Source organism: Malus sylvestris, chromosome 3 (assembly GCF_916048215.2).
Source record: "Malus sylvestris chromosome 3, drMalSylv7.2, whole genome shotgun sequence".
In the NCBI taxonomy this organism is placed as follows: domain Eukaryota; kingdom Viridiplantae; phylum Streptophyta; class Magnoliopsida; order Rosales; family Rosaceae; genus Malus; species Malus sylvestris.
In genome coordinates, this window is record NC_062262.1 from 14173626 (window position 1) to 14245714 (window position 72089).

The following is a 72089-nucleotide window of genomic DNA, read 5'->3' on the forward strand; positions in this document are numbered from 1 at the left end:
ATCCATTTTTAGCTCCTCGACCCGCTTCACGCTAGCCGTGTATTCGGTTAAGCAAGATTTGCCGCTCAACTCAAAATCCTTTGCAAGCTCGGAAGCAACTGCCGATCTTCGATTTTAGAGTTTGGTAATTTGACGGTCAAGGTCGGCCGATGTTTCTTTTTTCACCTTCAAAACTTATACCTTTGGACGAAGAGCTTCTCGAATGACTGTTGCAGCTTTCAAGTCTTTTTCGGCCCAAAAAGCTTTCTCGAAAATACCAAAATATTCTTGGGTTCATTCTAGGATAGAAGACACTCGAGTGATAGCTTCAGTGCCTAATTGACCATCAGCTGCGAGATCGTTCAGACATGCACCCATTGAGTCGAGGTCCTGGCATTTGAGAACTTGTGAAACTGAGAGAGACAAGAGCTCATGCAGCCTAACAAGAACATTTGATTCAGCCGTTGATACGGAGGGCCTGGTTGTAGCTGCCGAAGGGCTAACCCTCCCGAAGTATTCGAAAGAAGAGCATCGAACTCGACTTCCCATGAAGGTTGCACATGAAAAGAATTTAGGCAAAAGGAAAATTGTAAAAGAATATAGCAGAGAGAATTTGTTTTAGACCTGCCGAGATGAGACTTTGGCCATGTCTCCTGGTTCATTGCTCGAACCTAGAGAGCTTAATGGCCGAGCCCAATGTTTTAGACTGCTTCTCAATTCACGCAGCCGATGAAGGTTATCTACGTTCGACGGTCACTAAGGTGGCCAGGAAATATAGATAACACCCTTTGGCACATAGAATTTTCAGTGAAATGAATAATTAGGCACTTGAAATTTAATATTTTTTTTGGTTTAGACTCGTTATAGCAAAGTTAACAAAAGAAAGTAATCGAGCCTTACAAAAGCTGAAATAGTTTCTTGAGGGGGAATGTCAAGGTCTTAATCCTGCGGGTGAATTGGGGTTTCTGCCGTCGCTTTAAGCTCAACATGAGGCCTTTTTCCATTATTAACTGCAGGAGAATCGACCTGGTCAGTTGCCTTAACCACAGGGGAGGATCGATGGAATGAGGTTTGGTTAGTCGAAGGTGATTCGCCAACAGAATCTCGTCGTTTTCATCATCCTGAAATAAAAAGCTATTAATACTTTTGAATTTAATGAGAGAATGGAGTTACCAACAACATAATCACACCTCTTCCAAGATGATCGCTGATTGCTTTGGATTTTTGGGAGATTTTTCCAGACCGAATGGGTTACCTCCTCCAAGACAAGTGCAACGGTCGACCCCGAAGCTGCAAGATTTTTTAGCAGCGGGGCAGCAACTGGTTCGACCAGGACCTCAGGGATCCCAGGGACGGGTTGAATTTGGAATGTTGGGCAAGTTGGAGTTGGTTGCTTCTCCGTCGAAGCCTAGACAACGGAAGCAGGAAGAAAGGCACTAGGAGTGGTCTGGCTGGAGATAACATGAATCTCCCATTTTCCTTTCTTCGCCAATTTCTTGACGTGTTTTGTGGGACGAGGAGCTTCACCTACAGTCTCAGTATCCTGGCGAGGCCGTTTGCTCGGCGGGGTTTACGTGGCAACTTTAGTTTTTTTGGAGGAAGATGCCAATGTTTTCTTAGCCGCAGCCACGGCGATCACCTCTGCTTGTTTCAATACTCAACCGCCTGAGAAAGCGAAATCAAGTTAGTAAAATCGAGTAAGTGTTTGGAGAATAAAGGAAGAGATAGTCGTATACCTTGGGTCGTCTCTTTGGATTGAAGGGTAGGAGCTTTTTTGGGTCAGTTGCCAAAAATTTTGCTGACCGCATCTTCGACCGAAGCGCTAAAAAAAGTCATGAGTGTATCCTTCCCACCAGTCACCGAAGGTGTCAATGCAAAGAGATTCAAGAACAGTTGGTCGGAGGTGGAATTTTTTGCACCGTTCCTGAAACTCTTTCTCGGTATCTCTGCACTCCCTCTCTGAGGAACTAGAAAGGCGTCATTGGCTTAAAAGGAAGTGGGAAGCAAGTAGAGGCTTCGAGCAACCTTGGAGGTAGCCGAGCTGTCGGGCAAAAAAGTGGGGGTGGTAGACCTCCCAGCTTGCTCAACTAGCATCGCAGCCAAGGGAAAGGTCGCATGTTAACACGAACGACCCCCAGTTTTGATGAAGACCAGCATCTTCACTTTCACTCCATGTTGATGTTGGAAGCCTGATGGAAAATAGGTACTCTTTACGACGACATATTAAAAATTCATCATCGGAGAGGACATCTAGGTCGAAAAAATATTTAAAGACTTCTTCGGCCCGATGAGAATGTGCCAGTCGAGAAGCCAACTGAAGGTTGAGCGCTGCAGTAAACTGAAAGTTGGGGATTTATGGCTGAAATGTGGAAAAATAGACTTGCGACCAGAGTTGCAATACCCAGAAAGGTCCGTTCTAGTACGGGTCGATCTTTTTTATGGTCGTTTGGGCCAGGTAGCGCAGGAGGTTGGCGAGGATAGCTGGACTAAGCGCCAGGGAGTCACCACTAGCCAGGGCTTCAGCCACGGGCATATTTTCGACCAAGCACTTATTTGACTTGGTACAACAGATAAACTTGTTGTACCAGTAACATAGGAAGGCTTCATGCTATCCCTTTCATAGATTCGCCTCCCCCCGGCCAACAAAGTGAAGGATGAGGGTGTTGTAGTTGAAGAAGTTCTTGTGCAATTTCTGAACTTCTTCTTTTGAAGGCTCTTGACCTTTTTAGCTCAGCGTCTCAACGGCTCGTTCGTGGAATAGTGCTTTGAGGTTGAGATTCGACGGGCACCCAAAAAAGGTGGCATCTATTAGGATGCCAAAGGGAGAATTCCCAAGGATAGATGAGATGTCAAATATGGTGGGGCTGATAGGGCCAAAGGGAAGGATCATGGTGTTGGTGGCCAAGCACCAAAAACTCATAGCTCCCATAAGAAGTTATTTATCCATGGCAATCTCCATGGTCGAAAGTTTAATGGTGTCGTAGATGCTAAGAGCCTCTCATTCTTTGCCAAATAATCTTTCCATCCATTCGACCTAGGCTGCCCAGGTGGCGTTGGTCGAAGGCCAGGCTCCTTGGAGCTTCGTCAGGCACCACTTCGACCAATCAAACCCTTGCAGCAAAGGTGTTAAGCAGTGGTCTTTGAAGAGGTTAGTGATGGTTGGCACTACGTCCTTAAAAAGTGGTCCCAGGATGACGAAAAGCTGGGAGATGAAGGAGGCCATTGATGAAGACTCGAGGATTTCTGGGTTAAGAGCTAGGGGTTTTCTGGGATTTTGAAAGCAAAATGGCAAGAAGGATTTAAGGGTTTTGGAAGGCGTAAGTACGAATGGAAAGGATTCAGGTATTTATAGGCATCTTGGAAGGAAGGTTAAATGTTTGATTTTCAAAATTAGGGGTAGAATCGAGCGGGAAAGTTGTTTATCATTATGGATATTCAGATAATTCAAGTGAAAAGACCGAGGTTTTCACGGTTTGAGGATGCACGATTGCATGTTGCGGCAGATTTAATGTAGAAGAGACGTTTTAGCTGTTGCACATTTTCTAGGGTCATGATTAAGGGCTGCTAGGTTAACCAAATGATTGACACGTGGCAGGACGGTTAAGAGAATCAAGATCGTGAAATCATGTCTCATAAATACACATGGTGGTATTTCTCGAGAGGGTTCAATGTTTGTTTTAGGTCGGTTTCACTTCTTCAAGGTCGAGGCTCGACCAAGGAATGTAGGTCGACGACCTCAGAAGCGAGGGGGCAATGTTTGGGCCCAAAATATTGGTTTGGGCTGAGTTTAGAATTGTTCTCGGCCCAGAAGCCTTGCTCAGGGGTCGATAGGGGTCATTCGGTTCATGGGCTGCATAGCCAAGGCAGCCCGTGTCTTGTCAGGAAATGGAATATTCCAGATAAAGAGGAAGTGGGTGAGTCCTATTACGAGACCGGCGAATGGGGTAGTTGAATCCTGATACAAGAAAAAGTCTCGACGGGATGAGAATGCTGAAACTTGGGAATGAATGCGACCTGATAAGGGGTGGAGTTCAAAGTCCTGATAGGAGTAGAACTTGCCAAGATAAGATTGAATCGGGGTAAAGAGTCCTAATCCAAATATAGTTTTGATTCGATTAGAAGCAGGTTTGTTACTATAAATAAAGGGATGAGTGCATCATTCAAAGCCCCTCCAATTCAACACACAAATTGCCCTATGCAAACTCTCTCAACAACCTTGAGATTTTTATTTTCTTTTTCTACCAACACATCTTCAGTTTGGATAAATAGCACTGTGAAGGTAACCGGTGATACCTTCAGTTTGGATAAACAACACTATCGTCGTAGAACCAGCCAACTGCGAAACACCTTTAGTTTGGATAAACAGTAATGCGTCGAGGCCGACTGGTTATCTATCCAAGTCTCAGTCGAGAAAGACTTTCGGGTCTTTATTGGCAGAGGTCATCTCGTTAGCCTTTTTTGCAAGGTGAGCTGTTACAGTTTACTAGGGCTCGGCACATTGAACGTCAAGTTGTTTTATGATTGGATACTCACAAGTAAGCTTTAGAGTTCGACATTTTGACGGCCGAACCACATTTACCATCAAGGCATATATCTATTTTGAGTATATGTGCCCCTATATTATGGTGTTGATTTGGCGTGCTTATACCCTTACAAATATAATCACTGTGACCAAATCCGGCGCCGACGATTTGTGAACTTCGTAAAATTAGCAACCTTGTCTTCAGGCTCTAGAACTCAAAGGCCGAGACGTGTTCCTTCCTCGGCTGCAGTCGCAAGATCAAGAAGTCAGACGCGCGCTCAACGCAACATCAACACATTTTACTCCTCGGCTGAGCTCGACCAACGAGTTGGCACGCCCTGCATCAACCAAAGGACGTAGTTAGCTCATTAGTTACTCGGCATGTGCGCCACATAGGCTTGGTAGTTTTTAGGGTCAACACATATATATAATAACCTTTTGATTTTGATGCAAGGCACAGAGGACAGAAACGAATAAAATGAAATGAGAACAGAAAATTAGGATAAAAATGATGGATAGGTAGGGTCCATTATCTCCTAGTGCGAGGAGATGCTTGAAAACCCTATAAATTTTGGTTATAGTACTAGCCTACAATGTAGACACTAGAAATAACAAAGATGTAGACTCTTAAACAAGAGAAAGGCACATAAAAACGAGTTTACAACTCAAATATCAATATGATAATTCAAACAACTTCTCCCCTCTTTCTTTATAAATACAAGTATTTATAGGCTTACAACTTAAAGTGAAAAATATGAAAAGACATAAAAAAATAAAGGCTTAAAATATAACTCCTTAAAACTAAATGATTTCATAAAATGTCATTAACCTAGGAATTCCATAAGCCACAAATTTAAAGCTAGATACATGCATTATAACTCTAAAAATGCATGTATTATATTATAAAACTTAAATCCCAGCTACCAGTAATTTTATGTAATAACACATTTAGTCCTTGGCCTGCTTCATTCTCGTGGGGTTGGAGAGAATTCGTCCTCAAATTCGGATCATCATTTGATTTGGAGTGATAAAATTGAATTATGCCGATCCAAACAAATGGATATTTGGAGCATTTAATATTGACTGTTGAAGTGTGAAAAGCACCCTTAATAGCATACCTCGCAACCTTGACATTCTTTTTCATTTAATTTATAATGTCAACCAAAACTTTGGAAATTCTGAAGTAGAAGACATCAACCCCAATTAAATCAACATATCCAGAAGTTTCCAATGAACTCATTAAATCATGAAACTCCAACTGCACAAATTCTTTGTAATCAACATTTTTAATAATTAGACAAGATTCCATATCAACATTTCGTTGAACCACACAAGAACTTTGACAACAAACCTGATAAGTACCATATGGAGAACGATCAAACTCAGGAAGAAGTTCAAGATTTACGAGACAATCACCTGAATAATTTTCACAACATATTGGAGGAAGGTCCAGATTAAGATTGGAGGAAGGTCCAGATTAAGATCTTCATCTAATGGCATATGCGACATGCTGAATATAGCGTCACCCTTGGATCAAGCTAACGCTCCAATACCAACTGATGCAGGGCGCAGCGAACAAAAAAGAATAAAATGAAATGAGAAAAAAAAATTAGGATAAAAATGATGGATAGGTAGGGTTTACTATCTCCTAGTGCGAGAAGATGACTGAAAACCCTATAAACTTTGGTTATAGTACCAGCCTACAATGTAGACACTAGAAAGAACAAAGATGCAGACTCTTAAACAAGAGAAAGGCACATAAAAATGAGTTTACAACTCAAATATCAATATGATAATTCAAACAACTTCTCCCCTCCTTCTTTTTAAATACAAGTATTTATAGGCTTACAACTTAAAGTGAAAAATATGAAAAGACATAAAAGATAAAGGCTAACAATATAACTCCTAAAAAACTAAATGATTTCATAAAATGTCATTAACCTAGGAATTCCATAAGCCACAAATTTAAAGCTAGATACATGCATTATAACTCTAAAAACGCATGTATTATATTATAAAACTTAAATCCCAGCTGCCAGTAATTTTATGTAATAACGCCTTTAGTCCTTGGCCCGCATCTGATTTGGTTAATTTACAGTCTAGCTTGTGCTCAGCTGGCCAATGTCTCCAAAGAGCTTGGGGATGCAAGTAATGCACAAAACAAAGACGAGTAAGACTTTGTTTCCTTGCCATATACACACACACACACACACACAGAGCGGTCATCAGTTAAGCTGCTAAATTAGCAGTAACGGCTTAATTAATATGCATCCACAAAATCAAACACACACAGATTAATCATTTCTTAATTATCATGTCTTGTTACATATTATCCAAGTTTTCTGAAGAAACTAAAGCATGTTTGTAATTTCCACAATCAACGAATTTTGAAGTTTTTTTTTATAATTCTTTTGAGTAATATTAATTGCACCTTCGTCTCTTAGGCGATTAAGCTCTCTATTTTTTATTTCCTTTCAAAACCATGGTACTTTCAAAATATGTATTTATGTATATGTACACGTGCTTAATCTAGCATATTGAAAGACCTCCTTCTATACAAATTCTTGTCTAAGGAAAGTCTATTGTTTATAGGTGCCTGAGGCTTCTTGACAATATCAAGAGTGAATATTATTACGTGAAGCCGCATTTGAATCGCATTGTTAAAGTACTACTTATATAATTGTTAACTTCTTTGATATTTTCTCAGCTTATATAAAGAACGTTTGTAAATGCGTGTGTATATAATATATAAGTAATATATATATACACACACACACACACACACATACATACATACATACATACATATATGAATTTTACAATGACAAATACATAGAGAAACATGCTGTCGAAACAAAGAAGAAAACTGGTCTAGATCATCTCTGGACGGGACAAGTATAGAGATAAACACTAATTTCTTTGGTAATTATCCACCCAGAAATCTTCTAATCTTCTAGTTTTTGTGCGCGCAGCTGGAGCGTGCAATTTATGAAAATCAGCAGGCTGGAAAGTAGAGCGTTCTCGATCGCTCTGTTCGATCGTCCCAGAAGCGTGATGTTTTCTTTATGTTAATTAGCTATGGAATAATTTTCTATCAGCATAACTTACTCGGGTTATAGACTGATTTATGAGTTGCTCAATTTATGTTGGATTTGGTAATTGAACAAATTTTGAATATGTTCACTATGGAGTGAACAAAGGGTTTAGGGCTATTTAAGACTTGGTTAATTTTCTATCTATTTTATAAGTTTCTATAGATCTTATAGGAGATTTGCTACTTGATGTGTTTTTAGTGTTTTTATGGCTAATGCTCGGTAAAAACTTTTAGGGTAAATTACACAAAACTACCTTAACTATGGGTATCACGACACTTTCATACCTGATCTTTTAAAAATGACAATGTCATACAGCATCTTAAAAATTTGTGCCAATGTCATACCTCCGTTAGTTTTTCTGTTAATTTCTTTGTTAAGTGCTGATGTGGCTAGAGGCGGGGCCCATTCACTAATCCAACTGGATTAAAAAATTATTAAATATATTTTTAATAATTAAAATTTTAAAATTTTAAAAATTTTATTTTTATGTTAAATCTCTCTTTCTCTCCTCTCTCTCTTCTCTCTCTCTCTCTCTCTCTCCCCCTCTATCTCACCTCTCTCTCTTCTCTGCATCCCGAACCCATTCCCATCTCCCCCCCCCCCCACCCCGACCCCTTCCGTGCAACCCCCCACCCATGCCAACATCTCCCTCTCTCTCAGCTCACTCACTCTTTCTCCCCCTCTCTCTCGCACAGACTATACCTCTCTCCCAGATCTACACTCATGCACCCATTTACACACCCACACCCACCGACGACGGTACCAAAATCATCATTGGCGTCAACCCTCTCTCCTTTCATCTCCGTGAAGCTCCGGGGCACCCAGAGGACACCCAACCCAGGTACGACGAGCCATGAATGTGCGAGCCCAAGTATCGGGTGGGGACGAACTGGGTTTTGATTTTTAGTTTCTTTTTTTTTTTTCGTTTCGTTTCTGGGCAGTAGGGGAAGAAGATGGGGGAGGAGAGAGAGGGGGTGGGATGGGGACGAATTGGGTTTTGAATTTATTTATTTTTTTTGTTTCGTTTCTGGGCTGCAGGGGAAGAAGATGGGGGAGGAGAGAGAGGGGTGGGGTGGGGACGAATTGGGTTTTGAATTTTTTTTTTTTTTTTTTTTTTTCCGTTTCATTTCTAGGCAGCAGGGGAAAAAGATGGGGGAGGAGATAGAGGGGGTGGGGTGGGGACGAATTGGGTTTTGAATTATTTTTTTTCACTTTTCTTAGTTATTTTAATATTTAAAATATATTAAATGATTTTTTTAATATTTTCTCAATTTTTTAATAGAAAGTGGGGTTTGGATCAAGCCACGTCAGCATTTAACTGACAAATTAACAGTCAGGCTAACGGAAAGTATAAAATTGACCAAATTCTAAAGATGAGGTATGACATTGTTAATTTTAAAAGATGAGGTATGAAAGTGTCATGAGACCAATAGTTGAGGTAGTTTTGTGTAATTTACCCAAACTTTTAGGCCACGAAATAAGACAAAATCTTGTAACACTCACACAAAGAATAAGCATGTGTGGGATATATATGCATGTAGGGGCTCCCTTTTTGTGTAAGTGGTGCCATATAAGAATGCTCGTATACAATGTTTTATGATGAAGTCCAACAACTTCACTAAGATTAACTATGCTTGTTTCGCAAGATACAGAAACCTAATCCAACAAGGAATTAGTGGGTTTACTATAATCTTGGAGTCCTTACAATCTAAGGATTGACGTGCGCCGTAAGTAATTATCACACTCCTAAGAGGATGCAATGTCTACTTACTAGATATCCTTTGGGATTCTCCTAGTTTAATGAGTAGTATAAATACACCCTTCTAGGTTCATCTTTGGTAATGCAATTATCACATATTTATTCTCTTTGTCCACTGCTTGAGTCTTAATATTGCTTACTAACTTGACAGTCAAAGAGTCTTTGACCTGCACGCCCACTCCAGCAGTGCGCAAATTTGTTTCCAACATTGGGTTTTTATCTAGGGATTTCTCTCTAAGTCTCTGATGGTCCATCTTCTCTAATATTATCTACGAGAAGATTCTCTCTGATCATCTTTCTAACAACATATTCTCGTCTGCACATTGTTCGTCAATGCGTAGACATGGAGAAGTATCTCCTACATGCCCTGCCATAGGCTATTCCTAAAGGATGGTTCACGATGTTATACATATCACACCACTTCTTTCTTAGAACTACACCAGTGACTTGATTTTCCTTCCCATAAATATGTAGGTAGTTCAATCATGGATTCAATCACACCTCCACCTACTAATCAACCCCATTCTACCCTCGTTGGAGATCATGGATAATTCTGACTAAATTATGTCTCTATTCATAAATGTGTGCAATTTTGATTTCAACAGTTAGCATGGTGATCAAGTATGTCGATGACTTTTGGTGGCGAGAATGGTGGTGATAGCGGTTGCATGGGAGTTTAATGGCTTAACATGCAATCACTTCAAAAGATTACATGTGGATGTACGTTTATGGCAGGTTTTAGGATAGTCAGGTGAAAACAATTAGAGCTTGAAGTTAAAAAGGGGTCACTTTCTTTAACACTTCATGATGTTTATTTTGTTTTTACAACATTTCGAAGTTAGAGAAATTATACCAACACTCCATGAATGTTTTAATTTTCTTCTACACAACAACAGAGTCGAATCGTCACACCAACCTCTCTGCTTGAGCATGATGTGACACACACTTGTTTTTCGTTGCTAGCCTAGGAAAGAAGAAAGAAAAAATATATATATAATAGAAAAGGAAAACAGAGCAAGAGAAATAAAAATTGGGTTTTGAAGCCCACGAGCAGTTGGTGGTTTGGTTTTTTTGAAGTCCGATGTTGTCTGTTTGACTTTCACTCGAGTACTTGAACATGAGACCACTTGAATGATAGTGTATCTTTTTAAACGTTCATTGCCATTTTGGGATATGAAAATTTCGTCGGTTCAGTTACAAGGATTATCATATGCTTTCTTTTCTTACTCTCACCATCAGCATGTCTGAATCGTTAGTTTGCCAGTCCAATTCCTGTTTCAGTTTCATTGCTGCCAGTGTCTATAGTCCAGTTCACCAGTCTGTCTGTGTGGGAGGCCTGCTCGGCTGCTTTACGGAGTCCACATCGGCTTCTGCTTGTTAGCAAAATATTAGTATTTTAGGTTTTTATTATTTGGGTAGTTTCGGTATTTCACGTATTAGGAGTTCTTAGGTTTTGATCTCTACAAATATAACTTGTAATTTAGTTTGAAGAGTAATTGAATCAAAATGTAGCCTTTTGTTTGTAGTAATTTTGGTATTAATTTAATTTCAAGACCTCGAGTGTAATAAAGAATACTCCTAACCAAGGAAGAAAATATCGGTAATATCGGAAATATCGGTAGTCTGAAAACACAGAAATATCGATGGAAATATCGGGATAATATCGATATCAATAAAAATTACATGGAAACCACGGAAATTGTAAGAAAAACTTGGAAATTTTTAATGAAACTTTGCAGGATGTTTATTTAGTCAATTATCTATTAGTTTATCACAAAAAATTGGAAGGAAATGCATTACATGATGGATTTAACTGATTTAAGTTGATTATATAGCGAGCTGGCAAACATTGTGAGTGTAGAAAATATGTAGTAATTAATGAAAGAAGTTTAAACACACCATAATCATTTATATATAATGAATTAGTACAATATTTTACACTTTATACATTGCATGGTAAGATACATGAGTGACTTAGTACCACATAGAGTTCCTATGAGGTTCAAAATTTTCATTATCTTCGTCATCTCTATGTGTAGAGTAAGTGTATTTTAGCAGATTTTCACAAAAACATAAGTGATATGGTGGTCAAGGTGTTGAAGAAGTAAAATGGGAGGGGTTCGAATCCCCTTGGTGTTTTTTTAAATATAGAAATTTATCCTAGATAATAAATATTAGCTTGCAAGCCTTGCAGACATCTTAACAACCATATAAATATTACAGGCTGAATATGTAATTACAAACACATCTATAGCGAGTTGGATAAGGTCTAGGTGTGTGGTTGACAAAGGGAGGGGTTTGAATCCCCCTGGTGTTTTTTTTTTCTTTCTTATTTTCTTTTCCTTTTCCTTTTCTTCTTTTGTTTTATCCTGCCTTTCAACTAAATAATTCATAATTTATATTTATATAACCTTTATATATATATAAAATATATCTCAAACTTTTAAAATTATAAAACACCCACGTAGTGTGGATGGATCTCAAACTTGGACAACTTTTTAAAATACAAAGAACCCACTACGTGGGTTTTCATAATTAAAACACGACCACAACTTTTTAAAATACAAAGAACCCAACCCACTACGTGGGTCTCTCCCCTACCCCGAGACCCCATTTCCTTCTCTCACTCTCTTCTCTGCACTGTCTCTCTCTCTCGAAAGTTCGAAACCCTCTTACCTCTCTCCCTCTCTTGCCATGACCACACACACACACGCAGCAACACCATCTACTCGACTCGAGCAGATCGAGGACACCACCATCATCACACATCATCAGTCTTCTCTCTCCCGCCTCTGCGAGAATGGCGGAGCCCATAACTCTCCGGCGAGTCTTCTTTGATTTTCCGGTTAGGTAAGTCTCGAATCTCTCTCTCCGTGTTAGTGTGAAGCTCAAATTAGTTCGATCTGCTGCACTGCCCTTTGTTCACCACCGCAGAAAGAACAGACAGGGAGCTTGTACTGCTGTAGGGGACTATGGCGAAGGTAGCGCATTCGTCGTCGCCGTCGTCGCCATCACCGTCGGTGGTCAGGTCAACTCCCGGTCCCTCACCTTCTTACCTCTTTGATTGATTCATGCATATGAATTGTGGTTGTGTTTTCAATCGCTCTGTAGCTTAGATCTTGATCTTAATCGTGTTTTTGCAAGGTTTTTGGGACGAAATCGGCTCGGGAATCGGCACACCCATTTCCGGCGTTCTTCTCCGAGTAGCCCAATTCCAAAATATCGCGATAATTTCGGAAATATCGCGATAATATCGATAATATCACGATATTTTGACGAAAACCCTTTGGATACCTATTAAAATATCAATCCGGCGAAAAACCGATAATATCGGCGATATATCGGCATTTTCTTCCATGCTCCTAACCAACTAAATTGTCTTAGACAAATGATATATCACATCGTGAATGAGGAATTAGTCAGACGAGTGAGTCATCTCTCATTCAATGGGAATAAAGGGAAATATACATGCAGATGCAATCAAATTCTTTAATTATTTGACATGGACTTGGCATGCATTCGGATTCACTAGCCCTTTGTCAATAAATATCAAATGTTTTGCGACTGCTAGTCCACGACTCCACGTACTGTAGGCCAGTCGGTAGCTCCATGATCTCTTAATTAATTAATTTCATAATTTGAGGTTGGTATGCATGGTGGTTAAAATTTGGTGACGGGGATTACTGGTGGTTGCATGGGTTTATTGGTTTTTATAAATTTGCATGCTGTAAGACAGTAAGTGGTTGCATACGTGTTTGATCTACTTTGTTGTTGCAAGTTTTAGGCTATTTAACATGCATGGAAATCTTGTTGAGAGAACTTTTCTTTTAAGCAAGGGACATAGCCGTATTGCTATACTACTTGCATTTGGTCTAGTAATCATACTCTCTTCTCAATGTTCAAAGTTTGAACTTCTCCTTCCTCGTAAACAAGAGCATTGCTATTGCTACCATCATTGTGCGATTTTTGCGATGAAGTTAGAAAAAAAATCTCTAATTCCACGTTTTACCAAAAAAAAAAAAAAAAAAAAAAACAACAACAACAAAACAACCAACTAATGTAAATGTTTAGCTCAAAGTTGCGACTCACTACTAATCGGTATTACTCTCAACTTAATTACCTATATAATTTAGTAAGTGTCAGGGTATATACAAAAGACCATAGTAGTAAAAACATTTAATATATACTTTATTCTATTGTGTCAATATCTAATGTGGAATCTTCAACCGATTTACTTACATGGAATGTAATATGAAGGTACGAGGGATTAGAATGAATAGCTAGAGATGTGAAGAATATAAATAAGTATAATTCTCAATCTTGTGTCTACTAACGTCTAAGGAATCAATTAATCATGTAGGTTTCCTAAACTTTGGGAATAGGATGCTTGAAAAATCAAGGTATTCCTTCAACATAGAGGAGACATTTTCGAAAACAAAAAGCCATAATGTTTATTTGGTCACCCAAGTTTCTAAGAGATTTCTAACTAACTACGAAGTACTTGTCTTCTTGCCACGAAAATGAAAGTATTATTTGTCTCTTAAACACTTGAAAACCCCGCTCTTTACCTCCTTAATTATTCTAAAATATACATTCTTTTTGGTTTATTCACAGTGCAAATAAAGAAAGATAAGTATTATATAATATGATATGATACTAATTTGGAGTTTTGTTCCTAAAGTTGATCACTTAATCTAATTGCAGTGATTGGGTTCCACTAATTTAATTAATATGATTAAGTAATACCAAATGGAAGCATTTGATGCGGCTATTATTATTACTTTAAAATTATAATATGGTTAAAAAGTTTATCCCCATGGTCCCTGCGTAATTATGAAATCTATCATCGATGGTCTTAATCTCCTCTTTCTGCAGAATATATAATTAGTATTTTTGTTGCTACTCAATACTACGGTCTAGTGTATTCCTCTTTGTTTAGAAGTGACAGATCTTAAATTCGAATTTCGTAGATGGCGAATTCAATATCAAATTAAGCTACCCATTGTGTGGCTCCGCCGAACTCCTCATCTCCTACCAAATTAGACTGCTCACTGACTAGCTTAGCCGAGCTTCCTCTCTCATTAATGTAAAAATATCAATGTACTAAAAAAAATTAGTATTTTTGTTCAGCAGCACATGCATTGCATCCCAATCAAAGTTTTCTTTGCGAAACTGGAAGGAACAAACCAGGTTCCGGTCTCGAGAAACTCCCCCACATCTCGTGCGGAGACGTGCATCGTTTACCAAAAATCGTTTGGGGCACCGGACGCACCATGCTTCGTATGGGCAAACGCAAATCACACTTCGCCGGCCACATGGGTTTTTGTTTTGATTTTCTCGATAGTCTTATTTGGTTGACTTTGGATCCTTTTCTCTCCGTTTGGAAATGTGCATTTGTTGCAAGTGATGAATTGGTTGGATGGTTACGATCTTTCTTTTTAATTTACGAAATTTTGAGTTCAAATTCTTTTTTCTTAACGTAAATTAGTTGCAATTGATCCTAGTCAAACAATTAATAACTTTTTTGATCTCGTAATTATTCTCTTCCTAATGTAGGAAGATATGAACTTTTGAGTCTCCCCTTTCTTGATTAGAAAAAAATACGTGATCATAGCCTAAAATCAAGTTATTCCAAGGGAAAGAATTTCATTACACTCGGTGCACCATTTTTTTATTTAGTGTTCATCTAGAGGATTTAATTTACGACTATCTTATAACTTCGTGAGAAAAAAAAATACTATTAAAATAAGGGCATGTTTTAATTAACAAAAATGTGAAAATAAAAGAATTAGAAAACTAAGACATAGGATCAATTAGCCACTTGTTGAGTTGAGTCATGATTTTTAGGTATTTGATTACGAATTTTGAAGAAAAACATACACTTTTTCGATTCCATATGTGTACAAATATAAGTGAAAGTTAAGGAGTGAAATGATTTTCATATCCAAAATCTAGCAAAAGCATGTAAGTCAAGAATCAAAATGATTCTAAATCCTAATCCTTGTAAGTAAACAGGCCACAAATTGTTTGTAGGTCCTATCTGTTTTTTGTGCGAAAACATAACCCAATGCATCCAATTAGGAACGCAGAATTTACGACACTAATATGTCACAACAAAGTTACACATCACTACTTGGGTAGCCATAAATAGATATCAAACTCATATAGAGATATATCGTCGTTTCCATCCATGTGAGTAGACATGTAAACGGGTTAGGTTTATTGAGTTTGGGTCGGGTTCAATCTGACCTGTTAAGCTAACGAGTCATCCGAACCCAACCCGTTAAGCTAACAGATCATCCGAACCCAACCCGTTAAGCTAACGGATCACCTGAACCCAACCCGTTAATCTAATAGGTCACCCGTTTCATCTGTTAACAATTTTTTTTTTTTTTTTGCATTCCAATACAATTGGATATAGACATGTAAACGGTCAGGTTTATTGAGTTTGGGTCGGGTTCAATCCGACCTGTTAAGCTAACGGATCATCCAAACCCAACTCGTTAAGCTAACAGATCATCCGAACCCAACCCGTTAAGCTAACAGATCATCCGAACCCAACCCGTTAAGTTAACGGATCACCCGAACCCAACCCGTTAATCTAATAGGTCACCCGTTTCATCTGTTAACAATTTTTTTTTTTTTTTTGCATTCCAATATAATTGGATATATAGTAAACAAACAAGGAACTGCGACTTGTATTTCTCATCCGTCTGGTTTTCGAACTCTTCTTGGAGGCTCTCAAGCTCCTCTCTGTAATTTGAAGCGTCGCGAATCCCTATTTGTGTTAAAAATATCAAAGAGATTGGAGTGGTCGAGGACGATCTCACTCCTGAAGCGGTCGATTATAGAGCAGACCTCGAGGCGGAGGGCTTCGTCTCTTGGATCAACGAACGACTTCGTGGTGATGCGGGAGCATTGGGTGCGGAGAAGGGAGACGACTTCTTCTACATCGTCATTTAATCATAGCTCCTTGAAGGGGAGGATGTTGAGTAAGGTGGAGAGGTCGAAGGTGAGCTCATGGAAACTGTTCGCTAGATACTTGGTTTGGAGGAAAAGCCACATCCGGTTGCCTTTGGAGGAGTCTTCGAGAAGGGTCTAGATTCTGTGGAGCAGGATGTAGAGCTCCTGGAAGCAGAGGATGGCGGAGTGGGTGAAGACGGCGGTTGAGCTGCGAATGATGTCTTCGAAGAGGATGGAGAAAAGGGTTGACCTACGGATCACGAAGCGAGAGGTACGGCGCAGGAGGAACTGGAGCGGCTCGAGGGAGGAGATTTATTGGGAGAGATGGTGGAGGGAGTGGAAGACCCAAAGTGACCCGTTATTTAACGAGTTCACCCGTTAACGACCCGACCCGTTAAACATTCACCCAAATACTAATATTAACGAGTCGATTCCAAAATGCCAGGTCTACATGTGAGTACCACAAATATTCATGTGAACAGAACTAGAGATCTTTACTAGATAAAAAAATTAGATTATGCTAAACACAATTTGTATTGTAATTGTACCCACCATCCAAAGACTCCATGATTGGATAATAAGAATCTCACAAGCAAGGCCCACCTTTAGCATGGCCCAAGCCCAGCAATCCCTCTCCACTCTCTTGTCTACCCCGCCCTTCAAAACCTCCTCTCACTCCCTCCTCACTCTCAGAGACACAATCTCTCTCTCCTTTCTTCTCTCTCTCTCTCTGCCCTCCGCAATGGAGCCGTGGCTTGACGACTTAGCCGACGACCTCCAAAGCCTGAGCTTCACGTCCACCACAACCACCAACACCAACACTACCAAGCGCAGCACTAGCTCCTGCTCCGAATCCACGCACCCGCCCTCCGCCTCCTCCTCCGCTCGCCTCCCCGCCTCCGTAATCCCCAAGCCCCGACCCCAATCCTCCTCCTCCGACCCCCTCTGGTCCGCAATCTACAAGATCCGATCCGAATCCCCGACCCGGCAACTCTCCCTCTCTGACCTCAAATTCGCAGAGCGCCTCGGCTCCGGCGACATCGGTTCCGTCTACTTAGCCGAGTTGAAGTCCCCCGCTGGGGCCCAGGGGTGCGTATTTGCGGCGAAGGTGATGGACAAGAAGGAGCTGATCAGCCGGAGCAAGGAAGGGCGGGCCAGGACAGAGAGGGAAATACTGGAAATGTTGGAGCACCCTTTTTTGCCCACGCTCTACGCGAGCATCGACGCGCCCAACTGGCTTTTCCTGCTCACCGAGTTCTGCCCCGGCGGCGACCTCCACGTTCTCCGCCAGCGCCAGCCGCTCAAACGCTTCGAAGAACCTGCCGTCAGGTGCGCACCATACCTTCCTCCCTCCCTCCCTCAATTCCGAAATTAAATTCACAGCACTAATTACGACAAATACAGTTTTTATTCCTTTTTAATGTTTTAATTTTTTTAATTGGTTTTAATTTTTAATTTTGTTTTTAATTAGTTTGAAAAGCAAAAAAAAAAAAAAAAAGAAAGCCATCGGAGGCGTTTTGCACGGTTCAGAGTTTCTGAATCGTTATGTGGGGCCTGGACACCAACAGCTTTACCTGTCTGCTTGTTGGTGGGGTCTACCGATTTCAATGAAATAGATTTACGGTGTGCCTGACTTGCACCTGATAAAATCTGGAGATATAGATAGATGGGTGAACGTGAAATCTAGGATTTTGGAGTCAATCGTCAAGTGTGGTTACGCACACGTCACCACGCTTGAAGGAAAATCAACTTGCATGAATCGGGTTTAGTACGTTGCTCGTGAATTTTTTTAGTTACTTTTTTGTAAATAATATTATTGATCTAAGCTACACTAAGAATATAGAGAATTAGAACTCTAGGGTTGACTGAGAGTGCTGTGTCTATTAAGGCAATTTACCATTAGCCTGAAGAGTAACTTGTATGAAATGAATTCATCGTCATAATGTTTTTGTTGAATAATACCATACTATATTGAGAAAAACATAGAAATATATTATTGGACTAAAGCGTTAAAAGTGACAAACGCGTTTTATATAATTTATTTTTCTTAAGATACAACGTGGCGCATTTATTTGTTTAAAATTTGTTTTTTTTTATAGAGCATTTATTTGGTTAAAAGTACTTCGATGAGTGCCGTCTTCTGTTAGTTAGATTTATATTGACTGTTACGTGCTTAAAAAGGCCAATAATTACATGCACGTGCAGACTGTAGTAGTTTTAAGGGGTGGTTTGGAAGTGAGGTGTTTAAAAAAAAAAAAAACTCCCATGAAAAAAAGTTGTGAGTGTTTTAGGTGTTTGGTAAATTGAAAAAATGACCTTATTTTGGAAGCTGCTGTAAGAATAAGCTGAAATTAAAGGAAAAAGCTGAAGCTGCTATTTGCAGCTTTGGAAAACTGGTTTTTTTTCAAAGCATACAGAGTTGCAGTGCTCCTTTAATGAAAAGACCTACTATCAGACTGTGTTTTTTTTTTTCCAAAAGCACTTTTACAAAAAAGTTTACCAAACACTCTGCTGATTTATTTCACAGCCGCTTATTCTCACAGCTTTTTTTCAAAGCACAGCAATACCAAACCAGCTTTAGTCAAGCCTATCACTAAACCTCCTTAAAAAATGAAAAAAAATAAAACTTGTGCTACAGTAGACTTTGCAGTGTAGTTTTCTTCTCTTTGCCAGATCACATTTTTGCCCCTGTATTTTCCCCCCGTTTTCGCTTTTGTCCAACTTTTGTCCTTTAGTTTTGTTTCGTTAGCAATCAAGTCCTACAGGTATAAAATTGTTAAACAATCTCTGCATGACTAAAACTGTCAAAACGGAAATGACGGGGGCCAAAAGTGAAAAAAAGAAGAACTACGAGGACAAACTTGTGATTTTAGTTTGTGGGTATAAGCATATTATTTTCGTAAGCTAGTATAGTTTGGAAGGTCAACCACTGGTTATTGCCAAAAGGCAGAGCGCTATTAGTAGTGCACTGTGTTTGATGTGATCATCTGATCTGGCATAATATAATTGGATTGTTTATTAAGCACTATATATAACACAACTGTCGGTTGAGCAATAAAATGCCTTAAAAACCGCGTGGACCTTTACGCTGAATGATGGTGGTGAACCCGTTAGACGAGTCCTTCATAAGATAAAGAGTTACCTCGTGGTTTTAAGGCGACCCGTGGATTTGATAAACCTGAATTCAATTCCCTTGATAGAATTTAAGACTCTTATTAATTATGTGTAGGTTTTATTTTGGTCCATTCATATATAAATGCTGGTTATGATGTTAATTTGATGTTTCTCTTTAGTATTATTGGATGGTTATTTGTGGCTCTAGTGTGTCTGCCCATATGCAGTAGGTTAGCAACAACAACCCATGATTTTTAAAATCAGAGTCATTTATTTTGGTACCTAAAGGCTGACCCATTAATTTAATTTAAGCCATTTTCATTGCATTGACATGATAGGATCAATGAGAGAGATTTTTAAAAGAGAACATTGAATATTTTTTATGGGAGGGTTTTTTGTTTCTCTCTATTTCTTGTTGATTTCTAGGGTAGGTTTCATTCCAATGGACCAAACAGATCCCTTCAATTCTAAATTTAGGTATATTGGGTTCAGATAATTGTTGCAGGATTTCTGGGTTCTTTTCTTTTAATTAAGGATATCCCAAAATAGTGGCACCAATATTGTTTTATTGCTCTTTGGCTTGTGGTTGAGAGTACTCTTAATTTAGGCCTAATGTGGTTTCAAATTCGCCTTGGCAAGAATCGAACTTAAGACCTCTCACTTACAAGTGAAGAGGAATACTACTAGACTGTAGTACTAAGTGACTTAAAACCACAAAATTTAATTAGTCCAGCAGTCTGAGTATGTCTGCAAAGGAAAGGCGAAATGCCGACGTGAAGTGGGACACGAAAACATGATTTAGGGGCAAATTGAGTCAAAATGACTTCCGGAGGGGCAAAGTGGGATTCACGGACACTCTTAGGAGGCAATACTGTGATTAAGCGTAATAGTAAAAATGTTTGCAAGTAAAAGATAGAGTTGAGGAAGAAAGGTGAAATGTTGTTAGGGTTATCTGTTTTCTTACCAACAAAAAATCATGAGCTTCTCTTTCAACTTTGTCCACTCCAAAAGTATTCCCAACTAAGCACATTAAGGGCATGGGGCAGGGGAATAAAGGTGAAGTTTTATTATGCTTTTGGAATTCATTGGTGATAGGTGAAAGTAGAAAGTTGTTGTGTGTCCTTCGACTAATTTATGATACATTTCTCTTCTGTTTAGATAGGTTTGGAAAGATTGCAAACGACATGGAGAAAAGCACACCAAAAGTACTTATTTTCATCAATTATATGCAAGTGCTTTTCGGTTTTCGTTATCGGTCATCAATTATATGCAGTTGGTGGTGATAATTGCAATTTGCAAATGCTTTTTACTGCATGTGTTTTTATCATTAACTTGCAAATTGATTGAGAGCACTGTTAATTTAGACAGTTATATCTTTTGAATTTCACCTAAGACTTCTATATATGATTGAAGTAGGGGTAAGGTCCAGTAGTCTATGTGTGCTTTAATCAGCTTTTTCTTGCCAAGAAAGGTAAAATGAAGTTAAATGATGCTAGGAAGACTCCTTCAAAAAAGTTAATAGTACTGTCACTTGGTACTACGTTCTAGTGGTATTTTTCTTCACTTGTAAGTGAGAGGTCTTAGGTCCAATTCTTGCCAATGACGAATTTGAACCACATTATTGCTAGCTCATTGTGAGGCTAAGCCCACCCCCCTTGCCCCTTAGTGTAGATAATATCGTTTGTTCAAAAACAAAAAAAGTTCATAGTAGTAATGTTAGGGAGTAAAAGATCAAGGCAAGGAAGAAGAAAGGTAATATGTTGTTAATAACCCAACCTTTTCCCCCCTTTTGTCTATTGGGACGTGATTTCCGGACACCTCTTTCCCCTCCTGCGCACTTATGTTTATTCTAGCCTTTTGATTGAATAAATCAAAGATAATCAAGGGACAGGATCAACTCGGGTGTGCAGAAAGAGAAAAAGAATATGCGGAATTCACTTTCCGGAAGTGACCCCAACCAAACATATGAAATTAAAAAACATGGGGCCATTTAAGTTTGGGATTTAGGAAGGGCTACCAAGTTGTTCAACTTTAGGTGTCGTAACAGCAAAGAAAATAACAATAATAAAAAGTAAAGTAGGTCAGGTTGTGTAAATATAGTAGAATTTATGGGGTGCCTTGCAATTAATTGGTGATGTACTAATTTCTCATATGCTTAGAAAAGTGGAAGGATAATACAAACCATATGGAGACAATCACATAAAAAACACTGATGATTTTCATCAATGACCATCAATTATATGAAATGCATCTCACTATCAGTTACCATTAATTATAAGAAGCTGCTGGTAATGGTTGCAGCTGCATTTTATTACCATGTCATGAATTGCTTGCATTTTTACTTTTTTATCATTGACTTGCAAATTAAAAGACATCTAAACATATCTTTCTTTCCTTCCTTAATAACAAGACCCGAAACTCCTCTCCGATTCCAAAAACAAGAAACATTTCAATTGTATTAACAGCGGGTGGGTAACTAAATCTTGAAATATCGAGGGGCCGTATGATAACCATTTTGTTTTCATTTTTCAGGTTTTAGCCATTTGTTTCAAGTCTTCACTTTGTTTGAAAACTAGAAACCGGGAACTTGTTTGGTAACTGTTTTTAGTTTTCATTTTTAAAGAAAACCGATACATTATTTTTCTTTTCTTTGCAATAACATTTTGGTAAACAAATGTATTTTAGTTAAATGTAGACAAAACCATCACGGGGTGGCCTAGTGGTTAGGGACGAATTCCAAGCCTGTATTTCACACCGCACGTCTTGGGTTCAAGTCTAGCATTGGTGAATCACACGATGATGACCAAGAAGAGGCTGAAATGTCTCTGTGAGTCTTCCAAGCCTCAGATGGATGGACTGTTCGCCACCAACTGGTCCTTTTAAAAAAAAAAAAAAATGTAGACAAGTGAACAAAATGTTGGTTATATGTTGGCAGGCTACAGTGTAGGTTACATTAGAATTGATGTGGTTGGTTTGTTTGTGTCCTATATCATAATCCTTGCTGTAGCAAAAGAAAATCAAAAGTTTTATTTTCTTATCATTTAGTTTATCATGCAATAATATCATAGCCTAGCCAATGATTTTTTTCATTGTTTTCCCTTTTCAAATGATTGAGCATGAACATGATTAAGGATTTGTGGGTAATCATCTAATTTGATTAATTGATTATGTTTTGTCTTAAAACGAAATTATGTACAATTAGAGGATACTCATAAGTTATTAGCTCTTTTTATATCCTTCAAAGTGCTCCTGTAATCAACAGATGATGATATAACAAATCATATCTTGAATCCATGATTAGCATACTAACTGGTGTTTAATCTCATGATTAGGTTCTACGCATCGGAGGTGGTTGTAGCTCTTGAGTACCTCCACATGATGGGAATTGTGTACCGTGATCTGAAGCCGGAAAATGTGTTGGTTCGATCCGATGGCCATATCATGCTTACAGATTTTGACCTCTCGTTAAAATGCGACGATGGTACATCAACGCCTCAGATCATCTCTACCCAAAATACCCCAAATGCTGCACTACAAAAAGGCTACTCACTCGATCCGCCCCCGTTTGCATCCTCTTCATGCATTCTTCCCAGTTGTATGGTCCCCTCCGTGTCATGTTTCCACCCGAAAAGCAAGCGGAAGAAGAAGCAGAGCCATAAAAATGGCCCCGAGTTTGTGTCCGAGCCCGTGGACGTTCGGTCCATGTCGTTTGTCGGGACCCACGAGTACTTGGCCCCGGAGATTGTGTCCGGCGAGGGGCATGGTAGTGCAGTGGACTGGTGGACGTTAGGGATATTTATTTTTGAACTGTTCTATGGTGTGACACCCTTTAGGGGTGTGGACAATGAGCTAACCCTAGCTAACATTGTGGCTCGAGCCCTGGAGCTTCCGAAAGAACCGGCGGTGCCGAGCACGGCCAAGGACCTCATCTCACAGTTGTTGGTCAAGGATCCGGCTCGGCGTTTGGGATCGTTGATGGGTGCATCAGCAGTCAAGAGGCACCCATTTTTCCAAGGGGTTAATTGGGCATTGTTGAGATGTACACCTCCACCATTTATTCCCCCACCATTTAGTAGACGAGTTGTATCTGATCAAAGTTGTACTGAGAAAATGGAATATTATTAGTCACAAAACAAATTAAATAAGAAATATATATTTCATGTTTCAAACTCGTGTCACAGATTTTTCATCGTTCCTTGCATTGTCACGAAATAAGCTTAACGTTGATAACACGTGTACATTTGCTCTTAAATACTCCATCAACTTGATCTTTTTAGATAAAATGATATTCTTAACTATTTTGGTCGACGAAAAAAAGATTTGAAATTGAGTGAGTGAAAGAAATGACAATCTCTCTGACTAATTGACTTAAACCAACATCTACTGTCAATATTTAATCGATATCCACGGGTACCTGATATTGATCCTATTAGACAATCTCCAACCCTTGGGCTAAAAGCCAAATTTTCCGGGCTAAAAAATTTGGCTTTTAGCCCAGAAACATCTTTTCTGCTCCAACCCTTCTGTCCTAAAATTTTAGCCCGGAATTATTAAAGAATGAACTTAGGCTAATTTTTTTCTTAAATCAATTTTTTTTTAAATAAATATGTAGATTATTGTAAATTAATTTTATGAACATTTTAATATAAAAAAATTTAAATTCCGATAAACATTTGGCATTTAGCCCGGGAGGAAAGCTGGGGGGTATTTGGCCCAGAAATAAGGTCATCTCCAACCGAAGGGTCCAGAGGGCCCGAGGGCCGAAAATAACCCTAAAACCGTCTCCAACCGAAGGCTAGGCCAGAGGGCTCGGGAATCTGGGAGGGCCCCACGGGATCGGAGAAGGCTGGAGGGCTGGAGGGCTGGCTGCTTTCGGCCAGCCAGCCAGCCCCGGGCTGGCTATTTTTTTTTTAATGTTTCTCATTTCTGTCGGTTATAACCGACAGAAATAATATATATATATATATAACCGACAGAAATAACAATTTGAATTTAAACTTCCAACGGCTAGCGCCACTAGCCGTTGTAAACCTTTTTTTTTTTTTTATGAATTTAAACCTTTTTTTTTCTTTTTTTTTTTCTATAACTTCCTATAACTTCTATTTTACAAAATTTGTTTCAATTTTTTTAATTCTATTTTTTTTCCTATAACTTATATTTTACAAAATTTGGTTCATATTTTTTTCATATAACTTCTATTTTACAAAATTTGTTTCATATTTTTTTTTAAATTCCATTTTTTTCCTATAACTTCTATTTCACAAAATTTGTTTCATATTTTTTTTAAATTCTATTTTTTTTCCTATAACTTCCTAAACCATTATACAACATTAAATTAAATTAAGTAACATGAAACAACATTAAACAATATGAAACAACATTAAATAACATTAACCAACATAAAAATTATACAACATTAACCAACATGATTTTTAAATAAAATTAAGTTGTAGTTTTTAAATAATAAATTATGTTTGGCCCTATGACCCTTTGGCCCTCGGTTGGAGACGGTTTTTTGTGACAGGGCTAAAACGAGCCCTCTGGCCCTCTGGCCCTCGGTTGGAGACGGAGGCAAATATGGCCATGTACTGTTCATTAAAATATTAATATCTTGGAGAATCTTGGAGGGCCAGAGGGCTAAAACGAGCCCTCTGGCCAACCATCGGTTGGAGATGGCCTAACATTTGGCATTTAGCCTAAAATTTTAACATGTGTTGGAGAGTGTTTGGGGGGGGAGTAATTTGGGGGGTAATTTGGCTTTTAGCCCAGGTTTGAAGATGGTTTAGCAGTTTTATTATTATTATTATTATTTTTATAAAAATGAACCAGCTGGTGCTTTCACCACGGTAGTCATGCATGGAGACAATGAAGGCTCATTGGGAGCAGATGCCCCACTCAAGTAATTTATTTGTTTAGTTGTAGACTATAATTATATAATATACACGGGTTATCTTTGAAGAAAATATATGTATCTAATATCCAACATACATTCATTACACTTATACTTCATATCAAATATTATATGAGCAATAGTGCTCTTGTTCTGTTCTTCAAACCGAAAAAACTCTCCCCCGCCTATCATGTACTTATATTTTTCTCATCACTTTGTCACTTTCCACTACTAAATTGAAATTTTTGTAACATTAAAATTGTGATACATCATCATTAAAACCATCCTTAATATCATATTGCGTATAATCATACTATAATAAGGTTTTCTTAGTTGTTTTCGGTTGCCGAAATTTTTGTAACATTGAAATTGTGATACATCATCATTGAAATCATCCTTATCATATTGCATATAATCATACTATAATAAGGTTTTCTTAGTTATTTTCGGTTGCACCCACTAGAAGAAATTTATGGCTCCGTCCCTGACGGTAGTCAGCCTTTTCAGAAGCTGTGTAGACTCACAGAGGTATTTTAGTCTCCTCTGACCACCATCGTGCGATTCACTAGCATCATAAATCGAACTCAGAACATTTAATGTGAAATAACAATTTTATTATTTGAAGAAAATAAAATAGGAAATGAAGCACAACATGTGACAGCCTAATTTATGTGGCCACATATGATTTGGAAACTCTCCTTCAAACCGACATGTACTAAATTAATTCACATATTTCCAAAGTCAATGCCGGTGTTGGGATGGAAGCCTCGGATCCCGACAATATGAACATAAACAACGATATTGACTTTCGAAAGGATAAATACACCCGCCTGGCTTACGCTGTCCACCCGATCACGGTCCCCGCCGCCCCGGCCCCTGAAGCCCTTTGGAGCGTTAGGCGCGGTGGATTGCGTTGGATGGAATTTGTAGTGTTTGGATGTGAGAAATTGTGAAATATGCGTGTTTGGTTGTGGGAGGCCATGCCCTTCCCACGTGAAGTGTTTCGTTTGGGAGGACAATGTGGGGTTTTGGTGGTTAGATGGTGCTTGAGAGCTACTATTGTTGAAATTTTGTTTACCTCACATGATTTTTGGTTGCTTGCTTGGAAAGTTTCACTCATCTCCAATAAATTTTATTTTGTTTTGGGACGAGTAACGTCAACATTCTTGTTTGTATCTCTTTGTTTTCTTTTTCTTTTCTAAATTTGTTCTTAATAAAGGTGGATTGAGTTTTGAAAATCTGCTATTGACATGAATAGTCTACGCACTCTTTATTGTTTATTTTTTAATCACATTTTATTGATGTAGTTTTTCATTAGTAATCCCCCTAATTTGGCAAATGGGTCTTCTTTGTCATGGTTGTGTCAATTTGCTTTTTTAACGTGCTCATTAAGACCTGTCAATTTCTTACACGACTCGTTAACATGGCACGTAAACGACATGAAAATAACGGGTTTCAGATCAACACGATAACTAATCGGGTCATTATCGGGTCACACGATAATAGCCCGTTAATAACGGGTCCTTAACAGGTTTACATGAGAGTGACACGCAGGTAACCTGTTTCGACACGATAAGAAAAAAGTTATTTTGATGATTTTTATTTTTTTAAACTGCTAAAAAAAACTTACTATAAAATACAATAGATATAATGAATATGTATATATTGTTTATTAATTATTATTCTATATAAATTTTAAAATTGAAGTTTTGTTTATTAATTTATTTTTATAGTATATTATAGGCAAAGATTGAGATTAAAAATCATAAAACACATTAAAAATAAAAATATCAAGTAATTAAAAATACCAAACACATTAAAAAATTATAATAATTAATTTACATGTGCGAAAAATATGCAAACGCTTGTAGTCGCATCCTCTACGCTTTTTGGATGGGTATATGATCGTGTGAATTTTTAAAACCATATAAACTCTCATGAATAGTATTTTTAAGGGAGTTCAAAATAAACAAAATTCATAATCATTAATGTATTAGTCTGAAAGATGTGAAACCATAATAAACGTTCATAATTGCATCATCAACGCTTAGACAATGGTTACATGGACATTTAGATTTTTAAAACCCTCCAAATCTCATGAACAGTGTTTTTTATTTGAGTGCAAAATTAATAAAATTAATAATAATTATTGTAGAAGTGTGAAAAATGTAATCACTTATAATGAAAAGCTTTATAACTTTCATGAAAGGGTCAACTCCGAAATTTAGTATGTATATACTAATTTAGTATTATGTTTTACATTTTTTGGGTCAAATTATGTTTTTCATTTTCATTTTATTGATTCAAAATATATTTTTTTTAACGGGTAACGAGTCGGGTCATATTACCCGATAATATTAACAGGTTGATTTCGGGTCGGGTCATATTACCTATTTACTTTAATGGTTATTACACGACACAACCTATTAAGCTATCGGATATGACACGAAAACGACATGAACACGAGAAACACGACACGAATGCCAAGTCTTTAAGCTAATAGGTTCAAAAATTCAAATTCGAACTAGGCGTGTTAAATAACCTGTTACCAATCTTTATACTAAAAATGTTATTAGGCCTTGGTTGACCTGATAAGATGAGTACAAAGAAAATAGAAAATGGACCTTTAATTTACTATAAATGAATAGTGCAGAACCATATTGTTTTTTGACTTGTCAAAGATACCAAAATCTCAATCTTCCTTCTCGATTGGAGAGAGAACTAAATGTGAAGCATTTTTGTGGGAATGTGATCATGGATTAAGACAAAATCACAGTCTTGGTTATGGTAATCTTCATTCCCTGCAAAAATAGTTTGGATTACTTTCCTATTAATGCATTACTTTTTGGAAAGTGATCATGATCGGCTTCAAATGAGAACATAGAAAGCATTGATGGAAAAGGTTAAAGGTCTATAAATACAAGTAAATGACTTAAAGCAAAGGATACTCAAATCATTCAACAAAACAAACTACAAGCTTTAAAACCAAAAGCTCTTTGCTTTTACTTGTTTCATTCCTTTTGCCTTATGAAAAAAAATCACTTGAAACCAAGATCTTAGAACTTTAGGAAACCTTCCTTTACACTCTAAGACCAATTAGAATTTGCTCTGCTACCATCTCTTTTGCGTAGCATCAATTCACCAACCTTAAGAAAGTCTCTTTGGCTGTAATGTTAAGTATGATATAAAATTAATTTTTTTGGGTTTTGAAAACACAAAGAAAGCTTTTAATTCTCTTGCTTTTGAAAACCCAAACAACAGCACACCAAAAAGCTCATTCCACTATACTAAACTGGAAACACCAAACACATACACAATTGTTAATTTTGTACTGTGTCTTTGGCACCCACACTTCATGCCTATCATACCAAAACAGTTTCTAGTTTGCCTCAATCGTTGAATCTCATTTCTATTGTTAACACATGGAGTCATGGAAGAGAGCAACAAAATACTCTAAGGTCGCGTTTGGTGGGTTGGATTGATAGACCCTTGATCAACCTTAACTCATAAACTGTCGTAGATACATAGAGAAGGTGAACAGAAGGAATTCAATACTATTCTCATAACAACTTCTTTGTATCTTACAATCCAAGCTATATGGCAACAGGTCCTAATAACCTTTAATACTAACAAACCAATAGCTTTTACAACTAATACAACTTATTCACTAATATAATGACACTTGGCACTATCCTAATTGCCATATAACAACCTTTAACTACTTATATTCCTATCATTTACCTCCCCCTTTGAAATTAGCCTTGTCCTCAAGGTTGGAATTCAGGAAATTGAATCTTCAAATCATCCAAATTCTCCCAAGATGCATTTGCAACATGATGATTCATCCAATGCACTAAGATTTTAGCGACTAGAGTGGAACCTTGTTGAACTACCCTACGATCCATGATAGTTGTTGGTTCATCTTGAATTAGACTCACATCTTTGACTGTTGGTAATGGTATAGTAGTAGAGACTGATGTGCCTAGTTGTTTCTTGAGGCAAGAAACATGGAAAACCGGGTGAATCTTATAATGAAGGGGTAGCTTCAATTTGTAAGCCACATGTCCCATTTTAGCAAGAACCTCAAAGGGTCCATAAAATCTAGGGTGCAATTATGAAAGAGGTGTAAAGCTAGTGACTTTTGTTGGTAAGGTACCAATTTGAGATACACAAAATCACCAATTGCAAAAGACCTTTCTGTTATGTGCTTGTCCGATTGACTTTTCATCCTTACTTGAGCTTCTTCTAGATTGGTCTTCAAAAGGGACAAAATTTTGGTTCTATCTTGTAAACACTGATCCACCAATTCAATCTTTGTAGTCCCAGTTTCATAAGTTAGAACATTTGGATGAGGCTGCCTATACATCACTTCATAGGGTGTGAGTTTAGTTGCAGTGTCATAAGAAGTATTGTAGCTCAACTCTGCCATGGAAGCCATTTCAACCATTGCTTGGGCTGCAAGCTACAAAAACATCTCAGGTATGTTTCTAAACATTAATTAAGGACTTTAGTCTGTCCATCAGTTTGGGGATGAAGTTTAAAGAATTCTTTCCAAAATGAACTAACGAAGATTGGATCCTTATAAGATACAATGGAAGTTGGCATCCCACGTAGTTTAAACACTTGATCAGTGAAGAGTTGAGCTACTGAGTGTGCTGTATAAGGGTGAGATAATGATAGAAAGTGTGCAACTTTAGAAAATCGATCAATAATTACAAATATAATCGATTTGCCCTTTGCAAGGGGGAAAGATAGTGATGAAATCCATAGACTCTTTGAGGGATATGTAAGGGGTTAAGAAGTCCAGCATAAGCAAGTGTTTCATACTTGTTCTTATGACAAATATCACATCCAGCAACCATGTCCTTGATGTTGTTTTTCATACCTTCCTAATAAAAGGACCTGGAAATCATTTTATAGGTTTGTAGAAAACCTACATGACCTGTAGTAGGTTTACAATGATGTTCCTCAAATATTTTTTCTCTCCAAGAACTTGTAGAACGTACAACAATTCGATTCTTGTACCTAATAAATCCATTATCAAACTAATATCTCAATAATTTTAATGGTACCAAATCTGAAGTTGTATTGAAGACAACTTGTGATTTTTTTCAAAATCCAACCATCTCTTTCCATATGTCTACGAAGATCATCAAGCCAAGATATATAAAGGTATGATATAACAATGAGTTCATTATCCATCATTGTGGAATCCAATGAAATTGCTGCAACACTACTTGTATCATTTGCACCAGTAGTACTTGTACCAGTAGGTTTATTTCCCTGAGAATTGAACATTCGAGACAACGCATCAACTGCCTTGTTGTTACTACCCTTTATGTATTGAATTTCATAGTCAAAGCCAAGTAGTTTAGAGACTCATTTTTGCTAAAAGGAGAATTGGCTCGATTTTGGAGAAAGTACTTGAGACTATAATGATATGTTTTTATAATGAAATGGTTCCTAAGTAGATAAGACTGCCATTTCTTGATTGCGTGAATCACTAGCAACATTTCTCTTTCATATGTAGATAATGCTTGGGTTTTTTGTCCTAAAGACTAACTTGTAAATGTAATTGGCTTACCCTCTTGCTACAAAATTGCCCCCATACCAGTGCCTAAGGCACCATTCTCAATAATGAATGGTTTTGAAAAATCTAGGGGAGTCAAGACTCTAGGAGACATCATGGCATTTTTGAGTTCTTGAAATGTTGTTGTAGTTGCAAGGTTCCAATGGAATCTATCATTTTTTGTGAGTTGAGTCAAGAACTACAGATTCTCCCAAATTAAGGAATGAATTTCCTATAGTACCCAGTTAGGCCTAAAAACCCCTTAAAACTTTCACATAAGTAGGTAGAGGCCACTCTGCAATGGCTTTTAATTTCGAATGGTTAGTAGCAACTCCATTTCTTGAAACAATATGTCCCAAATATTCAATTTGTGTTTTTCCAAAAGCAAAATTAGTTAGCTTGAGAAAGAGTTGATGATCTTGAAGTAAAATCAAAGCAAAACTCAAATGATGTAGGTGTAATTCCCAAGAGGCACTATATAATAGAATATCATCAAAGAAGACTAATATAAATTTCCTTAGATAAGGCTTGAAAATTCCATTCATTAGGCCTTGGAATGATGCATGTGCATTTGTTAAGCCAAAAGGCATAACTAAGAACTCATAATGTCCCTAATGAGTTCTAAATGCAGTTTTATTAATATCTTTGGGATGCATACGAATATGGTGATAACCTGATCTAAGATCAAACTTCGAGAAATGTGATGCACCAAAGAGTTCATCCAATAACTCATCAATCAATGGTATAAGGTACTTATCTTTAACTATCAATAGATTGAGTGCCTTATAGTCCATGCACATTCTCCAAGTACCCTCATTTTCTTCACCAACAAAACTGGAGAAGAGAAAAAGGTTATGGCTTGGTTTTATAAACCAAAATCCAACAATTCCTTGACACATTTCTCTATCGCTGTCTTTTGGAATAGACCATACTTGTAGGGTCTTGCACTAGGAGATTTGCAACCTTCTGTTAATGGTATCATGTGATCATGAGATCTTGATGAAGGCAACTCAGATGAGTTTTGAAATATAGGCTTATAGTGTGCTAACAAGGCTTTGCATATCAGTTTCTTGTGTAGAATCCAATTGAGAAAAAGTTAAAGTAGTTGTAGTATCCTCACTAACTTGTAGAACAAACAACGCAGCTCCTAAATAGTGATCATGATTAACTTATCCATTTGTAAGGAAGAAATGGATTGAGGATCTTGAGCCTGAGGAATTGTGATAGAGAATGTGGTATTTTCAACAACAAATTACATAATCATCTTATCAAAATCCCATAAAACTAGTCATATTGTTCTCAACCATTGAACTCCAAGAACAATATCACAATCTCCCAAAGGGAAAGCATAGAAATACAACACAGTTGCATAATTTTGAATTCATATAAAGACTTGTGCTAAACATCTAGTGCTAGTGAGATAGCCCTCATTTGCAATCTTAACAGTAAATGGATATGTAGTATCCAAGTGACCTTTCAATTGCTTTACTAAGGAAATATCAATGAAATTGTGTGTATCCTGAATCCATCACTTTCATGATTTTGATAGATTTCGTGGCAGGCATACCATAAATTGCACAAGCAGTGACTTAAGGTTCTTCATTATCATTAGAGTTATGCTCAGTAAGATCTTCAGTTTCATACACATCCATGAGTAAAACTTGCCTCTTTGGAACAGCACACACATGTTCTTTAAAGAATTTCCCATCACAATTGAAACATAGTCTATTTTTCCTTCGAAACTCAATTTTTGCAGCTGTTAATCTTCTAAAGAAGACTCAATTTTTGGTATATTGGTAATATCAAATAGATGTGTAGGCTTGAATTGTGATGTAGAATAATGGTTTCTTGAAAAAGGATTTTACCTTGAGTTTAGCCAGTTTAGCATCAACTTGTCGAGAATATGCAATAGCTTCATGAACATTAAAAGGTCGCAAAATCTTGACATCATGATGAATTTTTGGTTTCAACCCTTCAATGAAGCAGCTTTTTAATAATCATAAAGTCATTTCCACAGTACGATTTGCCAATCCATTGAAATTCCATGATATAATCTCTGAGTAAACCATTCTGGCAAAGCTTTCATTAAGTTCTCAGTGCAATCAATGAGATCAGATGAACCAAATTCACGACAAAAAATCTTGGTGAAGTCCTCCCATTTTAGGGTAATTCTTAACACAATTAACCCATTGAAACCACTGCAATGCTTCATTTTCCATGTGGAATGAATCCATATGCACTTTCTTGTTTGCAGGAATGTCGAAGTACTCATAGTAATGTTCTACTTTTTAAATCCATCCAAGATGATCATCTCCTTCATGAAAACGAGGAAAATTCAGTTTCACCAATGGAGGTCGTGGTTGGAAGCTTGAATCATGGTGATTGAATTGATGATGTCTTGCATCATCAAGCAAATTGAGATTTGATTGAGTTGTATCCGATGAATCACCAAGAAAACCCATATCATATTTCTCCACAAAATCACAATGGAACTTCTCAAATCGAGCATCTGATGAATCTTAGTATACTTCAATGATATCAAATCTTTGAACCAACGTGTTGAGAGTGTTGTTTATAGCAGCAAGATGATTCTGCGATTGCATTGCTTTCTTTGTTGAAGAACGAGTCATGGGGCACAGAGAATAGATGAAAGATCACTACCAGCTCAATACCAATGATAGACCCTTGATCAACCTTAACTCATAAACTGTCATAGAAACATAGAGAAGATGAATAGAAAGAATTCAATACTATTTTCATAACAACCTCTTTTTAAATTACAATCCAAGCTATGTAGCAACATGTCATAACAACCTTACAACTAACAAACTGACAACTTTTACAACTAATACAACTTATTCACTAATATGATGACACTTGGCACTATCCCAATTGCCATATAACAACCTTTAACTACTTAGATTCCTATCATGGATGGGATTGAGCTTTATGGATAAGATTGGATTGGCAGGGACTTGTAAGGATAGGTTAGATAACCCACTCTATTGTAAGTTCATAACCTATCTTGTGCAGTCCTATCCATCTCGCATTTTGACATCAAGTCCATTTTAATTGATCACAACCTATCCCATATAGTCCACCAAATTAAGCTTAAAAGATCTACAAGCACGGCTCATCTGTGCATAATTTTGGGAAAAAGAAATATTGAGATTTAACTATAGCTCATTTAATTCAATCTCAGCTACTCACTCGTAGCAAAAAATGTGCAGGTGAGAATTTTTAAATGATCTACACTCATTTCCAGGGATATTGAAGCCTAGTCCTTGTTGGAAGGCTTTGTGCATGCTATTTTTAACGGTCCAACAAAACAACCATCAGCCAACAAGACCTTCCAACAAAAGACCAAACTAGCATAAGTTTTTCGTTTGTTGCGTTGGAGAAAAACAAACTATCAACATAACCTAATGTTAATTGCTAAGTCACGCTCCCGCACCATTTGGACTAACCCAACTCTTAAAACTAGAATAGGTTTTCAATGTTCACTTGAGAGCAAGCACAACATATTAGAGATTTTTTGGTGTACCCAAAACACAAGACGATACACCACATGTCATAATATAAGTGGAGGTATATTAAAAAATATACCCTAAAATATGATATATTATATACCCTCAAAATATACATTAAAATACGTGATGTGTCACCTTGTGTCACGTAAAAATTTCTCCCCGCTTATGGCAATCTAAGGGCTCCAATGATAACTATTTGGTTTTCAAAAATGTTATTCTTATCTATATTTGTAAAAATAAAAAACCATTTTAAGTTGTTTTCATTTTCATTATTTCCTCCCTCATCTCTTCGCCTCTCTCCCATCACCTTTCTTCATTCCACCTTCACCACAAATACTTTATCGTATCTCAAGCACTAAATGTGAAATATAAAAAAATAATTATGCAAGTGGTGAATTATCCTGGTGAGTAAGTAATCATCTTCAATCTACTACATCCTGAACCCGACTTCAAAACCTCCTCCTTCTTCTTAAAGCATGTTTACTTAACAATAATAGAAAAAATAAAGGAACAAGATAATTTATTAATTTTTTGTTTGGTCAAACAATGGATTTTGTTACATTAGATGTTAGATTAGCTAACAACGGGGTTTGAACCTACACTGTCATGCAAAAGCTCAACACTTTTCCACCACTCTGATAAAGGGTCACTTGCAAGAACAAGAGAACTTAAAATAGAGAAAGTAAGAAAAGAGAATCAAATTAACTAGTCTTCCCTAATCGATCTAATTTTTGATTTTTAGGTATTTGGTTATGAATTCAAGGAAAAACTTATACTTTTCCGATTCCTTACTTATAAGTAAGGTTATAAAGACACTAGACGCTAGTCGGGCAGCCAGTTGGGGCCTAACGTCCGGGCGGGACCTAGACGGATTTTAATATGTGGGTAAAATTAGAACTTTATATGTTGATTTTTGTAACATTTAGTCAGCCCATTTGTTTTAATCATATGCTAGTTACTTATTAAAAGCAGCTGTTAGGCCCAAAGAGTCCCGCTCATTTTTCGGGCTAAAATAGCCCAACCGGTAACGGTCCAGATCCCCGTGTGAAAAATGGCGGCGGTGTTTCATCGTCCCTTTTAAATTAAAAATCCAGAATTCCAGTGCTTTCCTTTCACTCCAACAATTCAAGCTTCGCCTTCGAAACCTACTGCTTCAGTGCGATTGCAGTCTTTCGTCTCGAGCAACAACCCTAGCAGCAAGCAAACATGGAGGAAACTCAGAACGGAGGAGAAACCCTACCAACAGACGCAGAGGAATCCCAGAACGGCAACGCGAGCTCGGCCGTGGTGGAGACCGAGGAGGAGCCCATGGTGGGTCCCGGCCCACCCCCACCCCCTCGCGCTCGACCCAAGCGGCCTCTCCAGTTCGAGCACGCCTACCTCGATGCTCTTCCCTCCGCTCAAATGTATGTATTGATTTTTCCCTCTTTCACTCTCTGATTGCTTTTTGGTCCAACTCGTAGTTTTAATTTTGAATTTCAGTAATCATATGTTGCAATTTCAGTTGGAGTTTGAAAATCCAGTTTCGATTCGAAAATGCCATTTGTTGTTTGGCTTCATAAACCCTAAAACCCTTGGGAACTCAGCTCATGTTAATTAACCAAATTCCATGTGTTATGATCCCTGTTGTTTTGGCTGGAATGAGTTGTATTCAAACTCTTGATAATGATTGTTTATGCCCCCCCCTGCCAATAGCATTGGTCGTCCGGTTAAACAATTCTCATGTTCTTTCCTTCTCTTATTTTGTGGCATAAACAGGTACGAGAAAAGTTATATGCACCGGGACGTTGTTACGCATGTTGCTGTGTCGTCGGCGGATTTTGTTGTAACTGGAAGTGTTGATGGTAATGATAGCAAGATACTCTTTTTACAAAGTCCTATTATTCCTCTTGTATCGTGCACGTCATCAGCTACTTGTGTATATGTAGTGTTAATTAATGAATTGGCTATGTGTCCATGCTGATTTTTCAAAGGCTTGTTGAGGTTAGTTATTGCCATCCAAAGGTCTAAATACTATGTCGGTTTACTACTCTTGTGCAAACGATAAGAGTAATGTGATTCATGTGCACATCCACATAGAGTGATGTGGGTACCAGGGTACGATACTGACTTGTAGCCTAATCAGTGGTTGCTAGGTTTTGTTGACATCGTGGTGAGTAAGAGTTTAATGCAAGGCATGGTGGCACATATTCTACAGCCACGTTTGGTACCAAGGATTGGATTGGATTAGATAAGTTAACACATTCAAGGTATGTTGAATTAAGAAATGAAGGCCAACTTCCAAATTTTGTCCTAGTTGAAAGAATTAAATGGACTAGTCATGACTAATCCACTGTTCTACCTTCAACATAGACCAATTTTTGAAGTTGGCCTCCATTTTGTCTTTCAAAATACCTTTAATCTAGTGAGCTATCCAATCCAATCCAACTTTAAGGACAAAGGGCTTGTTTGATACACATGATTGGATTAGAATGTATAACCTACTAAATTAAAGGTATGTTGAAGGGAGAAATTATAAAATTGTGACCACCTAGATGATAGAAGATGGATTACTCATGATGAAAACTTATCCATCCAATTCTCCTTAAAATGGTAGGATTAGAAGGGATGAATTTCCTTCATAGCTAATCCTCTTCTAATCCCCTCCAAATGAAAAACCATTCACTTCCACCTTCAACATACCTTGAGATTTGAGAGTTTTCCATTCCAATCCAATCATGTGTACCAAATGAGCCCCATATGTAGCCTAATATGTATATGTCTGCAAGAAAGAGAAAAGATTCTTTAGCCTAATTTCACCTCCTGTGTGTTTCAGTAAAATGGAAGTAGGCATTTAAGATGAAGTGTGCATTTGTGTCGAATGAGATTTGCATAGCTAGCATACTATGTCAATGATTACATCCTGAAATATCAAGGAATGTACTCTCCCACTTTTCAAAATAAGTGTGTAAATACAAGGATGGGTATAAATTTCCTTCTGCCAGATAGCATTGCAGTAATACGGCCTGAATTTATATTTTATTGCCCTCTAAATAGATGCAATCTAATTAATATTACTACCTGGACTGGGAAATTGGTGATACTACTCATAAGATCTTGCATTATGATCTTTTTGGTTTTCTTCAATTTCTAAGCTATTTTCCATTCCTTATTCTTGTGTTTTGTTTTTTTTTTTCCTACCAGGACATTTGAAGTTTTGGAAGAAAAAGGCTATTGGCATTGAATTTGCAAAGCATTTTAGGTCCCACCTTGGTCCAATTGAAGGCTTAGCTGTGAGTTATTCCTCGACATTACTACATGTGTACTCATGCTGTATTTAACTTTTAGATTGATCACTGCTTTCGTTCTAAATATTGGGCTGACTCTGAACATGCAATCGGAAGTGGTTTATCCTTATACAGCAGCATACGCATAAAAGCTGCATATTGATCTCCTGTTTTAGTTTGTGCGTGCAACTTAGGGTTCCTGAATATGTGTTAGGTTGTATTAATCACAGTTAGCTGAAACTTTAGCTCTCTAATTAATGAGGTACAGCTATATGTTTCTAATCCTGTTTGATAGAGGATTTGTTTGTCAAGCAGACAAGCTATGTACGCTCAGTTTATTGTGTAGCGAACTAGTGGTCATCCTGTTACTCATGATATTCAAAGTTAGCTGTGGTTTTTTTTTTTTCCTTTTTTTCGATCCACAATATTGGTACTAAATAAAAAGGATTTTTATCACGAACAGTCCTTGAAATTGACTTATCTCCTCATTTTGGTCCTTGAAATTCAAAATCAATTAATTTCGTCGTTGCACTTGACCACCACACAATTAATTGGTCCTTCCGTTAAAATTCGTTAGTAATTCTGTACTTTGCTGACGTGGCACATAGTTGAGCCCAAAAATAAAAAATAAAACTTATTGTAAACAGAAAAAATAGAAAAAAAAAACCTCAATGAACTCGTTGACAACACCATGCACTCTCTCAACTACCAAACTCAAATTCCTAAACTCCACCAAATCTTCCAAGCAGTCCGAACCTTTATCATGCGTCTTCACATTCCTCTTTGGAACAACCACCCCAGTCTCGAAATCAGTCTGTTCCTCCTCCAGCACGTTCATCTCCTGCCTACCACCAAACAACTTCAGTCTTTAACACATCAGAGAACAGCCAAATGGGTCTCAAATTTCAAGATCCGAAAATTTCCCAAATCTACAATAGATGCAAACTTTGCAGAAATGTTCTCGAATGGAGAACTGGCCAATTGCATTTGGGAACAATTCAAGCTATTCCTTTCACTGGAGATGGCAGCAGCGCTGGTCTTTCACTTGAGATGGTAGCATTGTGAAATTTTCCCTTTTTACTTTATTTTATAAATTTTAGAACTCTAAATCGTTTAAAATAATTGACTATTGTTTATAATCCATGTCACCCTATTTGATTGTACTGGTAGAGCCCACATCTGTGCATGTCAGCAATTTAACAGAATTACTAACAAAATTTTAATGGAAGGACCAAATTGATGTGCGGTAGTCAATTTCAGGGATGACATTTATTGATTTTGAATTTCAGGGACCAAAATGAGGAGTTCTGTCAATTTCAGGGACCGTTTGTGATAAAAACTCAAATAAAAATGATATCTGATGCTGTGTCCTCAAATTTCAGATTCTGATGGTAATGACTAAAGTTTGTTCATAACTGATGTTTAGTTCCCATGTTTCTCTTAGTTCCTATTACTCATGTCATATACAGGAATGTCCTGATTTGTGTGTGTAGATATTTGAGGATTTTTTGTATTTGGTTTTGTAATTTTTCAGTTTATTGCACACCTATTTATTTGGCTGAGCCAGCCTACCATTTTGATTTTTTTGGTTATTAGTGATTGTATGTAGATTTCAAATCTTCCTGTTATTGTAGTCATCAACCATGACTTGTTCAGCTATGCAGGTTAGTGTTGATGGTTTGCTTTGCTGTACAATTTCAAATGACAAATCTGTGAAGATATATGACGTAGTCAACTATGATATGATGGTCATGATTCGCACAGAGTTTGTTCCTGGTGCTGTTGAGTGGGTCTACAAACAAGGGGATGTCAAAGCCAGGCTTGCCATCAGTGACAGGGACTCATCATATGTACACATTTTCGATGCACGATCTGGTACAAATGAACCTATTATCTCCAGAGAGGTATGTTGTTGCAAGTTGGCATTCCTTCCCCTCCCCGGGGCCGCGCAAAGTCATATTTTTTATTAAATAAATTGAACTTCCAATTTTGTTTTCCATTTCATTTCTTATTCCATTCCTCAGGTACATTTGGGCCCAGTGAAAGTTATGAGGTATAATCCTGTATTTGATACAGTGATTTCAGCTGATCAACAGGGAATGGTTGAGTATTGGACTCCTGACACCCTTAAGTTTCCAGAGACTGGGTATGTGCACTTTGGCATGTTAATATGATAACTTTCCTTCATCAATATGGTAGAGAAACTGTATAAGAAAATTAAAAATACACCAAATTTTTATGTGGAAAACATTATGAGGATCATAAGTTCATATGATCAGCATTCACAATTCCTGTAAGATTGATTTTGTTAGAAAATAGCGGTAAGACCGCAAGAGTCTATAGTACTACAGTTGCAGTCAGAGCAGTCAAACTTACCAAGTTTTGCTTACCTTTATCCTAGTCAAATATAACTAAGCACAGCTTTTTAGAAAGTAGAGAGACTACTAGTGAGAATTCAACATGTGCTGTTTTTCACAAACCTTGTTGGCAATTACATTTTGTGTGCATATTTTTTGTTCTCTGTTCTCTTTCCTCTCATTAGCATAGCAAATAACACAATTCTGATTACATCTGTTCTTTAATGATTTACTAATCAGGTGTTTAAGTTGTCGACTCCACTTCCTAATAGAACCATACTGCTTTCATGTGGTGCTTGCAGGGTGAAATTCAGAATGAAAAGTGATACTAATCTGTTTGAAATCCCGAAATGCAAAACTACTGTTTCTTCTATCGAGGTAATCTGCGCAATCCATCTCATAAGAATATAGATCTGGAAATCGATTTGACCTTTTTCAGGCATTTGATTCTCATGGAGTATGAACTCCTCCTATTTCTATCTTTAGATAAAAGCTCAAACTTGTCTTTTGTTTTGTTTCACTCTTTCTTAATAGATGATGTATGACAAAAGAAGTTTGTTACAGAATCTCTTTGGTTCCTCAGGTTAGCCCAGATGGTAAGCAATTTTCAATTACTTCGCCCGATCGCAGGATACGTGTATTTTGGTTTAGCACAGGCAAACTACGACGAGTTTATGATGAATCTCTCGAGGTAACATCAGTTTTGTACTTGAACATTTTTTGTAAGGATGTTAATCTCTAATGTTTTTGAGAATCTTTTGTTTTTTTAACACTTATATTGATCAAGTATCCTGTGCTGATTAGGTGGCCCAAGATCTCCAGAGAAGTGATGTGCCTTTGTACCAGCTGGAAGCCATCGACTTTGGGCGAAGAATGGCTGTTGAGAGGGAAATTGAGAAAACAGAATCTGCCCCACAGCCGAATGCAGTTTTTGATGAAAGCTCTAATTTTCTCATCTATGCAACTCTCCTTGGAATAAAAGTACTATAAGAGTCATATAATCCCCTCCCCCTTCCCATTACTTCTCTTGAGTAAAGGAAACTAGTTTGTTCTTTTTTAATTTTGTTTTGCAATTTCAGGTGGTAAATTTACACACTAATAAAGTTTCTCGAATTCTCGGAAAAGTGGAGAATAATGATAGGTTTTTGAGAATTGCCTTATACCAAGGTGACAAAAGCAGTAAAAAAGTTAGAAAAATCCCTGCTGCTGCAGCAAATGTTAATGAAAGCAAAGAGCCTTTGACAGATCCTACTCTCATATGTTGTGCTTTCAAAAAACACAGAATCTATCTATTCAGGTACTAAAATACTTTAGAGAACCTCAAAGACACTTGTCTGATATTGGTTTTTCTTTTAAGCATATACTATTGGTTCATTTTTGCTGTTTTTAAATTACTACATGGCTAATGATGATCGGATGCCCAAGTTGTTATTACATGCTGATATTTTTCTGGCCCAGATTTGTACTTGGAGGAAATCTTGATAATGGTAAAAGTTCTTGGAAAGAAGAAATTGGATTGTCATTTGGAATCATAGGATTGAAGTATTCATATAGTTATTGTGGTATTCGTTTGGGAACTGTGATTCTACATTTCTTATTTGATATAATCTCACTTCCTTGTGCTCTCTTCAGTCAGAGAGAACCAGAGGAGCCTGAAGATGCAACTAAGGGAAGAGATATATTCAACGAAAAGCCACCTGCTGATGAACTCTTGGCTGCATCAGAGATTGGTAAATCATCCACAACATCTCTTCCTGACAATGTGGTAAGTTTTCTTTTACCTTGTATCTTGGATGTGATGGTCTTTTCTCAGTTTTACTTGTACTTTTCTTAATTTTTCAATAATAATGCTTGATTCTCTTGTAAAATAATTCTACGAATAGGAAACTGAAATTCAAATGGTACACTTCCGTTCTGTTCTCTTTTCTTACTATGCTGTTGTCCTCGAATTAGAAAGCAAAGGGGAGATAAAAAGGAGTAAAAAGAGGAAATATAGGTTTTGCATGTTTTTTGTTTGTAAAGCATATTGGACTCCTTTTTTCTTTTTTCTATCTTCTTGGTATGCCATCCTGTTTGGTTCTTTATTTTTTATTTTTTATTTTTTTATTTGCAAGACATACAATACGGAATTGACGGCTACATTTTAAAACTACAAACTTCTATTTTATTTTGAAAGACTTTCCTCTCTCAGAAAAGGAGTGTTATTTGTCTTTATGAGAAAATCAAGATGAAGTTCTTGTTATACATTCCAGCATACGGAAATTATTAATGTACTGGAATTTATTAATGTACTGGAATTTATTAATGATTGGATGAACCAAATAACCAAATTACTAAGTTACTGGAAATTTTTAAGTCATGTTATCTTTGCTAGATAGTGTCATATAAGTTCAGTCTTTTCTACATAAAAACATGAATAAATCCAATTTTCTGGATTTTTTTTTTATTTTTTTTTATTTTTTTATTTTTTATTTTTTATTTTTTATTTTGGGTATGGATCTTTAGATGTGTATCTTCTTCTTAATTATGCGGCCTGATTCTCATGAAAGATTTGTTCAGCATTGCTTTGTTTTAATCATGTTCTATTTGGCTGTATTATTTGGGATGTGTTATAGCCTCACAGGTGTCTAATATTCTCTTTCCTTCTTCCCCATCAGATTTTGCGTACTACAATGGGTGACATACACATGAAACTGTATCCAGAGGAATGTCCAAAAACTGTGGAGAACTTCACAACACACTGCCGAAATGGCTATTATGATAACCTCATATTTCATCGAGTCATCAAAGGTTTCATGATACAAACGGGAGATCCTTTAGGAGATGGTACTGGTGGGCAATCCATTTGGGGACGGGAGTTTGAGGATGAATTTCATAAAAGGTAAAGGTTTAATTTCATGGACCAAGTGAGATTGTAATGAAGACAAAGTTTCTAATTTTGTCTGTTTGCTCACACAATTTTTTATTTTGTTACAGTTCTGAAGTGTAAGTATTCTTTGATGTAAATGTTTGTTTCCTTGCAGTTTACGACACGACAGGCCTTTCACTGTGTCAATGGCAAATGCGGGAGAAAACACAAATGGATCTCAGTTCTTTATCACCACAGTGGCAACTCCTTGGCTTGACAACAAGCACACAGTTTTTGGCAGAGTTATCAAAGGGATGGATGTTGTGCAGGTACGATTGAGCCTTAAATTTTATGTTTGTCATCTGCATGTGGTCCTTTTTTCTCCTTGAGACTGGGGGATGGGGCGAGTCTGGTGTCATCATGTGCTGGTGCAGTCTTCTCGAGAGGGGCGGGAGGGAGGGAGGATGAGAGGGACAGATTTAAAGTTGCCTAGAAATTATTCATTGATTTAAGTCACTCCAGGGAGGAAAATGTTATCTGCCAAAAGACAGTTTTTTCCCTTGCAAACTTGGAAACCATCCAGTGATGATGGGCATTTAAGTATACCTTTTACTTGTGAATCGCGACTAGTATGACTTCCCCCAGTGCGACTGATCAATCGATGTCTGACAATCATCTTATTGTTGGCACTTGGCAGGCTATAGAAAAAGTGAAGACAGACAGGGGAGAAAGGCCCCAAGTAGACGTGAAAATTCTGAATGTTACTGTCCCCAAGCCTTAAGATTCTCACCCTTGATGATGTTGTTTCCAAATATGGTTGGTGAACGTTTTGGTGAATTTTGACCGCAAAAGATGCATTCAGGTAATTTTATTCCCCTTCCTTTTTTCAGCTGTGCCTACTGCCTGCCCAATGAAAATGCTTTTAATGTCGGGGTAGATCATTGGAACATTTGTTTTACGTCTATGCTTCGTGTTTTACGCGGATTATTTAGGCAAGATGTTACTTGTTCAGGGGAAAAGAAGAAACAACGTTTCCGTGGTATGTGTTTTTGCTATGAGCACCTATCAACCGTGAAGATGAGCACGAATTCTGTGTGATTGCCTCCGAAGTCATCCGAAAGCTTTTATATGATGTTTCATTCTAGTATGTCACCTATTAACCGTTTATGTATTGAAGTTCCATCGTCGTATGTTGTTAATTTCCTTCAACTCAAATACCTTTGACAAGCGAACTTTGTTCACTAATGTTTTTAAAGTTTGACCTGTAATTTGAAGCCAAGTATAATTCAAACTTTTAGTGCTTGATGGTATTTTGTTCTTGTTTTTTTATTTTTTATTTTTTAACTAGTTTATCCGAGTCTTTGACTCGACTAATCACAAGGTCCCCTGCTTGACCCCACAACATTTAGGGAGCGAGAAACTCTAGCATTTGCTAGGTGGGTACTGTGGGAGAGTGGAATCCCATACCACTTAGGAGCAAACCAAGGACCTAACTGCTAGACCTTTAGGGGGCATTTGTTTGCCCTCACTAAACTTTTTTGGATTGGATTGGCTTAGCTGGGATTGCTAGCTGGTGTTTGATGTGAACAAGGATTACCATTAATGAGACTAGGTCGGACTCGCACTAAGTCTTTTGCTAGGTAGTCTTAGCGAGGACCCCCAATATGTATGGGATTGCTAATCCCGTCTGCAAACTTGGTCCATTTGCCCGTTGCATCGTTTACACGTTGTGTCGTTTGCAAGCATTCCTCTGCAACACCCTTTAATCACTGCACATATCTAAAACAAAGCCCCACCCACCCACTGCCCAAATCTCAAAATCCAATCACCAAAATTTAAAAAGAAAATAACCCAAAAAAAAAAAAACAAAAAAAAAACAACAAAATTCAACCCCAAAATTCAAAATCCACCCATTGCTAGAAAATTTTGAGATGGCTTTGCATGTGGAGAAGCCAACGCATGTATCAAAGGGGGGAGAGAGATCCGAAAATTTTTGGGAAAAAGAGGATGAGGAAGGTGGAGATGTTTAACGGTGGCAAGAGGGTGAAGAGAATGAGCTTGTTTTGAAGGATTTGCGATGAGCTTTACACTTGCATTTTGCAAGAAAAAGAGGGAGGAAAGAGAAATGGGGCGGAGCTAGAGGGAGAAGAAAAGAAAAGATGCTTCGCGACGGATAGTCTTTTAGGTATAAAAAAGTAAAAGGTGAATAAATAATAAATATGCATTAAATAATATAAAATATTATTATATATACATTAAATAATATAAATATTACCATATATGCATTAATTAATATAATATTATAGTTCGTTAATTATCCTATTTTTTAGTTTGACATTGCACCAAATGCTTCGCTAAGTCTAGTTTGGTCTAGTCTAAGCCAGTCCAGTCCGAGATAGTCTGGTGCAACAAACGCACCCTTAAAGGTTGTGTAAACAAGTTAGGGTTTCCGATGAATATCTCTAATAATTAATAAAACACTAATTGTCAACCAAAATCCTATGAAATTACTAGTTTAACCCTCTAATTAGAACAAAAATGAATAAGAAATATGGGGTAAAAATGTAATTTCACACAATCAAATTTTGCTGTTTTTTTTTTCAAAGCCTCACCTATATGTAATCATAACATATGTCTAATTAAAAATTAAAAAAAAATCTCTTCCTGTCTCCTATTTCAAAAACAAAAATAGAAAAAATTTCTCACACACTTTGTGTGTGCCCATATGCTAGTCTTAATTAAGAGTCTACAAACCAATCTAGTTTATAAGTTATAACTAGACTATCGGAAAATGCTAAAGAGATCATTAAATGATTTCTAGTGTGGAGTAGTTCAGAAAAAAATAAATAAAGGGAATCGTTATTAGTACTCCAAAAATCTCATTTTACACTCATCACAAATGCATTTTTCTTTTTAATTATAGAAAGTTTGGAGTATGAAATGAGATTTTTGGAGTGCTAATAACAATTCCCAAAATAAATATATTATAGTTTGTTTTTCGTAAAACCAAATGCATATTAAGGTTAAGATATTCTACGAAATGTAAATTAATGAGGAACATAAAATAGATTGGAGAGGAGGATATATAAGCAAGAGTAAAGCTAGATAGAATAAACTTTTAAATCAAATGATTTGTTCCCAATAGAAAATAAGCACGTTAATCAGTACTTAAATAATAATTCAATCATAAACAATCAGGTTATATGGTTTACAAAATTTGATTGTAGACATCGAAATTTTGGTAAATAAATGTTGATCGATAAATCAAAGTTTCAATGCTCATGTATTACATAAATTTTACACGTAGCGTGTGACTCGACAAAAAATTGAAATGAGTCGGAAAAGTCATCAAACAGGACACGTGTCAACACCTGGCAGAAACGACTTATTTCATCTGAAATATTATATTCAAAATTAGGCCTTGGAAAATTCTATAAATAGAAGCCAATTTCATTCATTTAGGGAGGAATTCATATTACACCAAAACCTTGAAGCTCTGAAACTCTGAAACTCCGAAGTTCTCAAGCATCCAGGTTCCCGAAGAATCAAGAAAGCCCTCTTCATTCTCCGTTCATCGTTCTTCCCAGATCAAGCCCCGACGGCCCTTGGATCAACAATCATCCACCTTCAAGATCAAGCCCTGACGGCCCTTGAAGAAAGTGTTCATCGTTCATCATCTGTTCATCCTAAGATCAAGCCCTAACGGCCATTTGGATCAACAACGTCGACAAATCCATACATCCAACCGTTCTTCAAGATCAAGCCCAAAAGTCCTTGAAGATCCGTTCATCACTGTTCTTCAAGATCAAGCCCAAAAGCCCTTGAAGATCCGTTCATCACCATTATTCAAGATTAAGCCTCAACGCCCCTTGAAGAAACACTCATCCTCAAGATCAAGCCCCAACGGCTCCTTGAAGATCCGCTCAAATCCACCTTCAAAGATCAAGCCCAAAGCCCTTAAAAAACGTTCATCCTTAGATCAAGCCCAATGACCCTTTGGATCAATCGCACATCCACAAATCAACACCTTACGGAGATCGAATCAGAGGATCAAATTAGAGAGAGATTGTAACCTAAAATCTTCAAATACAAATATTATTTTGTGCACGTGTTCTTGTCTCTTTCGTTTCAGGAAATTTTCATGTTAACATTGATCTCCTTATCATTATTCTATTTTCCCACATATTTTCCCAGATACATAACTGGGAAGTAACAAGGAACACAATATCCCTATATAACATGACCCAAAAGTTTGTTGTAGATAATGAATAAGGAAGTTCGTCTTTGAGATTAGATGCCGATCGAGTTGGAATATCTTTCCAAAGAGATTTTACTCATTGCTTATAGTTGTAGTCGAATTGGTTTTGGGTTTGCTTGCTAAACGCTCCTAACTAATTGAGACACTCTTGCATTTGCAAATGGTGCTGAAGATGACGAGAGACATAAGAGCTCAAGGTATGTGTTTTCAAATTCAAGCTAAAGTGATTACAAATGAATTGTTTGGGTCTATGAATGAACGGAGTATGACAAGGAGGTTATAGGTCTAAATTTAGGAGCCTAATTTTTGTACCTATTGTTTTTATTTTTTATTTTTTACGAACTAAACCCTTGGATAGAAATTAGCTTTAACCTATTCTTCAAGTTCATTTTATTTTTGAACTAAAACACAGCAAAAGTTGGACATCATGGTTTCTAGAAATCCAATACTAACTATATAATTGGACATAGTTTCTGGTTTATATTTATGGTAGTTTAACCCCTCGAGAACTCAACACAGTTTCAGCATTACTCGCATTGTGAATTGAAATTTGGCTGTCATAGGATTTTCGTAGTTTGTCTTCATTTTTGCACTATTGAACGAAGCCACCACAGTGTCATACCAAAAATAATACTGTTTTATATGCTCCCTCGGATCCCTCTTGATCAAATTGTTGATGAAGCCACGGCTAGCTTTTGTGTTCGTTATGGCTAACTCAAGAGCGACTCAAGCAAGCTCTTCGTAATTGGATGCTGATCAGGATCAAGGATCGGAGCCGAGAGTTTTCTGTCATTCGACATTGGTAATGGTCTGTCTGCAAACAGTTTAAACCAATTGAGTTGATGCATTATGCAGGTGAGCGAGAAGAGAAAAACAAGAACAAAGACGTAAAAGAAGAATGTTAACGTGCTTGAGGAGAGTTGAGAAAAGGATTCACTTAATCTTCAAACATCTGTTGTTTTATAAGTTTTATCTCTCTTCATTATTTGAAAGAATTAATTATCAGAGAGGTGTGTTTCGTACCATTCAATTGGATTTTGCGGGATTTGCCTACACCCTCAGTTTTTTCTCTACCTAACTAGCATTTCGAATGCCGAAATAAATATTCTTAATTACTTGAAAGGAACTGGTTAAGACTGAGTCTTGCTTGGTGATGGTCACACCGTTAAGTGATGTTACTATTTCACATGTTATGATATTGACAATGATACTAATTCACATGTTATAAAATGGATGAATGATATAATTGATATGTCATGAACATAGTAAGGAATAATATTAATAAAAATAAATACATGTATTTTAAACAAAGTCGTGTAAAACAATGGGAAATGAAGGCAGTTCAAGCAAACACAAACTGAAGTGCACCATAAGATTGGTGTACTGATATACACTTAACCATGACTTATCATATACTCTTTTATAAGTGATGTGTCTTATCATAAAAGGAGAAGACCATTCAGATAAATCTCATAACTTTGGAAAGGATACGATAAAGTCTATAAATGGAGGATTCATTCCTCTAGACAATTCATTCAATGTGAAACATAGTCTTCTTTCCTTTGGTGTGCTATTTCTCCCTTGACACTACCGCATGGTAATCAATAGTCTAATAACATTAGAGTTAGATCTTGTAACAGTCATGTGAAATCCTACAGTGGTATCAAAGCAAGGCTCTTTGATATTATACAAGGGAGAAATTTGAAAAGGGAAAAGAGATTAGGAACCGAAGGGACGAAATCTGGTTTTTATTCGTCTGGTTCATGATATTGAAGTTGGTCAGGTTGAAATCAAATATCTGGGTTGTGAATCAATGATATTGGGATATTAGAGTGACTGGAACTTCATATCTGAAGTATATTAGAGTGACTGGAACTTCATATCTGAAGTGACTCGTTCAAAATTTGCAAATTGGTTTAACTTTACAAAGCCTGTAAACAAATAGGGAATTTTTTTTAAACCCATCTAACCTCTATTTACACTTACTCTCTATACCCATATTATTTTTAATTAAACTATCAATATCTCTTTAAACATAAATTTACTACCTAAACTACTGTCACAAACCCAATTAATATGTAAAATTATCTTTACACTCATTCAAAAAATAAAAAAATCAAACTCAAAGCATACTTTCTCTCCTCTGAAGTTTTTACCTTTCGACATATCTGTCATATTTTCTTTCAATCTTCTGACGCTTTACAAGAACACACCACTCTTAGCATCAAACATAAATTTATCAGAATTTAAAACTGTTGAACTATCCATGTGGACAATAACAAGCAGAAACACTCTTGGGGACTAGGTTTTGAATCTTTTGAAGCCAAAACCGAATTCAGACTAGTTAGATAAGTGAAACAACACACCATTATCAATCCAATTTATATGAACCCGAAATGGCAGATTAATCGTGCCAAAATTTCGAACAAAACCTAGGTAAGTTTCGGAAGCGAGAAGAATAACAAACAAAAATAGGAAGCCAATACTGAAATGGTTCAAATGAATGAAGTTATGATCCCCCATTGCTACTACAAAATAAAGCTAGGATTTTAAAGTTTGGAGATTAAAGAGCAACACAACTGACCAAATCACAGTATATAAAAGGTTCAGAAACTAAATCTATCACATTCCCACTCTAAACATAATCCCCAATTAGGATTAACATAATCCCCAATTAGGATTCTTTTACCTAGAATAGTATCTAGTTGTTTGTATAAATCCTTGTATTCGTTGTGCAAAAATATATCAATACAATCACAAATTCTACAATTTCACATACAATAACCAAAAAATATTATTACGACTGCAACGAAAGCATATAAACTTTGCCTATCAAGCTAAACCAAGAGAGGCACGAACACGCGTGCAAAGAAAAAGGAAACATTTTACCAATGATCGTCTAGTCTTCCACTTTAACTTTGTCTAGATTCTAGTGAGTTTATGCCTTCAAATCTTACAAATGGCGTTAATGTAGAATTAATTGAAAAACAAAACTTGCACAAACCGAAAATAGCTTATTTTATCTGAGAGCATCTTAGGATTTTAGGCAAAATAGAACATAAGAGAAAGATTGTGTGATAGTAATATAAGATGTGAGTTTATTGATAAACTTTAGTTTTATAGTTAATTTTAACTTGTACTTTATGATAATTAAGCAATAAGGTAAAAAATAAACTTCACATTTAAAATTTAAGTGGGGTGTAAAAAGAGGTTAGGTGTATTCAAATAAAATTTCCCAAACAAATATCACATAATTAAAAAAAAAAAAAAGAATAATTACAACCAGAGTTTGAGTTTTTTTTTTTTTTAACAAATGATATTATCAACGAGGGAAAAGAGTGGGCTTAGCCTCATAATAGGCTAGTAATAATGTGGTTTAAATTCGCCTTTAGCAAGAATTGAATCACCTTTCACTTACAAATGAAGAAGAATACTACTAAATCGTAGTACTAAGTGGCAACCATAATTTGAGTTTAATGGTTTAGAAAAATCAGCAATATCAAAAGGGATACAAATAGGCACACGGTTCCGGAATTGTGTAAAACGTGCCTGATTTTAAGAAAAGGCTAATACAAATTGAAATTGTTTCTCTGAATCCGCGCTCGCAAGAACTTGAGTCCTGGTATGAATCGTATGGACAGTTCATCGTATAAGAGACATTGATGAAGGTATTTCTGTACAAGGAGAACTCAAGATTTTACAGAAGACACAAAAATTGGCTGGTTGTAGTTATTAGGCTAATTGGTTGGTTCTAATCTATGCTCTTTGGTGTTTTGCATTGAAATCCTTAATCAGGACTTGCACTTAAAAGAACTTGCAACGATCCTTTGTAAGTTTATGCCCTTACTAGTTTGTTTCCATTATTTTAGAAGATAAAATTAGTATCAGCCTTATTTAACTTTTTTTAGAATATAGTAAACTTTTATTGTTATTATTGAGTGGAAAGTGGGACTTTTTCTCTCCTATCCAATTCTTCCTTGCTTTGGTTTTCAGCCATGGCTTCTATCGAGTTCGTGTGTAGAGGTCTGGTGTTTTCACCAGCTCTACACCACCACATTCTCTTGGTTATTTGCCGTTTTTGGCAACATTGCTTGTGGGTTTCCACGAGCTTCATACTGCTAGTTGGCTTCTCTTTTGGTTGCCGACTATCTCTTCCTAATGGTTGTGCTCAGGTGGCGGCGGAGGAGGCGATACTCGGAGGTGGACGGCATCTCGATTGGATGGCTTGGACTTCTGTCGGTGGAGAAATCAGTGGAAGCTTCTCGGCTGTGTTGTTATCTGGGCTCTTAGGTTGTTGGGCTCATTTTCAGTTTTCCTTTGTGTTAGGCCCTTTTTTGTTTGGTTATTGGTGTTTGCTGGGCCTGTGTTCTGTTTGTACATTTGACTGGTGTTTAATAAACTTTTCCACTTTCCAAAAAAAAAAAAAAAAAAAAAAAGGTGTGTCTCCATTTATTAAAATTTTATTCATTTTTAAATTTTGATCAAGGTCTTTAGATATTAATAAACATCATTAATTATTTCAATAATAAAAATATTTTTTATTTCTATATATATTAATTTAGTGTTTTTTTGAAGGAATATTCATTTAGTGTTAGAAATATTACCTTTGGTATATTTATATTTATGGCTAAATTTTTTTATCATATTTTTTTATTTTTAGTTTGTACCCATTTTTAATTTGTAGCCCTTTTTTAATTTGTACCAATTTTCTTTTCATTTTTAATCTGTACCCATTTATTAATAGGAAAATGAATGAAAATGGCTTGAAAACTTTGAGTTTTAATGATAAGGACAAAATAAAGGGTAAATGAATAGTACCAGGTTTGACTTTTTACTATAAAAATGTGGTTTTTCGTTAAAGTGAACAGTACCGCAGACTTTTCGTTAAAACTCCATTTATTAATTTCTTTTTGTGCCCTTTGTACCCATATTTTTTAATTTATTTGTACCCATTTTTAATTTTACTAAATGTACCCATGCTAATTATATGTATTTATTTTATGTTTTAAAATACATCAGTAGTTATTTTTTTTTAAAAAGTTAATAATTATGTGGGTACATTATTTTCTTGCTATAATTTTGTGAAGAACAATATTACTCTAATATTTATTTTAAGTATTTATTATCTTTTAAATTTTTTATTTGAATTTGTTTAAATTTCATAATTTGTGGGACATTAAATGCATGAGTTAAATCTTTTAAATAATGTTAAGGACCTCGATCAAAATATTTAAACAAACAAGGTTCTAGTTTATCAATTAAGTTGATTAAGGACCGGAACCTAAATGATCGTTTACAAATTCTCACCTAGCGTCGTCTAATCCCCTCCTAGGCACTAGGTGGCTGGTTACCATCCCGATTAACACCTAGGCTGCTTAGGTGTCCGCTTAGCCCGCCTAGGTCGCAACTCTCATTTAGATATAAAAACGATAACTTTCATTTTGGATGTTATTTTTGTTCAATAAACAGTAAGAGGCTGGTTGAATACTTGAATGAACACTCATTATATGCATATTCTCCATATTTTCAATATGTTATAATACTTTAATCTTTTATGTCATTTTATTTTTCATTTTATGTCTCCAAATACAAAGTATGTATTTTTGTAAGTATAAATAGACACTTATATATAAGATATGTAATAAATTTATTTAAATCCGGCTAGGCCCCCGCGTAGCTGCTTAGGCTCTATGCCCCAACCCACTGCTCAATTTGTGCTTAGCGTCTTTTAGAACCTTGACATTGCATATGAAAATTGATCATTGCACATGGAAAAGAGGGACCACATATCTTCTAATCCATGAGAAAACTTTGTATACAATTTAAAGTGAGAGACAATTGAAGGATCTCGGTGATGCGGGAAAAGATGAGGGTGGAGAATCAATTAGACCAACATTAGAGAAGAAGACTAAGATGAAAGCCAAGCTCTATTCACAAATTCATTCAAATACATAATCTGTCCCCAACCTCTAGAATTCTAGCCTTTTTAAAAAGCCTAGCCAGCTGCCTAACTAAATACTAACACAACTTCCTAGTCCACTACAACTTCATAAATAATCATCAAGGCCCAACGCAAATACATAATTAAAACACAACTTACCAAAATACAAATTACTAAGAGATGAAATATAATATAAATTAGCCATCTAAATATGAGAGCTCAATGAATTTCCCCTTCGTGCACTGCATCACTCAGGGTTGGGGTTATACAAAGTGGGAGAATAAAAATGAAATGGCTTGTGCTGCTATTCTCAAGCATATAGAAGATGATTTGATTCTTGTTCATGAGAGGATACAATTCCCAGACTGATATCAACCTACTTATGTTATATGTAAATCATGTATCAAAGAAAAGCCACGGAGGCACAAAATTTCACTGAAGACCAAGGTATGGTTAAAAACCAATATATTGTCAATGATCAAGTGGGAGATATAATTTGCGATCATGAAAATGATATGGCTAGTGATGTGCTACCAGGTTCTAATAGAAATAATTAGCACAGTGGGAAAAAAAAGAAAAAAGAAATTGTCTACAATATATGAACGGTAATTAAAGTTTTCAATCTTGAAGAGATTAATCAATTAATGGGAGACCCAACGGAAACATTGTTTCAGATTTCTGTGGGGGACCCAAACAAACTTTATTTCGGTTTATGTTTTTAATCAAAGAAGTGGATTATGTTTTAATCAAGCACATTGACAAGAACCACCACGAGGGTGCAGTGTTCATCTTCACTGATGATTGCTTATGTTTTTAATTAAGAACCACTACAGGATGGGCCAATGGTTGGGCACAAATTCTAGGTCCGTATTCCACACTGCACGTCTTGGGTTCGATTCCTAATGTTGGTGAATTGTGTCTAGGGGAGGCTGAATGCCTCTATGAGTCTTCTCAGCCCTTGGAAGGGTGGACTACCATGGCAAAGCCACCATTTGGTCATTTTTTTTGAAAAAAAGCACGTTGACAAGAAGTCAAGAGACTAGCAAGAACTCAAGGTATGAAATTTATTGAATTAAGTAATAATTATGTGTTTTTTTCCCTATTATAGTGCATTTTTGCATGAAATTTTGATTAAAAACATAATCATCGCTTCTTAACCAATTAAGAAACAAAATTGTGTTATAATGTGGGCTGTTAGTACTCCGCAGTATGTTTGTGATATATATATATATATATATATATATATATCCATATTGTATTCCTATGTAGTATGCCAATATGTTTTATGGTAATAAGTTCGCCATCTTTTAGGAATTGGTAGTTCTTAAGAAGAACACATTGATGTAAAGTATCACTATATGAAATTATATTGGAGAGGGTGTTATGCTAGCAACCTAAATATTAAGCTACTAATTACACGTTTTAAACTCGCTAGTGCACAAAATCAAACACATAATATAGAAACCAAGTATGTGATCATTCCCACGAGGATTGCACTAATAGGTGTCTAGATTATGATTCCTAAGAACTTAAATTAATTTATTCTCAAAACTAACAAATATGCACAAAGAGATTTGACGGAATAGATGGACGATGATTTGAAATTGAAAATATAAAAATATAAAAATAGAAAAAGAGAAAAATTAAATAATTAAAAGAAAACGGATTTGGAATAAGATTTAGAACAACGAGAAAACGGGTTAGGTTTTCTGTATCCACCAATAACCACCTTCCTAAAGTAACGAAATGCATAATGTTATAAGACATATTGAGATGCTCATATTTGTTAACCTAAGGCATGATACCGACTCTTTAAGCTATTCATTCTCGAAGTATTTAGCATGGTATTTACTAAGTTGCACCTCGAGAAAGCATAATACAATGAAAATCGATAAAACACACAAGGCCTAGAACATGGTATCTATTCTACCTTTTCATGTTGATTAATTTCAAGAACTTGGCAATAGTTCTTTTGTCACTTGGCATAGGCACAAGACTTGGTCATCTAAATTTACCTATGTAACAAACTCAATACAAGGCATGAATGTGGTGATCAAGCATAACAAACACATGTAAAGAGTGAAATAGTCTGAAATTAATCAAAGAATTTCCGCATATCACGGAGCTTTGTTGGAATAAAATTCCTCCTAGGGATTGCCTAGTCTGGATGCTCTATTCCAACCTGTTGACATATGATGTCACATGACATACTTGGCTTAGTATGCTGGTTTGGGTTAGAAGTAGTTATACTCGGGGGAAAAGTTCAGAGTGACCCTTGGATGAATTTTGGATCGCCCTTTCAACTATTCCCTCAAATGGTGTAGAGCCTGGGTTTAAATGTTATAACCCACAACCTTGTTGGTTGCATAAACTTTCCGAAGGCCATATGGTGTATTGAACTTCCAGGTCAGGGCGCCATGTGCCCATTCTTGTAGCTTGCCAATTGTTATTTCCCTTATTACCATATTAGTCTCCCAAGCTGCTAATCGTTCAAGATGCACTGGGCTAAGAGAGACTCATCTGACATTGTTACTTTGAGCTTTTTTAGACTTGCATTTGTGCAAAGTTTTCAAAGTTTGTGCCTTGTTTGGAATGAGTACACTCTCTTGCATCATAAGGAAAAGAAAGAATAGACATTTAAGACATATAACTTTTCTTTATTCATGATCCAAAGTAGAATTAGATTGATAAGAGGGTGTGATTGAATGTGATTGAATCCAAAAAAGATTGCCAACATATATCTAGGATGAAGAATCAAATCACTGGTGTAGTTCTAAGAAAAAAAAATGATATGATGTAAGAATTACACCAATGTTCACTTTTGATTATAAGCCTATGGTGGGGCATGAGGAGATGAGTTCTTCAAGGACTTGTCTTCGCGCAGACGGCGCCATTGCATTTGGGTCTGGATAGGAGTGCCTATATACACTAGGAAGGGAATCAAGCCACATGTAGTGCATGTTGCCCTAGTTCGATAGCCCATTTAGTGACCATAGACGAAGTGTCAAGGCCTTGCAAGAGGGATCTTAGCAGATTCTCCGTCATGTAAACCACTATAAACAACTAGAAATACAATTACAGTTTTTTGGCTACCGTTACTAGTGCCATGATGATTTTTTCTATTTTCTGACATCTCGTCTCTGGTTTGAGAAGAGCTTTTAATATGTAGTATACCTATTTTTGCTCCCTGAGTATTCTTGGATCAGAGCTGAACTTATTGCACAGTCAGATACATCCAAGTACAAGTACATGTCTTCATCGTCAACTGGTTTGTATAGCAACGAGAGTTTGGAAAGGTATTCTTTGGGCTTCATGAAGGCTTCTTCACATTCATCTGTCTGGAGTAGATACTTTTCTTTTCTTTATTGTCATAAAGAACGATTTGCACTTGTCAGTGGATCATGAAAGGAATCTGCTGAGGGATGTGTCGCTTACCTTGTTAGGCTTTGTATTTCCTTCATGGTTCTAGGCGATCTCATCTTCATGATGGCCTTGATCTGGTTTGGGTTAGCCTCAATTCCAAACTTAGTAACCATGTAACCCAAGAATTTGCCTTATGTACTCCAAAGGTGCACTTTTTTGGATTCAACTTCATGCTTGTATTTCCGGAGTAGGTTAAATGACTCTTGGAGATGTGTTCTATGGTCTTTCTTCTCTTTGCTCTTGACAACCATGTCATTCACGTAGACTTTCATTGTATCCTTGATCTTCTCCTTAAAGATTCGGATGACAAGTTGTTGGTACGTTACCCCTGCATTCTTAATTCCGAAGGGCATAACTTTGTAGCAGTATGTACCTCAGTTAATGAAAAGGGATGTTGCTTCCATTTATGGCTCGTACATCTTTATCTAGTTGTATCTGGAGTAAGCATCCATGAAGCTTTAGAGTTCATGTCTCACAGTTGAATCTACTAATAGGTCAATCCATGGGAATGGATATGGATCATTTGGGCAAGCTTTGTTCAAGTCCGTCAAATCCATGCATACTCTTCACTTTCCATTCTTCTTTTGTACTAGCACAACATTCGCTAGCCAGTTTGAGTGTTGGACTTTGACGATGAACTGGGCGTCCTTGAGTTTGTTTATCTCTACCTTTATGATCTTACGACGCTCTATTTCATGATTCCTTTTACGCTAAATAATTGGTCTGGAAGTTAGGTTCAGGTGGAGATGGTGGCAGATTATAGATGGATCTATTCCAGGCTATGTCCTCTGTTGACCACACAAAAACGTGTTTGTTAGCTCGTAGGAAGTTGGTGAATAGTTTTTTCTCTTAGTCGGTTAACTTTGAGCTAATCTTGGCTTTCTTTGAATTGTTGGGATTGAGGGTGACGTATACGACGTCTTTGTCTGCCATTGACTCCGGTGTACTATCATCTTTGGGGTCAAGATCCAGGTTAAGTTCTTTGTAACTTGTCTGCTGATGCCCTAATTGTGATTGCTATCCAATTTGTCCATGCGGGTGCTAAAGCTTCATTCTCTTTTTCTGATCAAGTTCATGCTTTCGACTTCACATCAATGCGTCGCTAGTTGATTTTATTTTAATTCTTTTACTCCTCCAGGAGTCGAGTAACGGTGTAACTGGACGAAACAACCTTCATTTTATATAACTAGTTTCGGCCGAGGATGACGTTGTGGGGAGTTGGGAAATCCATTACGTGGAAAGTCACCAGGTGGTTAGAGGGTTCTGCTTTGACTGCTAGCTTCATTGTTTTCAGATATCGCACCAATGCCCTACTGAAGGTGTGGAGGGTTGTCTTCCTTTTGTTAATGTTGTCGAGAATCCCCATCTTTTTTGCGGCGTCATTGAATAGGTCTAAATTATTTTCTTAGGTTAAGAAATGAATGAATGGAGTATGATATATATAAGCAACACAAGAAGGGTATAGGTCTAAATTTAGGAGCTCGTAGTTTGTGTTCATATTTAGCTATTTAATGAAGCAGTCACATGATGCTCGTAGTTTGTCTTTAAAATTAGCTATTTAATGAAGCAGTGGCGGAGCCAAAAATCGAAGCTAGGAGGAACCTCTAGGCCATGTGACATAAATTAGATTAAAAATAATACAATCAATGAGAGAAGATTTGAGGCTTAACTTTTGTATAGGAATAGAAATTTGAATTAGAGGAGAGCAATTGAGTCATAAAAATAATAATCCAACATTGAGATACTAATACCATAAGGGTTAACTTGTTCATAAGTTTTGCTGAAAAGAAACGATTACTGCATCGAAGTTGAACAAGCATGCAAAATGGTGATTTAACTACATTATGCTCAATGGAAAGCACACAAACATAAATTAAAGCTAACAAACACAAGCAAAAGCACACAAAATAAAGAAAATGATGGAGAGGCCCAGGCCTATCTTTGTCCTCATGTCTTCCACTAGAATAAACCCACCAATGCACGGTATCAAAAATGATATTGTTAAATAGGCTCTCGCGAATCCTTCTTGATTAAATGTTTATAAAGCTACACATATCGTTTGTATTCGTTACTACTAACTCAAGAGTGACTCGAGCAAGTTCTTCGTAATCATATATTGACCATGATTAAGGATTTTGCATTCTTGAAAACAATGTCATTAGTTAAAGGAGGCAGTCTTAGAAGATTATTGAATTATTTTGGATTGTCTTAAATAAGTGTTCTTTCTTTACATTTTCAGTGATGCAGGGAGTACCCTATTCGTTCAAAACAGGACCCAAACTTTGAAAACTTTGCAGGAATGCAAGTCTAAAAGTTCAAAGTTTCAATATTAGAGAAGCCTCCTTTAGCCCAATCCATATAGAATGGTTAGCAATTTAGGAAACTTGAACTGTAATAAGTGCTGTAACAATTGGCGAGCTATGGCCATGGGCACATGGCGCCTTAACCCGGAAGTCCAAAGCACCATCCTATCTTTGGAAAGTTTATACAACTAACCAGGTTGTGGGTTATGACATTCAAACCCAGGCTTTACATCATTCAAAAAGAATAATCAAAATGGCGATCTGAAACTTATCCGAGAGTGGTTCTAAACTGCGACCTCAAGTACGACTACTTTTATCCCGAACTAGCATGCTAAGTTAAGTATGTTCTACGACATCTTACGTCAGTAGGTTTGAAGAGGGAATCCAAACTAGGTAAACCTTAAGAGAAATTTTTTTCCAACGGATATCTGATACATAAAAATGCCTTGGCCAAGCTAGCCAGAGTAGTCTGATCACAGAAGCTCAGGTCTGATGTATAGGGTCTGATAAAAGGATTCAAAAAGTGTTTTCGACCCACATGCTGATGACCGTGTTTCCAAAGAACTTTTGCTTAAGATTGACTAGAAATGAACACGCAATTCGGAATAGAGGAAACTTCTCCTAACACCACGTTGCAAGTATTGAAGCCCTTGCCCTAAGAATTGGGGCAAGGGGCGAAGAAATCACCTTTCGCTTGTACAATGTCTTCACGTATGATTTGGAACTCTTATATCCGATGGGTGAATGTCTTGCCTACGGGCGAATGATCTGCCCACGGGCGAATAATCTTCCTACAAGCGAATATCCTGCCTACGGGTGAATATCCTGCCTATGGGCGAATGATCTGCCTACGGGTGAATAACCTTCCTTCGAGCGATTTTGTTACCACTACTAAGCACACTATATATGATATATGTTTTATGAAGTTTTATGGCATGCTAGGGTTTTCGGAAAACTTATTACTTATTATGTTATATGAGTTTTCATAAACTTTGGTGGTTAGTACGTTGTTGAATAAATATGTTAGTACTACTTATATATTAACTTGGTCCACTCATATTTGTTTTATGCCCCTTTAGGACCTAGGAATGAGGCATATGATCCGAGGAACGAGGCATTCCCTTACCACTGATATCGTGTCATCCTTTCTGCTTTTGTCATCACTTATAATAGTACTTTCTGTTACATCTTCCCAAAGCGCAGACATCTCAGAAGTATGCATGTCAGTAAGTTGTTGAAGGTCCACGATGTGCTTGTTATCTCTTTGATCAACCTCTTGGCGAAAGTGCTCGATCTTCTTTCAAAGAGTTTCCCGCTAACTAGCCTAAGTACTCCACTCTGAAACTAACACACACTTCGACTTTTCTTTTAGAGCAATAAGAGCCTAGTCATCCTCTGCCTCAGCCTGCCTCTTTAACCTTAGCTCATCTCCAACCTTCTCAAAACTTTCTTGGTAATCCTTGGCCTTTACCTCCTCAACAGGAGCTAAGTCAATGTGCGGAGTTATTTCTGCCTCATGAACATCATCCAAAGTTTGCTGCCTGGCATGCATGCTCTTAAGTTCTTCGGATTAGGATTGCAACCGATTCTAGACCCACGATCTGTTCAAGCTCATGAATCCATCTTACTTGTCAGAACAAGGCAACCTTATTCACACATTAGCCTAATATACAAGGAACATTAGGGGAATTTGATGCATATCAACAAAAAGAAATGGAGGAAAGAAATTTAAGTACCTCACAAAGACTTCCGTAGCACCGCATAATGAAATCTTTAAGAGAAGTGCAAGCTCCCTTGAAATCGGCATGAGCAATTGTAGCACCAAGCAGCTCTCGAACATCATCAGTGTTTTTAAGACCATTAGCATCAAAAGCAAGGGCAATTTGATCAACCGAAGGATGAATCATAAGAAGAGGACGAGTCGTTCCCTAGGACCTCATTGGGGCAATTAGCGAAAGACTATCATGACAGGAATGACCATCTACAAGCACTTGCAACGGAGGGGCAGAAGTTAATGTTGAGGCAACGGAAGGTGCAATGACTTCGCTTGATACGGTCAAAAAACTTGATGAGGGGACCAAAAAAGGAAAGTGGGGTTTCGACTCTGATGACTATGGAAACACTGCAGGTAAAGGCAGAAAAGACGAAGTAGGCAGCTCATCCGCTTTGGATAATGGGGCAGGTACACTAAAAGTTGTTGGCGCTAGAGCAGCAATGCACCTATTTCTTCGAATGGGGTCTTCTCTTTTTCTTTGAGACTTTCAGATTAGGTGTCCTTAATCAACAATAGAGGTTGATGGGTTGCAACTAATGAATGAAAAGAAGAACTATTAAGGTGCTTTCTCTTTTTTGGAATAGACGATAGGGTTGCTGTTGATTTGAAGGAATGAGTTCTTTTATGGGCACTACAAGCATCAACCCACTCCGGCTCTTTTATAGGGAATCTCAAATAGTGGAGGCATATATGTCTTTTCCACAGTTGGTGAAGCACTCAGGGAAAAAAGCCATTTCCAGTTGCGGTAAACGGTCAGAATCTGCAGTGCCTGACAAATCAAGTATGTACGACATACACCAAAGTTAGGCAAATCATATTTAAAGTCCAGGTCGGTTAGAGGATGGATGAGATCAGATTCATAGTTCACAAATGTCTTATTCCTAGGCTCCATTAACGACTAGTATATCATTGTACCAATCCTTGTCGTGGCAGAGGATGTCCTAAATGTACATCTCTCAAGCGAGACTAGCTCTGGTCGTACAATAATAATGGCCATCCAAACTCGGTCTGATGTTGTGCAACATTCTAAACTTGGGTATATGTAACTCAGCCCCGAATCACTAATTTAGCAACTTGAAGCAAGTAAGAAGCCTGAAGGCAGCATGAGAAAGGTTGTAGATGGCTATGTTATAGAGCACAACAAAATGCCTTTCATAAAAGCCGAAAGAGGAAAACGAAGGCCCATGTCCAAGAACCAGGAGTAGATCCTAGTACAAGGATGACATGGATCTGATAACGGTGGCAAATTGGCATATATATCATGGCCGGGTTCCCACCAGACGTTGTAATCGTTCAAAATGTCATGATGCTCTTAAACGAAAGATTCACCTTTTTCTTGACTATGAACTCTTGTCAAAGGAAGATTATAGGGTGAAACCCTAATCGATTTGGATTTCTTACTTGAAGACGCCATGAGAAAAGATTCAAAGGGGAGATAGGATTTTGAAATGGGTTGGGATAAATAGTTAGAGCTTTTTTTTCGACAATGAACAACTTAGAATTGGTAATGTGAAGAAGTAAGATATGAGGATATATAGGCATCATTTGGTGGAATCATCTAACCGTCAAATTCAAACCGACTTCTCTTGGGATTAATGGATTTGATAGCTAGGATAAACAAAGAATATCGGAGAAGATTTCCCGTTTCTCGTGTGCAAGCATTGGATGCAATACTTCATCATTACAAACTTTAAGACATGTTACACGAAGGTGCATGTCTGAATCTGAAATGCTTCCACATCAGCATTAGAGGTCACCTCACATTTATGAAGACTACAAAAAGGTACGTATTGTAGCTTACTCTGAAAGGTACGATCTTTGGATAACCATCCATCCTCAAGAGGAATGTGTTGTTTATCAAACGGATAGTTAAGGGCAATTGTGATGCCATAATTTTTCAGGGCTGGAGTAAGTCTGATCCGAATAAAGTTACCTAAGAAGTTCGATATTGACTTACTGATGCCGAGCAAAGTTGTATTAGATGGAGCAGAAAGACACACTCTATTCCAAGGCACTAGGTTACAAGACACGCGATCTAATATGGATATGGATACAATCAAATCCTATAAGTCTTGGAGTCTTTACAATCTAAGGATGAGCGTGCGCTGTAAGTTATCACAACTCTTAAGAGGATGCCATGTCAAGAAGGGTATAGGTCTAAATTTAGGAGCGCAGTGTTTTGTACCTTTTTGTTTTTGTTTTTCTGTTACGTAATAAACCATTGGATGGAAATTACTAGCTTTAACATATTATTCCAGTGACTTTTGTTTGAACGAAAACACAACAAAAGCTGGACTTCATGGTTTCTAGAATTCCAATCCTAACCATACAATTGGACATCGTGCTTTATGGTAGATATATCTTGTAATCTAACCTCCTTAGAGCTCAACGCAATTTGACTGTTACTCACATTGTCCCCCGCAATTTTGACTTCAAATTTTGCTATCATTGGATGCTCGTAGTATGTCTTCATATTTTGCTATTTAATGAAGCAATGGCAGAGCCAAAAATCGAAGCTAGGAGGAACCTCCAAGCCAAGTGACAGAAATTAGATTAAAAATAGTACAATCAATGAGAGAAGATTTGAGGGTTAACTTTTGTATTGGAATGGAAATTTGAATCAAGGGAGAGCAATGAAGTCACGAAAATAATAATTCAACACTGATATAATAATACCAAAAGCACCGAACTTCTTCATAAGTTTTGCTAAAAAGAAACGATTACTACATCGAAGTTGAACAAGCATTATTGATCATGGCTTCAAAATGCAACTGTGTGATGTTTCTTTTGTTTTTTCAGTATAAACTCTTCAAACAACACTATGCATGCAAAATGGTGATTTAACTACGTTGAAAGCACACAAACAGAAATTAAAGAAAAACAAACACAAGCTAAAAGCATACAAAATAAAGAAAATGACGGAGAGGCCCAGGCCTATCTCATGTTTGCCAATAGAATGAACCCACCACCGTGCGGTACCAAAAATGATATTGTTAAATGGGCTCCCTCGAATCCCTCTTGATTAAATGTTTATAAAGCCATTCCTATCTTTTGTATTTGTTGCTCCTAACTCAAGAGCAACTCGAGCAAGGTCTTTGTAATCATATGCTGACCATGATGGAGGACTTTGCATTCTTGAAAAGAATGTCATTAGTCGAAGGAGGCAGTCTTAGAACATTATTGAATTATTTTGGATTGTCTAACGAAAGGTCATAAAACAAAATGTTTAAGACAGACATGGGTGCATAGAAGAAAAAAATTGGATGTGCAGTAGTTGTTCTCTTCGAAATGGTTCAAAAGGTTTCAAGTTCAAATCTCCTCACCCGTTTAATAAAGAAACACAAGTTGTGAATCGAATGGTGAATGAAATGAGTTAGAGCCTGTATTTAGACTGATATAGTGATGTCAAGTTTTAATGAAAATATATATACCATAATTTCATCTTTGTTAAGGCCAAAAAGTGAATGCATGATAAGAAATTCAAATTAAAGAGGAACACAACAATGATAGCAAACGGGCGATATTCGTTATCTGTATCATTTGTTTTTGCTTTCTTCAAATTTCTCTCCTTTTTATTTATAGTAATCACAGATACATTTTTTTGGGGTACTACTCAAGTACTTTAAAATTTTAATACATGTGTATCTTTTTCTAGATATTGAAGAACTGGGAAGTAACAATGAATGCAACATCCCTATATAACATGACCCAAAAGTTCGTCGTTGATACTGGCATAGGAAGCTGAACTTCAACAGAAGCCAATGCTCTTTGGCAACAAACTGTTGGAAAATATTAGTATTTAGGTATTATATTGTTTGGGTTTTCTTATAAGTTTAGTTTGGGTCTAACCTGTCAGCATTAGGATTAGGATTAGTTTATTATAAATAGAGTGCTTTGTTATTCATTAGAAAACAAGCTATTCACAATGTAACCTCTTAAGGTTTTGTAGCCGTTCCGGCATTCTCGTTTGTTTAATAATATTCTTATTATTTTGTTAGTCTATTTCGTTGTGCACTCTGATATTCAACTTGGTATTAGAGCAGGTTCAATCCTTTGGGATTTAATCTGCTTGGTCGGGTTGGTATTCTGTTTGTCAGTATGTATGTATTCTTGTTTTTGTCGTTGGTTTAGTTTGCAGAAGAAAACAAAAACTTGAACCTTCCCCTCCTCCAGATCCTGCCTCATCGTCTTGCTGACTGTCCTCAAACCCACATCTCACAGTTGCCGCAAAACCCACTTTTAACCTCGATCCATCACCGTATTTGAATGAAACCCCGAAATCACTGCCGTGGATGCGTCTGCCTGAGCATCACGCCTACACCATTGCTTAATCGACCCTGCAGCTTGACTGCCCCCTGCTTGACCGCCTTTGAACCTCTGTGCCTTGTCGAAGTCTGCTTGCTTCGTGCATGCAATTGTACCGCCGCCGCACCAATGCTGGAGGTGTATGGCATGCATCTCCAATTTGTCAACCCAGAAAAAAGGAAAAACGAAAAAACGGAAAAGGGAAGTAAGGAAAAAAATGGAAAAGAAAATAAGAAAGAAAAAAAAGGAAAAAAGGAAAAGAAAATTGTTTGCTGTCGGTTTTAGGCCCACACGAGCAAGAAAAACAAAACATAGTTAAGTTTGTTTTTGGGCCACACAAGTTGTTGGCGTTGTTCGTTTGTTGGTACAATTGAGGTATGGAAATTTTGTCCGTTTAGTGATAGGTTTTTTCCATACTCTCAACACTAGCCAATCAAGAATCAAGAACCAATCAAGAATCAAGAACCAGTTTGCCAGTCAAATCAAGTCAAGTCAAGAATCAAGTTAAGTTTGCCAGTCAAGTCAAGTAAAGTCAAGTCAAGTTTGCATGCTTGCCAGTCTGCCTAACGGAGCCAGTCTGCATCTGCTTGTTTGCAAACCCATGTCGTATACCGCCATGAGTTTGACGGGGGTTGTTGGAAAATATTAGTATTTAGGTATTATATTGTTTGGGTTTTCTTATAAGTTTAGTTTGGGCCTAACCTATCAGCATTAGGGTTAGGGTTAGTTTATTATAAATAAAGTGCTTTGTTATTCATTAGAAAACAAGCTAGTCACAATATAACCTCTTAGGGTTTTGTAGCCGTTCCGGCATTCTCGTTTGTTTAATAATATTCTTATTATTTTGTTAGTCTTGTTCATTGCGCACTCTGATATTCAACTCAAACAAGGTTATCTTGGGCTTGTGTGAGGATTTCGGTGACTGATTTGTCACCGTCATGTTGGAAATATGTCCTGAAAGTCAATCTTTGGAAGAAACCTTTCAGGACAAATGAATGGATGTATAGATGACTCTTATACATCAAATGGCAAAGATACTAATTAGGACTATCTCAATGAACGATATATGTCCTAAATAGTGAATCCATGGACAATGGATCGATTGAAGAAGTAATCTAATGATGTTAGACTACAGAGACTTTTTTCACATAATCATCATGTCCAAAAGGTTCCTAGTCATAGGATTGTCGGAGGGAAACTGACAATGCATAGACCGGTACATACTATGTCCGATTCAATTGGAAGGATGGAAAGTCTCATCCCATTCGTGTAGTGACACTAAGACAAGTATGTAGGTGCTCATTAAGGGAATGAGTTCACTGAACACAATCGAACAAGAGTACTTGCATGGAGGTCTACTCACATGTCAAGCAAGTAACTCTTATGGTTGGAATAATGTAAGTAGTCCTTTGACCTGAGGCATCGTCGTTGTCTTGTGGTTAAGAACTTGATCTTTGATTATGTCAAAGTCACCCCATTCGCGGGTGTCCACGACATAGTTGGGGTTAAGCCACTTAGTTATGAAGGCAAGTGAATGCGCAACAAGGAATCTCTAATCTTTGTTAAGAGAGGAAGAATACTCTAAGATATGATTCTGGAATCTTCGGCCGAAGTATCGAACGTAATAAAGAAAAGCATTCCTATACGACTCAATTGAATCATATAAGAAGGAGTAATCACATTAGGGGTTTGACATAATATATCCATACCCCAATGATGTGATTGAGAGTATTGTTTTAGAGAAGGATCGAATTACATTGTAATTCCAACTGAATAGGTTCTCTGAACAAATTCTACATTAGCTTGGGTAGCCATGATATATGGTTAGATGTCACTCATGGCTTGTGAGTTCTTCTAGATGATTAAATGTAGTAGTCAAAGAAGAAGGTGAATTAAAAGGAAGTTTTAATTCACTAAGTGATTGGATTAAATATAATCAATTGGATTGGTGCCAATCACCTCACTGCCTTGCTAATTAGAACCTAAAATGATTGTACACCGATACACTCTTGTAGTGATACCACTAATGGATGATGGGAATAATTAATTGGATTAATTAAGTGTTGTGATTAATTAGAAAGTCTAATGAAATCATAAAAGCGATATAAGATCGTTTTGGGCTTAAAGAAACGTTCGGGTTTAATTGGGCCCATTGGGCCTAGACTCATTGGGCTTTTATTCAAGCATAGGATGACTTGAAATAATAAAAGCCCAAAGCCCAAACCAAACACTAAGGGCCGGCCACTTAAAGGGAAAGGGAGAGAGTGAAAGTCAAGTTGTTGACTAGGTTTCTTTTTGTCTATATAAGGAACTTTATAGAGATAATTTGAAATAAGGTTTTTGTGTGTTCAAAACAACTAAAGAGAAAAAGAAAATTACTCTCTCTTCAACACCAAAGGCCGGCCACCTCAAGGGTGATTTTAGCTAATCATCTTTTCACCCTTTTGGTCATTCCTCCATCCATCTCACTACACTAGTGGGTGTGGATCTTTAGAGGTCTTCTACTTTGGAGACTAAAGGAGAACCAAAGGAGCACTCATACTAACAAAGTGAAGGAGGCAAGGAGGGAGGCTAGGCTCAAGGAGTTCAAGGAACAAAGGGCTTAGAGGTGGTCCATCATTGGTCTAAAATCTAGATCAAGAGGTATAGATCTATTCCTACACTTTGTTCTTTACTTAAATGTTTTGATGCATCATATATAAACCTATGAACCTTGAAGGGGATTTGCATGACTATAGCTTTGATATTATTTGATAACATGCTTCCGTTGCTTTCGTATATAAATTTTGAATTGTATATGCATGCTAGTCATTAGAAATCCCACATGAATCTCATAGATTTCCCTTCACGTCATTGACCCCTCGCACTGCGAAAGCGAAATCCCCTAACGCAAAATCATACGAATCTACACACTGCTTTATAGCTGCCGTGCCATTAGCATTCTTGTCGGTGGCATTGAAAGCTTTTCCAAATGTAGCTTTGGTTTGTGCTGCATTTGCTGTTGCTAATTTAAGAACAGCCATATCAAGATCTTTGAGATTAGTTGCCGATCTAATTGGAATATCTTTCCAAAGAGATTTTACGCACTGCCTATAGCTGTACCCGAATTGTTCTTGGGTTTGCTTGCAAACACTCCTAACTAATTGAGACGCTCTTGCATTTGCAAATGGTGTTGGGAAAGATGAGAGAACACTGCATAACTGATTGAGGAGGCCATTGCTCAAGATGTATGTTTTTAAATTGAAGCTAACATGATTACAAATTATTTGCTTGGGTTAAGAAATGAATAAATGGAGTATGATATATATAAGCAACCCAAGAAGGGTATAGGTCTAAATTTAGGAGCGCAGTCTTTTGTACCTTTTGTTTTTGTTTTTCTATTACGTAATAAACCATTGGGTGGAAATTACTAGCTTTAACCCATTCTTCCACGGACTTTTGTTTGAACTAAAACACAACAAAAGCTGGATTTCATGGTTTCTAGAATTCCAATCCTAACCATATAATTGGACATCATGGTTTCTGGTAGATATATCTTGTAATTTAACCTCTCTAGAGATCAACGCAATTTGACCGTAACTTGCATCGTCGCCTGCAATTTTGACTTCAAAATTAGCCGTCACATGGTGCTTGTAGTTTGTCTTCATATTTTTCTGTTTAATGAAGCAGTGGCGAAGCCAAAAATCGAAGCTAGGTGGAACCTCCAAGCCATGTGACAGAAATTAGATTAAAAATAATACAATCAATGAGAGAAGATTTGAGGGTCAACTTTTGTATAGGAATAGAAATTTGAATCAAAGGAGAGCAACGGAGTCACGAAAATAATAATTCAACATTAAGATAATAATACCTTAAGCACTGAACTTGTTCATAAGTTTTGCTAAAAAGAAACGATTACTACATCGAAGTTGAACAAGAATGCAACTGTATAATTTTTCTTTTTTTTCAATATAAACTTTTTAAACAACACTATACATGCAAAATGGTGATTTAACTACGTTGTGCTCAATGGAAAGCACACAAACAGAAATTAAAGAATAACAAACACAAGCTAAAACATACAAAATAAAGAAAATGATGGAGAGGACCAGGCCTATCTCATGTTTGCCACAAGAATGAACCCACCACCGTGCGGTACGAAAAATTATATTGTTAAATAGGCTCCCTCAAATCCCTCTTGATTTAATGTTTATAAAGCTAAGCTTATCTTTTGTATTTGTTGCTGCTAAATCAAGAGCGACTCGAACAAGGTCTTCATAATCATATGCTGACCATGATGGAGGACTTTGCATTCTTGAAAAAATTGTCATTAGTCAAGGGAGGTAGTCTTAGAAGATTATTGAATTATTTTGGATTGTCTAAGGAAAGGTCATAAAGCAAAATGGGCTTTAAGACAGACATGGGCGCATACAAGAAAAAAATTGGATGTGCAGTAGTTGTTCTCTTCGAAATGGTTCAAAAGGTTTCAAGTTCCAATCTCCCCTCCCTTTTAATAAAGAAACACAAGTTGCATGAATCGAATGGTGAATGAAATGAGTTAGAGCCTGTATTTGGGCTAATACGGATGCCAAGTTTTAATGAAAATGCATATACCATAATTTCATCTTCGTTAAAGCCGATGCACAGCAAAGTGAATGCATGATAAGAAGTTGAAATTAAAGAGGAACACAACAATAATAGCAAACGGGCGATATTCGTTATCCATATAATTTATTTTTCCTTCAAATTTCTCTCCTTTTTATTTATAGTAATCATAGATACATTTTTTTTGGTATGCAAGTACTTTCAAATTTTAATACATTATTTGCATATCTTTTTCTAGCTATTTAATAACTGGGAAGTAACAAGGAATGCAACATCCCTATATAACATGACCCAAAAGTTCGTCGTTGATATTGGCATAGGAAGCTGAACTTCAACAGAGGCCAATGCTCTTTGGCAACGAACAAGGTCATCTTGGGCCTGTGTGAGGATTTCGGTGACCGATTTGTCACCGTCATTGACCCCTTGCACTGCAAAAACGAAAGCCCCTAACGCAAAATCATACGAATCTACACACTGCTTTATAGCTGCCGTGCCATTAGCATTCTTGTCAGTGGCGTTGAAAGCTTTTTCAAACGTAGCTTTGGTTTGTGCTGCATTTGCTGTTGCTAATTTAAGAACGGCTATATCAAGATCTTTGAGATTAGTTGCCGATCTAATTGGAATATCTTTCCAAAGAGATTTTACGCACTGCCTATAGCTATAGCCGAATTGTTCTTGGGTTTGCTTGCAAACACTCCTAACTAATTGAGACGCTCTTGCATTTGCAAATGGTGTTGGAGACGACGAGAGGCATAAGAGCAAGGAAGCAATGAACACAGCATAACTGATTGAGGAGGCCATTACTCAAGAAGTTTGTTTTTAAATTGAAGCTAACGTGATTACAAATTATTTGCGTGGGTTAAGAAATGAATGAATGGAGTATGATATATATAAGCAACCCAAGAAGGGTATAGGTCTAAATTTAGGAGCGCAGTCTTCTGTACGTTTTGTTTTTGTTTTTCTGTTACATAACAAACCATTGGATGGAAATTACTAGCTTTAACCCATTATTCCAGTGAGTTTTGTTTGAACTAAAACACAACAAAAGCTGGACTTCATGGTTTCTAGAATTCCAATCCTAAGATACAATTGTAGAATTATCTGAGAGACGGGTGGAAAGCCCACTTCTAACAACACCGATATTGTCTCCAACTTGTTAATTACCACCTCTACAATCCGTCAGGTTTGAGGTTTTATTAGAAAAGCCTTGATATTAGTTGGAGTGAGGTTAGGATATTTAAACTATAATTTCTCTTTTTGTATAGCCGATGTGGGACTCAACACACTAGACCCGGTAGTTTCTGACACGACACGGTGACACGACACGAAAAAGACACGAAAATAACGGGTTTCGGGTCAACACGATAACTTATCGGGTCATTATCGGGTGACCCGTTAAGAACCCGTTAATAACAGGTATACACGTGGGTAACCCGTTTCGACCTGTTAAGAAAAATATTATTTTGATAATTTTAAAGTTTAATTACTAAAAGATTTATTATAAAATAAAATAGCCATATTAATATATACAATATATTCTATATTAAATATATAATTTTGTATTATTATTCTATATAAGTTTAAAAAAAAAGTTTTAGTTCCTTATTATCATTACTAGGATAAATTTTACTTAACATGTTGTTGTCCAAAATTAAAATAAACTAATATAGTATTTGTATAGGCAAGAACTAAGAAGACATACATACAAGTATGAAAAATGTGAAAGAATATATAAACACTTGTGATTCATCATTATTCCTCCACGAGTAGATAATGGTTACACTTACATTATTGTTTAGATTTTTAAAATCCTCCAAACCTTCATGAATAATGAAAAATTAATAAAATTAATAATAATTATTTTAGAAGTGTAAAAAATGTAAAAAAATATATACAATCACTCATAGTGACAAACTTTACAACTTTCATGAAGGGGTCAGCTTCGAAATCCAACACTATAATTCATAAACCTTAAATTTATATTTAATCTTCGATTGCCATTTACCCTTAATTCTTCTTACTGAATTTCATTTTTAAAATTTTCATTGTTGAAAACATGATCATCTAGCAGATGTAAGAAGATGAACGGTTCAGATCTTGGATATCACACTTCGATATTTACGATTAACTGAAATATGAGTCGATGTCATATAGTTTGTAGAAACTTTATAAACATCAAGCAATATTTTCACTAATCGTAAAATTCTGAATATAATATCAACGATCCAAACCATTCATCTTCCTGCACCTTCTAATAGATCAAGTTTTCAAAAAAGAAAACTTGAAAAAACAAAATTTGATGAGAACAATGAAGTGTAAATGTAAACAACAATCAACAGTTAAATTTTGATCTATGATTTATATGATTATAGTGGCGAATTTCGAAGTTAAGCTCTTCATGAAAGTTGTAAAGTTTGTCATTACGAGCATTTATATATTTTTTCTATATTTTTTTGCACTTCTACATTAATTAAAAAACTATTAAAGACTTTAGGTAAGTGAAAATATAGTTAAAAGAAAATTACGTTTTTATGTTTTGGATGTGACAATATGGTATGTATGTACTTATTTAGTATTATGTTTTTCATATGATTATTTATTGGTTTAAA

General features: G+C 36.8%; 3 protein-coding genes and 1 pseudogene across 7 annotated transcripts; 2 read left to right on the plus strand and 2 right to left on the minus strand.

Moving 5' to 3' along the window:
- Positions 1 to 16986: 16986 nt before the first annotated feature.
- Positions 16987 to 23601, plus strand: LOC126616413 (serine/threonine-protein kinase D6PKL2-like). Its single transcript, XM_050284463.1, has 2 exons — positions 16987 to 17647; positions 22765 to 23601. Exons 1-2 carry the CDS (start codon positions 17061 to 17063, stop codon positions 23555 to 23557), a joined length of 1380 nt encoding a protein of 459 aa, XP_050140420.1. The 5' UTR covers positions 16987 to 17060; the 3' UTR covers positions 23558 to 23601.
- Positions 23602 to 35441: 11840 nt separating this feature from the next.
- LOC126616233 (peptidyl-prolyl cis-trans isomerase CYP71-like) lies at positions 35442 to 44202 on the plus strand. Of its 5 annotated transcripts, none has more exons than XR_007621062.1 (14): positions 35442 to 35827; positions 36180 to 36265; positions 37605 to 37693; positions 39352 to 39591; positions 39712 to 39833; positions 40347 to 40422; positions 40628 to 40735; positions 40849 to 41025; positions 41124 to 41341; positions 41677 to 41809; positions 42702 to 42925; positions 43068 to 43221; positions 43590 to 43754; positions 43885 to 44202. XR_007621062.1 is itself a non-coding variant. In XM_050284248.1 (13 exons), the coding sequence occupies exons 1-13, from the start codon at positions 35628 to 35630 to the stop codon at positions 43671 to 43673; spliced, it is 1911 nt and encodes a 636-aa protein (XP_050140205.1). In that variant the 5' UTR covers positions 35442 to 35627; the 3' UTR covers positions 43674 to 43758. The 5 variants fall into 5 exon arrangements, 1 of the variants encoding a protein (XP_050140205.1); XR_007621061.1 differs by having other exon boundaries at positions 43905 to 44202; XM_050284248.1 differs by lacking the exon at positions 43885 to 44202 and having other exon boundaries at positions 43590 to 43758.
- Positions 44203 to 64242: 20040 nt separating this feature from the next.
- Positions 64243 to 68113, minus strand: LOC126614337 (uncharacterized; annotated as a pseudogene).
- Positions 68114 to 69628: 1515 nt separating this feature from the next.
- LOC126617467 (uncharacterized) lies at positions 69629 to 70320 on the minus strand. Its single transcript, XM_050285526.1, has one exon. The coding sequence runs from the start codon at positions 70279 to 70281 to the stop codon at positions 69715 to 69717; it is 567 nt and encodes a 188-aa protein (XP_050141483.1). The 5' UTR covers positions 70282 to 70320; the 3' UTR covers positions 69629 to 69714.
- Positions 70321 to 72089: the final 1769 nt, after the last annotated feature.

Excerpts from the sequence above, each read along its gene's own strand:
- LOC126617467 (XM_050285526.1), bottom strand. The coding sequence starts at position 70,281 with ATGGCCTCCTCAATCAGTTATGCTGTGTTCATTGCTTCCTTGCTCTTA.
- LOC126616413 (XM_050284463.1), top strand. The coding sequence starts at position 17,061 with ATGGAGCCGTGGCTTGACGACTTAGCCGACGACCTCCAAAGCCTGAGC. Across the intron at positions 17,648-22,764 it reads TTCGAAGAACCTGCCGTCAG|GTTCTACGCATCGGAGGTGG; the intron begins GTGCGCACCATA and ends TCTCATGATTAG.
- LOC126616233 (XM_050284248.1), top strand. The coding sequence starts at position 35,628 with ATGGAGGAAACTCAGAACGGAGGAGAAACCCTACCAACAGACGCAGAG. Across the intron at positions 39,592-39,711 it reads AACCTATTATCTCCAGAGAG|GTACATTTGGGCCCAGTGAA; the intron begins GTATGTTGTTGC and ends TCCATTCCTCAG. Across the intron at positions 40,736-40,848 it reads TTTATGATGAATCTCTCGAG|GTGGCCCAAGATCTCCAGAG; the intron begins GTAACATCAGTT and ends TGTGCTGATTAG.